The 71,558-nt window shown below is 34.5% G+C and overlaps 7 protein-coding genes and 1 long non-coding RNA gene across 22 annotated transcripts in view; 3 read left to right on the plus strand and 5 right to left on the minus strand.

Moving 5' to 3' along the window:
• LOC106119436 (protein fem-1 homolog CG6966) overlaps positions 1–13,287 on the minus strand; it is a 56,367-nt gene extending 43,080 nt beyond the window's left edge. Inside the window, exon 1 of the mRNA XM_013314411.1 lies at positions 13,020–13,287. Within this exon, the coding sequence (XP_013169865.1) occupies positions 13,020–13,079 (60 nt within the window). The 5' untranslated portion in view covers positions 13,080–13,287. The remainder of the gene's footprint in view (positions 1–13,019) is intronic.
• Positions 13,288–13,582: 295 nt separating this feature from the next.
• Positions 13,583–23,352, plus strand: LOC106119488 (protein groucho). Of its 9 annotated transcripts, none has more exons than XM_013314513.1 (18): positions 13,583–14,003; positions 14,147–14,244; positions 14,320–14,383; positions 14,463–14,507; positions 14,642–14,779; positions 15,335–15,367; positions 17,425–17,562; positions 17,827–17,958; positions 18,106–18,228; positions 18,866–18,919; positions 19,342–19,461; positions 19,723–19,865; positions 20,327–20,582; positions 20,834–21,013; positions 21,326–21,404; positions 21,540–21,704; positions 22,068–22,267; positions 22,661–23,352. In XM_013314513.1, the coding sequence occupies exons 1-18, from the start codon at positions 13,968–13,970 to the stop codon at positions 22,766–22,768; spliced, it is 2,112 nt and encodes a 703-aa protein (XP_013169967.1). In that variant the 5' UTR covers positions 13,583–13,967; the 3' UTR covers positions 22,769–23,352. The 9 variants fall into 9 exon arrangements, with proteins under 9 accessions (XP_013169967.1, XP_013169966.1, XP_013169968.1 ...); XM_013314512.1 differs by having other exon boundaries at positions 13,584–14,009; XM_013314514.1 differs by having other exon boundaries at positions 13,584–14,009; positions 18,106–18,213; positions 22,661–23,351.
• A 954-nt stretch (positions 23,353–24,306) lies between these two features.
• Positions 24,307–33,354, plus strand: Cog1 (conserved oligomeric Golgi complex subunit 1). Of its 2 annotated transcripts, XM_013314560.1 has the most exons (14): positions 24,307–24,540; positions 24,805–24,969; positions 25,418–25,566; positions 25,956–26,110; positions 26,404–26,632; positions 26,903–27,035; positions 27,793–27,965; positions 28,607–28,906; positions 29,477–29,711; positions 30,066–30,408; positions 30,769–31,209; positions 31,584–31,763; positions 32,551–32,578; positions 33,125–33,247. In XM_013314560.1, exons 1-14 carry the CDS (start codon positions 24,401–24,403, stop codon positions 33,157–33,159), a joined length of 2,706 nt encoding a protein of 901 aa, XP_013170014.1. In that variant the 5' UTR covers positions 24,307–24,400; the 3' UTR covers positions 33,160–33,247. The 2 variants fall into 2 exon arrangements, with proteins under 2 accessions (XP_013170014.1, XP_013170013.1); XM_013314559.1 differs by lacking the exon at positions 32,551–32,578 and having other exon boundaries at positions 33,125–33,354.
• Positions 33,355–33,909: 555 nt separating this feature from the next.
• On the minus strand, positions 33,910–37,002 carry LOC106119351 (pupal cuticle protein Edg-91). 6 transcript variants are annotated; one of them, XM_013314271.1, is made up of 4 exons: positions 36,916–37,002; positions 35,776–36,016; positions 34,988–35,086; positions 33,910–34,155 (listed from the first exon to the last, which is right to left on the minus strand). In XM_013314271.1, the coding sequence occupies exons 1-4, from the start codon at positions 36,925–36,927 to the stop codon at positions 33,941–33,943; spliced, it is 567 nt and encodes a 188-aa protein (XP_013169725.1). In that variant the 5' UTR covers positions 36,928–37,002; the 3' UTR covers positions 33,910–33,940. The 6 variants fall into 6 exon arrangements, with proteins under 6 accessions (XP_013169725.1, XP_013169727.1, XP_013169723.1 ...); XM_013314273.1 differs by having other exon boundaries at positions 33,911–34,155; positions 35,042–35,086; XM_013314269.1 differs by having other exon boundaries at positions 33,911–34,155; positions 35,764–36,016.
• Positions 37,003–40,870: 3,868 nt separating this feature from the next.
• Positions 40,871–43,417, plus strand: LOC106119379 (uncharacterized). Its single transcript, XR_001227961.1, has 3 exons — positions 40,871–41,026; positions 42,756–42,919; positions 43,375–43,417. It is a non-coding gene; the product is annotated as an uncharacterized LOC106119379 (long non-coding RNA).
• An 8,555-nt stretch (positions 43,418–51,972) lies between these two features.
• LOC106119483 (uncharacterized) lies at positions 51,973–53,732 on the minus strand. Its single transcript, XM_013314507.1, has 2 exons — positions 53,176–53,732; positions 51,973–52,692 (listed from the first exon to the last, which is right to left on the minus strand). The coding sequence occupies exons 1-2, from the start codon at positions 53,605–53,607 to the stop codon at positions 52,177–52,179; spliced, it is 948 nt and encodes a 315-aa protein (XP_013169961.1). The 5' UTR covers positions 53,608–53,732; the 3' UTR covers positions 51,973–52,176.
• Positions 53,733–54,330: 598 nt separating this feature from the next.
• LOC106119267 (uncharacterized) lies at positions 54,331–55,472 on the minus strand. Its single transcript, XM_013314183.1, has 2 exons — positions 55,087–55,472; positions 54,331–54,612 (listed from the first exon to the last, which is right to left on the minus strand). The coding sequence occupies exons 1-2, from the start codon at positions 55,369–55,371 to the stop codon at positions 54,331–54,333; spliced, it is 567 nt and encodes a 188-aa protein (XP_013169637.1). The 5' UTR covers positions 55,372–55,472.
• A 4,636-nt stretch (positions 55,473–60,108) lies between these two features.
• Positions 60,109–71,558, minus strand: part of LOC106119268 (uncharacterized threonine-rich GPI-anchored glycoprotein PJ4664.02) — an 11,967-nt gene continuing 517 nt past the window's right edge. The window contains exons 1-4 of the mRNA XM_013314184.1: positions 71,246–71,558; positions 66,096–67,841; positions 63,189–63,689; positions 60,109–62,938 (exon numbers count right to left, since the gene is read on the minus strand). The exon at positions 71,246–71,558 is cut by the window's right edge and continues 517 nt beyond it. Coding sequence (XP_013169638.1) covers positions 60,146–62,938; positions 63,189–63,689; positions 66,096–67,841; positions 71,246–71,558 — 5,353 coding nt within the window. The 3' untranslated portion in view covers positions 60,109–60,145. The remainder of the gene's footprint in view (positions 62,939–63,188; positions 63,690–66,095; positions 67,842–71,245) is intronic.

A 71,558-nucleotide genomic window follows, 5' to 3' on the forward strand; every position in this document is an offset into this window, starting at 1 on the left:
GAGGTGTAAACCGACGCCCATGGACATCAGCAATACCAGAGGAACCGCAGATGCGTTGCCGGCCTTTGAGATGGTGAATTAATATTATGACAACTACAAACACTGGCTCTTAGAAGATTTTGTAAAATATTTACGCATTAGATATCCAAACGTTCCTTTAATTTTGATCAAGGGCATAACAAATCAAAGTAAGAAAACGTCAGCTAAATCGCAATTTGAATATCTTATGCAATAGCACACCATCTAGAATATTCTTTAGTTTACATAGATAAAAATCCAATACATTTTTTATGTTTATAAAGAATGATCGTTTGTAAACAATCCTCGTCCCACATTTAGAGGATAACATTATGCGTTATTGAGGAAGACGGAATATCCGTCACTCGCCTGATATGAATTGGAAATATCGAATGACCTATTTTCTTATTCGAGACTATTCTACAGCTTTAGTTTTTTGTGCGTATAATCCCTTGTTTGTGTGGATATCGCTTTGGTACACCATTCCTAATGTCGCGGACTAGAACCAAGTATGACCTGGAAGCCTTCAGGAGTAGAATGAATAAGCATTTAAGCTACCGCGTACCATCTTTCGGCCACATCATTACCCAAGATCAGGTGGGATTGTGGTCAAGCGCTAGCTTAATAAATTAAAAAAAAACCTAAGCGAAACGTAATGCGAAATAGATGAAAACAATTGAACATAGATTTTGCTTCTGATTTGATATGGTTTATTATATGTTTGTGAATCTTATCTCGTAAATTCGGTGAAACAAAACGAACTGTGTCAGGTTCATAACTTGTCTTCCTTCCCCAGACAGATAACTATGCGTTAGGCATTTCTATACGATAAAAAAGATTCATATCAAAGTTAAATTCTCTTTTGTTTTCTACATGCCAGTTTGTTAGAGACATTAACACCATGTTGGGTCTTTAAAAAAATATATATTAATCCATCAATTACACTTCAAATGCCACAACTGACTTAATCTATGTATATATGCTAAATCATTGTTATATACACATAATAAAAGTGGAAAAATATATACTGTTACGTAATATTTCATACATAACATATTATTTACTTATAGCAGCTTATTATTTAAACGCAAAACATATGGATAATTCGACCTGATTTTTCAATAAAGTTGAGGATAAATTTAGATTTCACGTTTATACATTCAAAGTAAGCATGATAATATTTTTAATAAATTTCGTGCAAGTAGAAGACTCAATAAGAATATGCCAAGTCATATTAAAAATAAACACCACATCGTACATTTATAAGAGTTAAAAGTACATCTATAATGATAGTGATATTGTAAAGAATAACGAGTTTTTAAATAAACAACAGATAACATTTAAAACAAACATTACTGAAACAAAGATATTTCTTATTTTAATTGTCATTGCACTGTTATTATTATATTATTCCGTATTTAATTAAATCTCATTTGTTTAACCTTAAAATAGTTTAAAAAAAAATGAAAAAACAAATAAATAAAATGTTCATTCACTTCCGGTAATACAAAAAATGAAGCCTTGCATTTTGGAGCATTTATTAAGTTCCAATAAAAACGGACATTGCTTATTTAACGGACCTAATAAAACAATTAAAAGTTTAGTAGATATCACTACGATGGCCCAGTGGTTAGGGTACTCGTCTCGGTTTCAATTCCATAATATATTTTATACATAAAGGAAAATCAGATATGAAAAAAGTATAAACGTTTACTAAAGAGTATTCTAGTGTCTGTTTTAAAATTAAACATTGCCTGTTTTTTCCACTACCGAAATAGTCAACCAAAAATATGTCTCTCCTCTTTGAAATAACAAAATAACAATATGTTTTTTGCACACATGTTTCGTTTACACACAGTGGAAACACGCGACTAAATGAAGACGAGACTATTCCGAGCAGTGTACAGTTGCATGATATTTCAATAAGACAATTTGAAGCCGCTTGCCAATGAATTAATTATAGCTGGCCGTATCTCCCCCGCAGTTCCTTTGAAAGCGTTCTTCGCTTTCCTTCATATACATACTATCACTAAAGGTACGCGTCCATTAGCTCACGCCCACCGCACGCACAGCATGCAACGGATAGTTTGCTTTGTATGATTGTCCATAACGCTGCGTCCATTATCCGTGCGGCCCTCATCGCAAGACTAAATTTATCAACAAGCAATCCGATGCTTGGATGGATGGTTTGTTTGTAGGTATCTCGAAAATGGCTGCATGGATCTCGCTGAAATTTGGCATGTCAAACATAGTCTGGAAGAACATATTGGCTACTTATTAAGTTTTTTAGTTCCGCGCGGCCGGAGTCGCGGGCGACAACGAGTCGACAAGTATCGATAACAGAAACATATCACACGATGTCTTAGACATTAGTCTAAAAAAAGTCAGTGCGATACTAAAAAAATGTACACACGGATATGTTATTACTGTGTTAACGCAATATCATCGGAATCCGTTATAAGCGTTCCATTACGCGAATGATATGTTGAATGGCTCAACTAGCATTTAAAGGTTACATCGATTTAATATAACAATTATCCGTACATCGATCTTTGTTAATACTTGACAACAGATTTTTATATCATACTTTATCCTGTGTCAACAATCTAGCTGTAGCCCGCGACTTTGTCCGCGCAGAATTAGAAAAAAACCTTATTAGTAACATATGTGTTCTCCTATACTGTTCTACATTCGTATTTATAATATTAGTAAGAATCAAAAACTTTGTACATTATGAATTTGGGATTGTCGAAATATAATAGCGAATTTAAAGAAATAAATATCCAATGGAGCGAATTTTCCTTAATTTAGTTGGGACGGACCGCTAGTTATGTTTTTTTTTTTACTTAAATGAATAATTACTAATAGTTATAAGATATAGCTACTAACAAAATATTGGCGAATGCTAATGTTTATTTTTTTTTGATATAAAGAAATAATTTTTAAAAAAGGAAAAAACACCAGAAATTTCCATTTGAAGGCAAAAATAACGGTGAGTTACTTCTGTAGTTGTAAATTTCTACAAGAATTTCGACAATAAAGTCACGATTTGAGATAGAACGCAAGGAAACAGGCATACTTTACATAAACATAAAAAATATATCATTAAAAAGGCATTTAGTTATGAAATTTAATGTGAGAAAATACCAACACCGATTTATAAAAACAGTCTTGTTTCCAACAAAAGTAACATTGAAATTTATAACTTATATGTTGTTAATAGAGTTTATTTTACAATTGTAAATAAAATTTGTATTTACATCCTGAAGTATTCATCCAACATCGTAACCACGAACTGCGGTATTGTTTGTGAGAATTAAAAAAAAATGAATACCGCTTTTGAGATACGGAACTTCAAACTTATTCATTGTAATTTAAACTTTATTCCAACGCAATAGAGTTGAATTTACTAATCGTGTGTAAAACCTAACTGGATGGCCAGTAAAATACATGTTATATGTACCGTTCTTTGATTATACTTGTCTTTAATATACCGTTGATTCCAGAATCAAATATAAAAACGATACAAAATTGAAACAAAAAAAAGGATTTTGTAATAGTTTTTATACGATAAGATGTACGATATTCTGCTATTTCGTCACTGATATAAATGGACAGGCGATTGCTTGGAAATGACAGCTTTTGTTTTGTTCCGATTCAAACGCGCCTGTTAATGTAACGTGACGCTTAATCATATCTATAATTAGTTGGAATCCACACCGCATAGCCACTACCATCAGCGCCGAAATGGTAAACATCAAATAGGCACAAAATACTGCTCTTATAGCCAATCTTTTTATATGTATTTCACCTTCATCAATAAAATGATAAGTAGTGATATAAGAAATATGTTATTTCTGCAATATTATCTGCAAACGGTATTTACCAAATGATGCATTTGGTTTTCACAAAAGTAATTAATTTGATTGCACAATTTTGTACGAAATGTCAACAAAATAAACATAAATTCGCAGCAATTGATATGGGTACATCACCTACACTCGGCGCGACCTTTCCATTGATAACAGCTATCAGAGCCACTTGATAACTCATCGTATCAATGAAAAACAACGGTGTAATATGTATACACTAAATAATGCTGCATATTATTATTTGCTTTTTTAATTGTAACCATCGGATTCCACTTCGGTACAAACATAATGTTACCTCGCTAATTTTTTTCATAATTATGTTTTTTGACAGTTTATACAGTGGAAACCCTTCATAAATACGAACCTGGATAAGCTACAAACCTATTTAGAGAGTCTTTTTTTAGTCCCGAGGGACCAGCATTGTAAGCCAAAAACTCAACGGGGCTAGACAAAGTGCATTCGCTCCGAAGCGATTCCATAACGAACTTGAAAAATGTATAGAACTGACTATAAATTTCGATAAATCACGTGATAGTCGCGCGTCAGTTCTATAAATTTATGAAGTGGGTTTTGAAATAGCTTTAATGCGAATGCACATTGTCTAGCCTCTAATACACAATTAAAAGTAAATATGTTCGTATTTTAAACTTGTCACTATTTTAAAAGGTAATCAAAATCGTGGTCGGTAAACAGTAACAAGCACTTTTGTAGCGGTCAAAATTTTCCACAAACACCAGGAAATATTCTATCAATAAGCAAATAATATCTAAAATCATAATTACTATCAGATAAGCACTTATCAGTTTCAATTTATGCAAGTAAGAAGGTTTTAAGTCTTTATAAAACACAATTTTTTTGTTTTTCATACCAGATATAAAATCACAACACATTCAAGCTAAATTTATTATCAAAACGTTTATTTATTACACGTCGTATGCTTTTAAGATGTTTGCAATAATCACTGGCCACTACGCTGACATTTCGCCAGCACAAAAAAAAACTGTCTGCGAATTATTCCGCAGTAAGGCTGGCGAGGAATTGCGCACAGCAAGATTATTGCAAAGATTAGATAATGTACCTCATTATAGATCCTAAATAAACCAGGTCATCTCTACCTATTCGTAAATCTTTGAATCACTTTAAAATTTAATCTGTTAGTTTACATGTAGTATGAGCGACAGTGGCTCAACACTTGACTTGTAATCTGCAGCTCCTGGGTTCGAAACCCGCCATGTACCAATGTGTTTTGCGATTTCCGATTTACATATGTACATTTATCCGACGTTCTTACGGTGAAGGAAAACATCGTGATGCAACCTGCACATATCTGCGAAGAAATTCATAGATGTGTGAAGTCAACCAACCCGCTCTGGGCCAGCTTGGTTGACTATGGCCTAGTCACCCCCAAATTAGGGTAGGCTCCAAGCCCATCAGTGGGGACGTATAGTGAGCTGATGATTGATATACATTTAGTTATCAAAGATACATCACCGGCCTAAATGTCCTTCTATCCTTAAGGATGGAATCTAAACTAAAGGAAGTACATGGTTTATACTCAACAGCAAAGATTATATACCACAAAACCGGTTAATTATTCTAAATTCACAAAAGACTGAAGTACACTTAAATTCAAGCACTTCGAAGGTATTACATATTGAAAATAAAACATTGCGCGTTGACCGAGTTATGCCATGACTACGAGCTTAGGAAACACGTGGTGTAAGAGTTTGGCGAATGTTTCAGTATCTGGTCGATTGGTTAAGGTCCATTTCCATTAAGTGTGATACTGCAGACGGATAACCACTAACCTAGTGACAATGAGCACTAATTTCATTGCTTGAAGTCACTGATTTGTCTGCCATATTACCACGGTTCATAGTACAGTGTAGCATTACGCACCGTAGTCACCCGAAATCGGATTAGTGTCTAGATAAGATAAAAGCCCTTACATCTGTGGCCTAGAAAGGCAGAGGTTGCGGATTTCCGCTGTCAACGTATCTCTCATATTTCATTTACTTCTTCCACATTCATAACGTTAAATAGACATACTTTTTGGTCTTTAGGATATAAAGAATTAGATTCTTTACATACTTGCCATTAACTATCAACAAAGAACGTTAACAGTATAATAATTAGTATCAATGTAGTGACCGAACAAAAAAAGACTTATAAATGTTTTCAGACAGCTAAAATTGCGTTATTGTTTCAATCTTACTAATATTATAATTCGATATATAGATGGATGGATGTTTGTTTTAAGGTATCATCAGAACGGCTGAATGGATCTCGATGATTGGCATACATGTAGAACATATTCTGAAAGAACACATAGGCTACTAATTAACTTTTTTAATTTCGTACGCACGGAGTCGCGAGCGACAGCTAGTTTGTTATAAATTCATTAGTGATTTCTAGAATGTTTGAAGAGTTGTTATTATATTTTTCTAATCAGATCCGGTTCTGTCTATTTAGCATAGGTTAACCATTAACAAAATTTAGTGATGCGAATAAAAAAAAACTGTTATTTGTACTTATCAAATTTTTCTAGTTTTGAGTACAAAACCTGATCAGTCTGTTCTATTATCGTGTCATTTGTTTGTCAGATATTCGATAACGTTATTGTGACGTCAGAGCTCAAAAACAAAGACCAAAATCTATGATTCATTGAGATCTTTATACTGGAAGTAACACATCGTGTTGACTAAGTGAGCATTGGATAATAAGGGTGTCAAACTTATACGGACAAGTCAGACCCCTCTCTACCTCATCCTTCCAGCGACACATCGGCCGACCGGGTGACCATATAAAAATTAAAAAACATATCTTAATAATATTATAAATACGTATGTTTGAATGTATGCATGTTTGTTATAATTTATCTCCATGCTGCACAGATTTCGTTGAAATTTAGCAGAGACGTAGAACATAGCCTGAAAGAACACATAAGCTAATAATTAAGTTTTTTTTTTAATTTCGAACGGAGTTGCGTGCGACAGCTAGTAAATTTATATAAACAACGACACAGCAATTCTAAATTCAACCATTACAAACATGGTCCTCTATAAACGGACAGAAATGTTGACGTAAACGGCCAATTACATCGGGCGCATGTCCATTGCATTATTTCCGCCATGTAATGACACAAACAATTACGAACGAGTAGAAAATATTAAATAAATAAACTTTCACGTTTCTTACGCAAACTAAGTTTACAGCGACACTAACAACAACACACGTCATAAAATACCAGTGGATACTTAGCACTAGTACGTACACAAAACAAAGATATTTAAAAAAAATAAACAAAAGAATTAAATTCATCTTTAAAAATAACATTTATAACTAAAATACTTTAATGTCATTAATTTTAATATATTTAAAACTCATACATGTCTGTATTTACATCAAATTAACAGCTTCATCTTCAGAATCTTCTCGCTGTAAAAATACTTGGATACTTCTTTTCATACCAGCTTTGAACCACTTACTTATTTACTTTATCGTATTAAAAAGCAGAGTACGTCCTTTCTCAGGCTCTAGATCTAGACTATCCTAAGACCAAATTATATTTAATCATTTAAATCGGTTTAGTAGTTTTGGCTTGAAACAGAGACAGAGTTACTTTTGCATTTATATTATTAGTAAGGATAAGGATCATAGAGCGGACATTACGAGTAGGTATTTCCTTTAAATAAATTAATCTTACATGCACATAACCTTCATTACCGCACTGCCACAGGAACAAACTACACAATCGAAATTCTACCAGTAGTAGTTTTTGAGTTAGGTTCACAAAGTCCCGTCTATTGATATGTTATATGTCTTTGGTCACAAATTAATTTTGACCCCTGCGTTGGCGTGCGTGCGTTGCAAGCATGCTATTTAAATTCAGAACATGCTGCAACGTATTCAAAGCTTTTACATTTGTTAAAACTTAATAATGACTAACATTCCATCACGCTAAAAGAACTGTGCCCTTCACATGGTACAGTACGATTAGATTTGTCGCCCTTGCTTTTTTTGACACAAAGTTTAAAGGGCTTAATTGAAATCTTATTGTTGGTTTACACTGTCTAAAGACATGTATAAAATTATATTTCCATGCCTCTCTTTCTTTTTAAAATAAGAGGGAAAATACTGTGTAATAAAATAACCATCGCAGCACTGGAGTATTATAGAGACGTTTTTGTTCGTGCATTACACATTGAATTGTTATTGATCTACCCAATTGCAATGGTCACTTTGGCCATATATTTCCTATAAAAAATATTAAACATTATACGGTCGCCAGCCCTTTTACCCTCTTTGAAAACACAGAGACAACAAATTTTGAGTGTCGTCCAATTGTTCCTATTCACCAAAGTTAGAGAAAGATATGGTAACCCAACCATAATAATCAACCTTCTATAGAAATAAAAGAGACACTACGAAGATGGAGTACAGGTATGCTTCTATAGACCCGCGCCGGACGGACCACACGCAAGGATTAAACGGAATTGTTTAAAATTTTACAAAGCAAACTAGAATCCGTTGCAGGCTGCGTGCGATGCGATCGGCGCTGGCCAATGGACACGTACCTTTAATGTTTTGAATATGTAAATCTCTACTTTTCACACACTATAATTTAAATTGTAACTTTAATATCAATTGGGAACATTCAAAATAATCTTACTCCAAAACTAATTTTGTACTGATAACGTTACATGAATACTTATGATTGTTTACGCGACAGTTAAGGTCAGGCTAATGTTACGCTTAGGTAGTTAACTAGACCTTTAGATATGTTATTAAAACAAAATGTTTTTCAGTTTATGTCATGAGTAACGATACCCCAAGATTAGAGTGTGCAAATAATCTATTCTGAGTAGAAATAGAGAATAGGTAAGAAAATGGCGTGAATTTTTGGCTTGATGCCAATTCATAGGGCGTTTACCTTTAAACAAACGTTTAGTTAAATTAAACATATTATGTCACATATTTTTAAATTTACGATTGTAAAATTGTGAGTATAAAGCATTCCGCAAGGTATTCAGCAGTTGCAATCCACACCCATATTTTAGAGGAAATATCCATATGGATCATTGGTGTAGACATAGCTTTAGTAGGCAGGAAAGGTAGAGCATACTTTTAGAGTTTTGCATATCATATTGAGTAGCCGGAACTAATCATGACTCAAGTCGATTAAAATAAATCTCTTTTCTTTACTTTTTATTCACGATATCGGAAAACCGACCGTTATTTCGCAAGAAACGAAATATGACTAATACATATTTAAGATGAATTAAAAAGAGATCTGTGCTATCAATTTTACAACCTAAGCAAAAAACGCATAAAAACAGTGTTTTCCATTTTACAATTTTTTTTGTCACAATAGAATTTTTAATTCAAGATTTCTTTACGTTGTAAGTTTAACAAAATCTCATATAAATGGTAGCCTGTAAAATTTTTGTCGCGTAATTTCCTTTATCCCAGAATACAAACAAAAAACAGTCGATAAAGGAATCGAGCGCGATATTTGATCATAACAAAGATATTGTTGTTTGATATTGCCTTTTGTCCTGCTTTTGGCAACGTTTCAAGATGAAATAAAAACAGAATCAGGTCACAAAGACCTTAAGAGGAAACACATCGAGGCCTAAACAAAAACAATTCTTCCTTGTTCCATGTACTGGGGTTACCAAGCTATAGACGTTATTCGGACTGTAACATTCTTTTAATTTGAGATTTAATAAAATTATTATGTAACAAAAACTTTCTCTATGTACATCTACAGATATACTTTGTGACCAATCAATATATCCTTAATTATTATTTTTATTTTGTTCGAATCATTTTCCAAAGTCGTAGTTTATTAAGAAAAGTTTTAATGAAAATTGGGGTATTCAATATAGAATGTTATCTGATTAATTGTTTTAATATCAAAAAAAAATATTATTCGATTTACGAGCAATCATGGTTACCCTAGCTAATGCAGAAAAGCGTACTGACTCACATACGGACAAAGAGCCGCGCGACAAAACGAAATAGAGGAAAGGTAATGAGGCGCATGTTCTAAATACAACTTCCTTCGAAATGCATATGATTAACAAAGGTTCCTTCACAAACACTCGACATAAAAATTTGCAACAAATTACGACACATAAAACTCTGTTTTAAAAATAGTGAACGAAATTGTACATTATCTAATTTACACGAAAAAAAAAGTTATTTTATGACCTTCAAATACTTTAAATATACTTATGTAATACCAGTGGAATCCCACAATAATTTATTTCTGGTAAAACATGTCCATTCTGAAATTAATTGGTTGTGATCACCGTAATACTGAATATGATAACAAATTAACAAAATGATGAAACAAATGAAAGTTTCCATTGCAACAATTATAGCACTTATCGTAAGTGGTTAAATATAATGCACACATTTTTATACATAACTAAACAACATTACTGGAGGATGAAATCAATTGACTTCATATTAAAATCTTATAAAAATATTTTGTATATATAAAATATACTTAATTTGGAACCACCCATACACATTTTTTATGTATTAATACACACAAAGGCATATAAATATTATAACTTAGTCCTTTCGACATTGTCAAACCAAATTATAGCTTTAACATAATTTGAATCTGTTATTTTACAAGTTAGTATAGGAATCAACACTTGCACATCTGGAATGAGTAAGCCACTCCGCGGACTGTGTTACTAAATTTAAGCCATCTAAATGGGGCCACCAGATTCCCTGACCTGTCAGAGAAAGACCTGTAATTATGAAGCCAAAACAAACGAGGGAGATCAAATTAAACTGGTTTTGAAATCCGTTAACTTGTCTATGTTAGATGAGTTATTGATTATAATACAATATTACAATTTATATTTATAATCATAAATTAAAAATTTATCCAATTAATTGGCACTTAGTGTAAGCTATATTCAAAGCAAGATAATAGCTCAATTTATACTGGCTGGCAAACATAAGTAACGCATGTTTATAGAAGAAATCATCAAAGCAATTCATAAATCAATAGAACATGTTGTAATCAAGAGATCCTGTTTGGGATTGGTTTCACTCATGAGATGCCCACGCCCACGCGTGTACAGTCATCAGTAAACAACTGAATGGGGTCGATGCTCTTACCTACTTTCCCTGCAGAGTACAGTTGATTTATTGTGACTGTACATCTGATTAGAAGTAAATAACCGATAAACGACATTATACACGCAAACTTTAATAAGAGAAAATACGTGTAAAATTTGCAACACGCAAATCAATTCAATTTCTTAATTATGGGTGGACAGTGTAGATCAAATTAAACTAATCGGAAGAAATATAAACATTCGTTAAATTTGTAAAAATAAAACATATGAAAAATTTCATGAATACGGTAACATCTTAAAAATTATGCTATCACAATCAACCCAAACTTGGAAACCATAAGCAGGCCTTACCAAATTTTATTCCGCAATCTCTAGCTTCAGATTTGATTTGTCTGAGTAAACTATAATTTTAATGCAATAACTAGTATGTATTCCATTACCGATACTGAAATACTAATCCTACATTCCTTGTGCCAATTTTTATTAACATAAAGGAATAGGAAAACAAGGAGAACACCAAGTTGTTAAACAATACCTGCAATATGTATTTACATCTGCAATACTAAAGGAATGTTTGAGAAGGTGAATACATACTCTTTAAATTACACAAAATTTTTCTATGTGAAAAAAATAAAATATAATAAGTTTTTGTATGAATATTTGGCGATGGAATGGAAACCCAGGTTCTTGATAATAGTTGATTTACAATTAGAGAATAAAGATCCCAGAAATATCAATCCTTATTAAAAACAACAATATATTAAGCTAATATATAAAAAGAAACAAAACAGTTACATCATAGTCATGTAAATTCATATAAGTTCAGTTGACATAACTAAATACATAATTGAATAAATGGATTATGATGCTGGTAGAGAATTCCAATTTGAAACTATTTCATAGTAGCATCAATGTTTTCAATACAGTGTTTAAACTCTTTAAATCTACTATAAAATTTAAGCATACACAGATTATTATATCATACTTTTTGAATATTTCGACCGCAATAGTAACCAAATATAACTTTATATCTATTACTGATGTTTATAATTATATGAGAAAGTTAAGTAATGTAGAAAATTAAAGTATATTATCAATTGAGTAATTGTACAAGGCATATTAAAAATTGTCAATTGGTAAACGTAAGAAATACCTGTTTATTTAACCTATTGAATGTTATAAAGTCAATTTTATTACTGCATTTTATATGTGATTGGATGAACCCTATTTATGTTAGAATACAACATAACCATAAAAACATTAATATTCTAGTAGAAACACATCTTAGTTAAATTATTCAAAATAAGAAACTTCAGCGGAAATTAAATATTCTTGTAATAAATATATCCTATGTCAGCCGTGGATAGTGTAGTATCCCAAAAGTGAAAGAAATTTACAATTCAGTTCAGTAGTTTAGAGTGTATTCAATGCAAACAAGCAATCATCTTTTTTTTATAATATTAAGTAAAGAGTGAATGGGCACTTACTAAACAAATGCACAAATCTATACAAAAAAATATGTTTTTAGAAATACTCGATTTTACCTAAGAACATATCGATTTAGATAAAATCTCTCGATTTTTAAGTATTGTAATGATTATTGCAAAGGTTACTTCAGTATTATTTTTGATAACAAATTTTATTGAGGAAATTTAATGTATAGACTGATGAAATACTTGCCTGACATTTAAATAAAACGTTATAATAAAAATTCTTTCGTCGTTGCTAAATGATATCGTTGAAATGTTTGCGAATATCACCGCTTGATAATTACGACAAACGTGATTGTGAAAATCGCTTTGTGGTAAATTCAATATATAATAACAAACCTTTTGTAATTTTTTTGGATTATTTCTAGAACAAAATTGATTTAAGAGGTAGATTTATAATTAAATTTCATATTGATGACCAACGACTTTTCGTAAATTATTAGAAAAATTATTTAATCATCGTCGTAAGTATATACATTACAGAAATGAGCGTAAAATGAGAAAATAAACATACATTCCTAATTATTACTTACCCTCAATCGTGTTAAACTACCATCCCGTGCAGCGTTGAAAACGGCTGTTTTGAAATCCATAATGGGTCTCTTAGGAAAACAATAATCACAATTGTCGAAATAGCACTTTAACAACAGCACTTTCTTCTAAAAATAATCATTGAAAAAGCACTGTTTCACAATATGAATAACAAAGTAACCAACTATTTTATTTCAAAACACTCCGACACTGCACTTTTTTTACGGAACAGCTGCGCGTCAACGACAATCACAATCTGCCATCAAAATGTTGGAAGCCAACCAATCACAAAAATAACTGCTTAAAACACCAAAGAGTATGCATTCATAGACGTCAGACGTTTATACTTTTTGGTTGCCAAGGAGTAAATATAGGGTTTGTCAAAAACAATGTGCCAAAATTGCTATTTCAAATAAAAGGTAAACCAAGAAGAAATAAAAACATTTTTTGGGCTATAATTACAATTTTATTGTATATTTCAAAATTTTTACCACGATAAAAAATGTTACAAAAGTTTGGAGTATGTCTATGTGAGCCTTTTACTTTTTGATGAATGAGTGAAGTGAAGGAAGGCGAAGATGGATAGATGACATGACAGCCGAACAAAAATTGCGGCGTGGATTTATGGTTAAATTTGGCTAAACAGTAACTGTTACTCGGGAAAGTAGTATTAAGTATTTGTAACGTATTTCGTACGTTTAAAGCAGTTTTCATAAATATCATCAAAAAGTTATATATGTCAAAATAATGACTGATATTTCAAAAGTTTTGAAGCAAAGTTTGTGCATATCATTGTCCTTAGCGCCTAACAGTGGTTTCCTAGTACACAGTAGTTTATAGCAGTGGTTTATAAGTTGGAAATGGTGTTTGCAATACATAACCAACACAGATATATAAAGAACTTTATTTGATTCTTTAATTATTAAATATTTCGTAAGTTTAGTGTCAATATGTATCCGACGCCGACGCGGCATCCGTCTGCCGCGGTAAGGGTTTGTGTTATTTTTTATATTTCCCAAGCTTTTCTTGATGATTAATAATAAATCATTATTTATTATAAATCAAAATAGCTTTTTATTCTGTACTTTTATGAAGACAATTTTATTGTGTTGGTTTTTTTATTTACTAGGGGCCACAACCCGCGGCAGGACCTATAAAGTTTACTATTGCAGATACGTTAGAACGTATAAAAGAAGAATTTAACTTTTTACAAGCTCAATATCATTCGTGAGTAAAATTAACAGTTTTTTATTTATTATCATATCAACACAGTAACAAAACTAACTGTTTAATTCTTTCCAGCTTGAAATTAGAATGTGAGAAACTGGCCAACGAGAAAACGGAAATGCAAAGGCATTATGTTATGGTAGACTTTATTTCACCTCCACTTTACAAATACCATTTGAGTTGCAAAAAAAAATGATAACTTTCTTTCTTATTTTCAGTACTATGAAATGTCTTACGGACTGAATGTGGAAATGCATAAACAGGTAAAGTGAAAGAAAGATTACCTTCTACGTTGTCTTAAAAAAAAAAACTATGTTAAAGCAAGTGTCATAACAATTGAATTCTAAAGTTATAATATCAATTTAAAGAATAAATTCTAATGGATTGTAATTTTTAGACGGAGATAGCCAAAAGACTAAGCGCTATCATAGGACAAGTGCTGCCGTTCCTCGCGCAGGAGCACCAGCAGCAAGTAGCATCAGCGGTGGAGCGAGCTAAGCAGGTCACTATGTCTGAACTTAATGCTATTATCGGGGTAAGTTGATAAAGTAACGTTAACTGGGTTTAAAACTTCCATGGCCTTGGTTTTGTTATAAAAAAGTCATATTTACTCTACTTTTCAGTCAAATCTTTCTCGTAATACTCCAATTATTGGCATCTGGTGCATTAACTTTTTGTTTTTAATAATAATGTACAGGAAAAATATATGGCCATTCAAACTTAGATATAAATAAATAAGTAGAATTTATGTGTAATTAAATTATATAAATTTGATAAAATTTATCACTAATTAAAGGAAATACGATTCTAAGACAACAGCTATTTTATTTATTACATTATTTAAGTTTAAAAAGATTGTTAACCTTTTATTTAAATAAAATATTTAGTCTACATTTAAAAAAGCATAGTAGTTAACTAAATGCAAGGATTCACAGTAGTTTGGGATGTTATATACATGAATAATTTACTGCCATATGTATAAATATAAGATTTAATGCGCAGTAATTCAGTAAACAATATCCGTGCCAATAATTGGAGATAAAATGTATTACATATAATTTGGCGTTATCTTGTTCATTGTTGTTCACAGCAACAACAACAACAGGGCCTACAGCAACTTCTTGTAAGTTAAAATTAATAGAGCTTGTTGTTTTTAATTGTTGTGATTAACTTTTTTTTTTATTTTATTTATGTTAATTTTATGTTAGCTTAAGGTACTATGATTAGGGATCTCTAAATGTTAAATGACTTTGGAATGTGTCTATAAATGTTTAGAGATCTTGACGCCTGTGCATTTTTATAATAAGCGGTTACCAATGACTATGTTAGAGCTGAATAAAAAAAATACAGACGAATTGACAACCTCCTTCTTTTTGAAGTCGGCTAAAACAAGTAGCCTATAACATGTCCGAGCACATCAGCTACCTTCCCTTCAAAGTCCCGATAAAATCAGACTATTGGTTTGGGAGATTAGATGAAACAAACACGGGTTTTTAGATAGACAAACATTAAAAAAAACATGTTCGCTAATTGACATCCGAAACAGTAAAGGAACATGCCCATGCGTTGCCAGTTAACATATTTTTTTATAAAAGTTTTTTGGAAGTAGAGATCCACAGATGTTTTTTACTATAAGCCACCTGAATTCGCCGAAATAGCGAAGTTACCGCTACCTATAGACGCGTAATTGCAGACGCGTTACTTTTAATCGGTTTTTACAGCAAGCTGTGCAAATACCGTATCGTGTATTGTTGCTTTATTGTAATTTGACTACCATAATGAGCATTTCGTGATACACCTGACAGTTTTCACACAACAATCGATAGAATCGCCAGCTGAATTAATAATATCTACACCTTGTTTAAAAATTTCAAATGATTCAATTCGATGTTTACTTTATAATGTTACTAGGTGTCGCCCGCGACTCCGTCTGCGTGTAATTTAGAAAAAAAAACCCTATTAGTAGCCTTTTTGTTCTTCCATACTATGTTCTACATCTATGCCAAATTACCTTCATACATACCTTCAAACAAAAATCCATCCATCTAAACATTCGAATTTATAATATTAATAAGATTGTATGTTTGTTCGTAATACAAAACGGTATACGGATTAAAAACTGCTAATTATGTCAACACATTCAGCGCCAACTTGTTTGGTTAGTTCGCTGTAGTACGTGAAAATCGTAGTGGCATTGAAAGTGTTAAGTATTATCTTTATGGGATCCAATAGTAAATATGATTAAAGGTGTCTGTAATCGGATTGAAAACTGACGCTAGCAACACGTTGCAATAATGATACTAATATAATAAATGCGATTGTTTACATGGATGGATTTTTGTTTGAAAGTATCTCGAGAAAGGCTGTATGGATGTCGCTTAAATTTGGCATATAAGTAGAACATAGTCTAGAAGAACACGTAGACTATTTTGTTTTAATACCGCGCAGACGGGGTTGCGGTTGACAGCTAGTTTATTATAAGTATAAATTAACACGTCCCATGCAACTATAGTTTTGTGATACTACTAATTTACTAAAGTGAATTTGCCAGGAGAAATGATAGCATTGGATGTGTTAAACGTTTGATCCAATTGAATTATGTAAACTTGTTTTATGTTTAACATAACATATCGAAGCTATATACATATTACAAAAATGCACAGGCTATAAAAACATATTGAATTTATTAGATTACTTTAGCAGTAAAGTGTGACTAATTAATCAGTAATTAACTTCACATTTGTTTTATCACTGTTTGTTAACATCGCTCTAGCGCACTGCACAAGCATGCATTATTTGTTTTTTTTTTTTTTTTTAAATTAGGATTATTATTTAATAGTTTAATTATATATATACCAATTTTGTATACGTCTTACTAAAAAGAAACGAAATCTGCTAAGCGATAGATGATTTTGTCTCAGGCAGAACGTTATGTCACATGCAGAAAATCCACGCATATTTCCACTGTGTTTAAAAATTAAGACCTAAAACTTATAAGTGGGTCTTAAATAATTGTTATTTACAAAATATTTAACAAAGTTTTTAATGAAAATATAAAACAGTGTAATAACCATTTTCTGTAATAAATTTGGTTTGTTTATTAGATTTAATTAATCATAGTTTTCAGTCTGTTTGTATTTCATGAACTTTTTACTAATGTGAGGTTTCTTTTGTATGCAGCAACAGATTCACGCATCAGCCGGGTTGCCGCACGGCGTGGGGGGCGCGGGTGCGCTGCTGGGCGCCGGGGGGCTGCTGTTCGCGCCGGGGGCGGGGCCGCACCCCCCGCCGCCGCATCTCCCGCCCCCTGCACACAAAGTACGCATACTGACATCATTGTTATATTTTTTTTTATATTTTAACAGCTCGGAACATAATTTAAACACATGTAACGAGGCGAAAGAATGCGAGGAATGCTTCATAAAGGACCTTTTTGACAGTCTGTTTCCACATTTAATCGCAATCAACATGTTTTCGTATTAAACATTATATAAACTGTCTTCTTACTAAAAGCTGTGACGTCATTACAATCGAGTATTTTACACGATTAGTCATTAAACTTTACCTAAAATATGTTCCCAGGTGGAGCTCCCTCCCCCCGCAGACATAAAGCCGCCCCTCCATCCGGGGGGTCCTGCCCCGCCACCTCTATTGCCGGGTCAGCCTCCGCCCCGGGAAGACGACAGAATGGTCTCCTCTAGGGTAATGCAACAAGTAAGTAGCATTGGAAAAATGTTCAACAAATATGTTATGGTTTTAATTATGAAGTTCAATTTGATAAAACCGTAACAATTAACTAATTTTTTTTGTGAAAAAGTAAAATCAATTTGGAGATTCTTAAAATTATAACATTTGGTACAGCGTCGTTCAGTATCGCCAGTGGAACGTGAACAAAAGTATCGCGCGCGCTCCTCTGAGCCCGAACCTCTGGAGGCGAAGCGACGTAAAGACGAGAAGGTACTCGCCCATGTGAGTCTGTGCAGTGTATGTGTCGCTTACTGTACCCGCCACTCCACCGCCACTCCGCCGCCACGCATCCCGCTACTGTCTCGCCTACCTCGCATGTACTGTGTACACTCAGCTGCATAAATATGGAAACATTGAAAAAACTTCAGAAGCTTATATAAACCTTTACTTCCAAAAAAATATCTAAGCATGTTTTCATTGTTGGAAGCATAAGAACGGATATGTGAATACATATTTCTGAAACTTTTTAAATAAAAGCTTTGAAAATGTTTACATATTTGTGCAGCTGACTGTACTTTTACTTGTAGATTTCAAATAAGAATGTGAAATGAGCTTGACGTGTTGGCAGCAACAACATTATTTTACGAATGGGTCAGCGTGCTCGGTGCAATACCACGACCACACATAAGAGGCGTTATTCGGAAGCAAGTCCACGTTACATCTGATGAGTGTGTTGGAGGCTTCATTTTAATCCTCTTTCCTTTCACATAGCATTGATTTCTGTGCATTCTTATTTGAATCTTTGCAAATAAAACTTTTTGAATTCTTAAATATGTAAACGCTTATAAACGCTTCTTCACGAAAAAGCTTGTCAAAACACAATTGCCTAAACTTATATTTGAAATGTTAACTGACATATAAATTATACTTCTAGGACAGCGATGCTGAAAAGAGCGATCAAGATTTAGTTGTTGATGTTGCCAATGAGGTAAGAGAACTAATAACAAAACATAACAATTTACATTGAAATAGAGTGCAACAAGACCAGCTAAAGTTCATTGTGCTGACGGCCAACATCCATGGAGTGGCACCTTGAAATAGAGAGAGAGGGTACAGTAAAAACAGCAACAGGACATAGACATGTCTGCGAAATCGAACCAATACCGCTCGGCTCAAGACTGTTTTCATATGTTGATGGTCCCTACGTAGACTATCATAAGTCATAATTTTGCGGTTTCCACTTTGTTTTACGTTTTATCAAGTAAATTGATAAACATATATTAATTTCTATGTTAATTTGAATTTAACTTTAAAAAGAAGAAGGTAGAATTTGTTGAATAATATGTAGGTATCCTTTAACTCTGCAATAAGATTGTACATACTTTTGTATATAATGTTTAATAATTGCAGGAAGAGAGAGGGTCGCCCAGTGTACGTACAGAGGGCGGGGAGAGGACAGAGAATGGACCACGACCTCCGTCCAGATCGGGCTCCTCGTCCAGTCGGTCAACGCCTAAGAGTTCTAAAGACGTAAGTTTATATTTTATATTTTTTATCATATTTTTTTTTCATATCTAATTGACATGAGAACTTTATTGTTGTACGACAATAAGTGCTATTTCAACGACTTGAATTTAGTTTAAAATTAAATTTGATTTTTAAAATAATGCGTACACTCACAGAAATTACTGCAGAATTGCGTGATTCTTTAATTGTATTTAAGTAAATGAGAACAATATACTCTTACATGTATGTTTTGATGAGAAAATCCAGGGTAATACATTTGTACAGGAGAAGCCGGGTACTCCGGGCGCGAAGGGTCGTGCGCCCACACCCACAGGGCGGTACGCGTTCCCCGCGTACGCCGCCTACCGCGCCCCCCTGCCGTATGACGGCGCACACGCACGCACCAACGGCATGCCCCCAGCTAAACCGTTAGTTTACTGACTAATAATCATTTCATTTAACTGTAATAAATTAATTATATAAAAAATTATGTTTGAAGATATTCAAAGCATAATCTCAATTATTATAAGTTCTTATCCAATTGGCAAACAATACGTTGTAGCTGTACTTACTAATATTGTAAATTCGCATGTTTGAATGGATGGATAGATCTTTGTTTGAAGGTATATCCAGAACGGCTACATGCATCTCGCTGAAATTCGGCATTAATGTAGCCTGGAAGAACACAGACTAGTAATTACATTTTTTTTTCGCGCTTTGACTTACGGACGACAGCTTACATCATAAAGAATTTTGTACGAACTAATAAAGATTAAAAATAAAAAAAATTGTCTATAGTCTATATTATATTATGACATATCTTAAAAAAATACGTCAATTTATTTTATACAGTAGACCGTACAAATGATAATAATGTTTACATTTTCAGTGCATATTCGTACCACACATGCGGAGGTCCCCCACAGCCGGTGCCGTTCCCCGCAGACGCGCTCTCGTCCCCCGGCGTGCCGCGTGGAGCACGCGCCGCCGCCGCGTTGCCGCACGGTGAGGTGGTGTGCGCGGTGGCGTTGTCGCTCACCTCGGGCTCGCGACGTGCCTACACCGGCGGCAAGGGATGTGTCAAACTATGGGATATCACCGAACCTGGCGCTGTCGTCGAACCATTGGCACAGTTGGATTGTTTGGTAAGTATTTACATAATGTTGGCCGTAGATCAATTTTGGGACGATATTACTATTTCAATTTGTATATTATAATTATTGAAAAGATAAAAATATTTAACAGAAACCAGTTTTTTTATATCACCATATTTCGTAATATATATTTTTTTAATTGTATAATATTTTCAAAGCAAACGTGAATTTACTTATTACCATATTTTATAATTTGTTTCTAAAATATCTTTATTTAAAACTGTGTCAACTTACTGTTACAGCAACGCGACAACTACATCAGATCGGTAAAATTGCTGCCTGACGGTCGCACGCTGATCGTGGGCGGTGAGGCGTCCAATCTGTCCATATGGGACCTCGCCTCGCCCACACCCCGCATGCGCGCAGAGCTCACATCCTCCGCACCGGCATGCTATGCCCTCGCCATCAGTCCTGACTCCAAGGTAATCTCAACATCAACAACACAAATTTGACCAGTTGGAAACTACAGGCCGACAAACTAAATTATATCAGCTCACTAGCGCCCCCCAAGCTAATGTAAAAAATGTCACCCACTGGGTTAGATAATTTGGCAATCTATAAATTACAATGGCTCACTAGCAAGCCACAAGTTCCTTCTTGGACTTTAAAGTATTTTGATTTATTCGTCTTTTTATACGTGAGGTGCTCTACCATATATAATTTATCTACTCTTCTAACAGCATCTATTCTGAATTATTTGAAATCGGTGTATTTATTGTAATGTTATTTGGCAGGTGTGCTTTAGTTGCTGTTCAGATGGTCATATCGCTGTTTGGGATCTTCATAATCAAACATTAGTTAGACAATTTCAAGGTAAGTGACAAATTACATTATTATAAATGTCACTTTAATGATAAACCATCTCTTTGTTGATCACTAATAAATTTAACTTTTATTAAAATGTTAACATAATGAGTTAGAACAGTCTACATAGAAGAATGTGTGTAGGTCACACTGACGGCGCGTCCTGTATCGACATGAGTGCTGACGGGTCGCGGCTGTGGACTGGCGGGCTGGACAGCACGGTGCGCTCCTGGGATCTGCGCGAGGGCCGCCAGTTGCACCAGCACGACTTCAATAGCCAGATATTCTCCTTAGGATATTGCCCCACAGGTATCCTGACCTACGATCCTAATCATTAATCATAAACACATCACACCAAAACTTGTGAATTCCTAAATGTTTCTCATAAAAAGAAAATGTATAAAAGGGAAATTTCCTGTACGTATGTTCCCTTCCCGGTCGTCTAAAGGTATGCAACGCATCTGCAAATGCAAATGTCTAGAAGCAACGGTCACTTAATTATTTTAGTGTATTCAAGTAGCCGGGTACACCTTTGCCACCTTTTGTTAAAAAAACACATTTTTTCACATAACAATATTAGAGACCCTTCATTTTTAATATACAGAATTTTTTCTTTTTCTTCCTACCTAATTAAAGTTTATAAATAATTGGTGCAATTTAATTTATTCCCAGGTTCATGGTTAGCAGTAGGTATGGAGAACTCTCAAGTGGAAGTGTTACACTGCGGTAAACCAGACCGCTATCAGCTGTTGTTGCACGAGAGCTGTGTGCTAGCGCTCAAGTTCGCAGCAGCTGGTAGCTGGTTCGTCTCTACTGGTAAAGACAACTTGCTAAACGCGTGGCGGACGCCATACGGAGCTAGTATATTCCAGGTACGTTGTACATTTACACTTTGATGTACCTTGTTTTAGAAAATGTTTGCCTTTCTTTAGATTATATCAAAGCAGGAAAAAAATAGATTTTTACATTGTTGTAGTTCACAAGGTAAACTTTAAGATAATTTAACTAAAAGGTTTACTTTTGTGATATGAACAAGTTAAACAATTAATACTAATAAATGTGAATGTTTGAATGGATGGATGTTTGTTTGAAGGTATTTCCAGAACGGCTGCATGGATCTTGCTGAAATTTGTCATAAATGTAGAACACAGTCTGGAAGAACACAGATGCTACAAATTAAGATGGAATCAGAATTAAAAATATAAAGTTATGTGTATCAACCAGTCTTAATTTTATATGAAAATACTTTTTTTCTTGTTTTCCAGTCGAAAGAGTCATCATCGGTGCTCAGTTGTGATATATCATCGGACGATAAGTTCATAGTGACAGGTTCTGGTGACAAGAAGGCGACAGTGTACGAAGTGATGTACTAAGGCATAGTGTTAGTGTTGATATCGCGGTCCAGTGCAGTGTGATGTAAGGTGTGGCAGATTAAACTGTTGTATATTATATATTCCATTTTAGCGTGAGATTTTATTTAATTGAATAATATAAGATTTTTGTAGGGTTATTTCTGTTGAGGTTGCCCACCAATTGATCGGGTCAATGGGATTTTTTTCCTATCAGGCCCAGCGGGAAACACCCATTTTTATATCATATGTGACTTAACTACTCTAAATACAGATATTTTTAAACTGATATATAAACACAGCTAAACACTCACGTATATACGTCCGGTGGTGCCACCCACACCCACGTATCTACGGTCACGTATATACGTGAGTGTTTAGCCGTGTTTATATATCAGTTTAGTACAATGTCTCACGAAAGTTTGAATAATTTAACAGATATTTTTATTTAGTTTTGAAATTTTGTTTATTTCAGTCCTATATTAAACATCACAACTATAAAAGATTTTATCAACTTTGTCTTTATTTAGATCATTTGAGCATTTTTTATCAAAAGTATTCAACAATTTTGGTTTAAAATTTTTATTGATGTTGGTATAAAATCTCATGCTAAAAAGAATTAATAAGATAAATGTAGCTTTTTTATTGTAAATATATGTAATAATGAAATAATTAAAGTTAAATGAGCATAAAAGTTTTATATGAAAATATTTTGTAATTGAAGAAAACATATCAATTTGTCGAACTTATTGATTTTTTTTATGTCAAATTGAGTAGATAATAATTTATTATCTGTTTAGTTTTTTTTATTTGTATAGTTGTTATTTACAACGAAATTGTTTTTGTCTCGTTTTATTAATTTGATAAACATTTAATCTGTCATACCATAAATATATCCGATGCAAAGTTGACCGTTAAACTTTATTTTATTAAAGTTGAATTCACTAGTTTTTCTTTTTTTATAATGCAACAAAAATCAAATCCAGGCTCAATTTTTTTGCAAACAAAAATAGCGTTAAACTAAATATGTTACATGCGAAAACAAGTTTTTATTACATTCTCTCTTTGCTATATTCTTCAGTAAAAAATAAAAAAAGAGCTTGAGTTTGTAAGTTGGTGCCTGTTTCTGATCCTAAGTTTTATAGTCAACTTTGTAGTCGAATGGTCTATATAAAGTTTATTGTAACAAGAAGATCAATGTTGCAATGTTAAACATGGATAATTTTAGTGTTATTGTATATTTTTTATATGAATAATAAGAAAATGAAAACAATTTTATTTACTAACTTGAATTTGGTTATTTCATGCTCCCTTTCTTAAAATCCCTTCCTTTAAATGTGTAAAAAATGGCCTTAATCGGCGCTGGTCGTTCATAAAAATGGAAGAGTAATGAAGCACAGTTTGCGTTAAATATGAAATTGGAAAAAGCTTTCACTTTTCATTTTTTCCCGTATGGCAATTTTGGCAAGGAGAATTTTCATTCGCATAATAATTAATTTTCTTTCACTATTTCTAAACTGTAACGCCAAATGTCAATTTGATTAAGACGCTTACTTTGACGTAAAGTTTGTTGACGTCTTTAATTCTTGTAGACTTTGTTTTTGAATCTTAATTTTTATTCTAACAAAGTTGAATTAAATGCCTTAAAAGGTTTCTATGATGTCTCAACCAAATTTGCTAGATATTGTGCCGGAAGAGTTATTCCAAACACATTCTATTACGGAAATAGACCATGTACAGAAGAAGTTGCAATATGAAATCGAGCGAAAAAGAGAAGAATTAAGGGCGATGGTAGGGTAAGTTATTAAGATATTTAATTTACTCCATAGTTTTCTTCATATAAATTAAAATGTTACTAAGACAACCGATTTATTATTGTTTTAATAATTTCACGATTGCACCAAGAATAAGACTTCCCAATAGACACAATTTCTTTCATTTAATTTCTACCGTAAAAAGTACAAAGTCGTCTCAAAAAAATATACTTAGTATAATATGTCCACTGATTGTTCATTATATGTCATCACATATACATAAACATTCCTCTTTTCGTTTTCCAGAGAAAGATATCGAGATTTAATACAAGCTGCGGACATAATAGAAGAAATGAAGTTGACAACAAGTAGCACTTTAGATCATATAAATCAGATGATGGTAGCATGCAAAAATCTGCATGATACACATTTAGTTGGCTTCAAAGTACAAGAACAACCTCAAAAACCAAGGTACAGCTAACATCTTTCTTTACACCCCCTTTTGTCAGGTTATGTTTAGTGATTGTTCAGATCTCCTCAGATCTGAAAAAGAACTTCTCAGATCCTAATATTTCTTGTAACTATTCTGATTAAGTCAGGGCAATAATTGATTGGCCGCGGATGAGAGTGAAAGCATGCTTGTGGTCCCGTCCTGATGCATTGGAGGAACAGAGAGGTTTAGTGGGTATGCCTCCGCTATAGAGGAGAATCCCACATAACTATTGCGTCCTCCCCGGGGCGCAGAGTATGCATAAAGCATTCCTCTCTGGAAAAAAAGGGCAATAATTGATTGGTGGATTTCAAACCCAAAATTTGATAATTGTATTCTAAATCATATGGCTGTTAATTCTTCAGAGGTATTTTATCTTTTAAATTAGGAATGTGAACATCAAGATAATCTATTCCACTTTTATTCTAGTTTTCAATTAAATTCAAACCCCGCACAAGTTATAGCCATTCAAGTGAAATTGTTAATGGAAATACCTGAAAAGATATGGAAGTGTATAGAGAAAGATGATTTTGTAAAGGCTTCACAATTATTTATTTTGGCGCGACATATCAACACGGGTAATATTCTCCATATTTTCATTCTAAAAAGTTCAATATTTAAATGATAGCCTTAACAAGAGTATCGGTAGCTTAGGAGTTAAGCACTTGTAATCTGCACGACCTGGGTTCATATCCCGCTATTTAGTAATGTGTTTTTTGATTTACATATGTACATTCAATATTCTTACTTACACATATCTGACAAGAAATTCAATGATGTGAAGTCAACCCGCACTGGACCAGCATGGTTAACTATGGCCCAGTCAACCCTAACTTAAAGAAGGCTCCGAGTTCCTCAGTGAGGATATAATTAATCCACTACAGAACAAATAAGCATTGTTAAAATTGTTTATAACAAGAATAAGGATTGAAATAAATTATTTTATTTAAGTTTTTTGAATTCACAGGGTTGCAGCTTCAAATTGGAGGTAGAAACGCCAAGCCCGGAATGCAATCGTTGCAGAGAATTGTGCAGCAACAATGGATATCAATCTCTAACTTCAGTCAAACAATTATCAATGAGTGCAGGAAGAAATTGCAGGATGTTGAGATTACTGTTTCGGTAAATATACATAGGTTATTTCTAAAACAGCTATTGTATAGCTCTTTTCAAATATCTTGACTGCTCAAGTTCATCTATGCGCTATGCAGTGCCTTCCCCCTGTATCTCTTTACACTTAAAATTGTTTTCTGCACAGCAACTTGTGCAATATTCCGAGCTGACAAGATGTTTGTGAACAAGTTTTTAGAAAGTTGAAACCCTTATTCTAACAAATAACCCATACAATGCCGCTACTTTTTTTGCATAAGTGATCTTGCCATGTATAGCGTTGAATGTGTTAATTCCTCTTACAGGTGGCCAGTTCTTGTCTAGTAAGTCTTTACCTCCTGGACTCTCAGACTATGGTGGAACTTCTGAATACACTTATTGGCTTACATAGTGATAGCAGTTTGCGGTCTACCCTACAGTTTGATCTGACTCATATTTTAGAAGGAGATGTCAAGGCACAGATAAAAAAGAAAATTGTAAACGGAGTGAAAATTGTGTTGAAAACTGTTGTTTTAGTGTATGCTTGTTTTGTAGGTTAGTATTTTAAGTTAAAATATTATGTATTAAGTGACATTTCTTTGAAATTATTATACATATTAAATGAGAAATGCATAAACAAGGAACTTCTATAAACGAGAGTCATTGTCCGGTCCCCACGGATGACCTTCATAAGCGAGAAACTCTGGTTAGAAACCTCTATAAGCGAGAAATATATCGCCGTCCCTTGGACTCTCGCATATCTAGTTTTTTCTGTATATTTTGAGAAGAATGCCTAATAAATATATAATACTTATTTTATTTTAGATAATGATGGTGGAGCAGTATTGGATATGTTAAAGGATTTATATAAAAGAGATTCTAAACCTCTACTAGATTTGATAGAATTCAGTGACACAGCATCATTGAACTTATTGCCTTCCGTTATATCAAATTACAAGTAAGAAATATCATTTAATATTCTCTTTTCTTATTTACTACATACAATTTATATATAATAAGTTGTTTTTAACAGTGGTAGAGCCCGCTTTAACATCTTCGCACGAGCTGGCCCGGTGAAATACCACAACCACACAGAAGACAGGCGTCAATTCCGCGTACAGTCTGATGAGTGTGCGTCTCTTTCCCTTCACATCCTTTTTCTTATAAGGAAAGGATGGGAAGTGGAAGTGGACTTTCCGGATGAGAGGATGCATGGGAAGGGAATATATATTATTTCTGTACATCCTCTCCTCCGTCTATTAAAGGTGGGCAACGCATATGCAATTGCGTAAGTCTATGGGCAACGGTCACTTTGCTATTTCAGCAATTTTACGTGGCCGCTCGCTCGTTTGCCACCTTATGATATAAAAAAAAACATATCTATAATAATGTAGACTATAATTACTTTACAAAAAATATATATTTTTAGTAAAAAAAAAATAGTTTGAAGTAAATAATGCAAAATATAATTTATTATATATCAATAAGATTCAAATTCAATTGTAAATAAAATATCAAAAAAGTTAATCGACATCACAGGGGACCGAAGAGCTGGCAGCTACCTCGGACAAAGAATTAGTATAGCTATTCAAAGGGGCAACGCTGCCAGTATCTTCGGAACTTTGCCTAAAGAGACTCCTTTTAATAATATATTTTAGTTCATTATTCATTTTTAATATTTTATTTAATATCATAGAATTAATTACTAATTGCAGGTTATCAACCCAGAAAGAAGTGAGAGCCGTTGATAAAGTCGATATATCAAAATCAGTGCAAAAATGGAGTGTTTGGGTGAAGACTTATATAGAAAGTAATGTGCAGGCTTTACTGCAGAATGTTACAAGGGTAAAAGTCTTACATGAGATACGGGAAGAGGCATTTAAAATAGGTAATTTTTGTAATCATAAACTAGCTTTTGCCTGCGACTCCGTTTGCACAGAATAAAAAATAATAAGTAGCTGTGGGAGGTCTTCACTGCTGTCGATAGTTGCGGGAAGAATAACACTCGGAGTCCAGATTTGTAATGATTTATTTTCTAATTTCTTAACTATTTATACAAATTATGTGCTACGTGCTTACTGGCTAAAATATGTACACCAATTAAAAATTAAGTTTTTCGACCAATCCGGAAGAGACACTAATTAATAGCTAATTACAATGAGAGTGAGTGAGAGGTGATTTTCTCTGTCACACATTCTTGCGCGTTCCGCAGAGATGGCGATATGCTGCTTATGACCTCCAATATAGCCTATGTGTTCTTAAAGACTATGTTCTTTATCTATGTCATAGTTTCGCTGTTAGGAAAATACCTTATAGCATCAATCCATCCATACATTTAAACATGATTTTTGACAAGAAAATCTCTGTATAAAATATATCGTCAACCTTGTCGCTTATCTTTGATAAAACAGAGATAACCATATATTTTAAACGGGGATTTTGGTGTCAGAAACCCACGTTAAGACATCTATCCACAAATCTAAACATTCTCATTTAAAATAGTTTATGCAAATAATATTCTGTCCACAGAAACACCATCAAACTGGAGCGCAGTTTGTACAGCTCTAGATATACCGGAAGTCCATGTTTGGTGTCATTACTTCCAGCCATTGTTGACCTCTCGTGTCAAAATTATCATAGACAACAGATGGATCAAAGTATACGATGGTTTTAAAACTCAGATGTTAGTTGATTTAACTAAAGTCAGTTCGGACAGTGAATTGGAAAAGGAATCTGATATAAATTGGTTTGTATGGAAGGATCTTATCGGTGAAACTGTTATTGAATCAAGGAATGACGTCATTACAGTTATGAATTCACTTATGAAAGGTAAGTTTCTAAGACAATTCTTTATAAATGGATAGGTTATGGAACGAGGTATTTTGTGCCTATTTGATTTTCATCACCTTACCGTTAACGGTTGTTAGTGATGAGGATTCTAATATATAATAGAGATAGAATTAACTGTCAACATTAGACGCGTTTAAATCAGAATGACGCAAAAGCTGTTTTCAAGGATTTACCTATCCAGTGACTAACTGTTACATTTAGTAAGGATGTCTTTTAGTTCAGATTTAGTCTAAAAATCAAACAACTAGACGGATAAATTAACTACAATCCAACTTGCCTCTCCTCTCTATAAGCTAAAGTCATTGTCCGGTCTTGACGGACGACCTCCATAAGCGAGAAACTCGGGTTAGTAAAACCTCTATAAGCGAGAAAAATTGCGGTACCTTAAACTCTCGCTTGTGCAGGGTCGTCTGTAATTTAATCTGACTTATTAACATATTAGTCTATTGATATGCTTAAGTTTTTAAAAATTTGGAAAACTGTATAAAAGCCGTGTTTAAAATGTTTTTAATGCAAAGTTGTCTATTTTCCTTTACTATTCTCATATAGGTATGTCAAGACAAGATCGTGGTTTCACTCCAAACATAGAGAAACTCTGTCAAGGTTTAGATGAAGAACTACAGAAGCTTCTAGAAGATTTAAAAGTGTATTTGTACCCGGAGAAGAGAAGTAGAAGTAACAAGCTATTGTTTTATGAAGAAGAAGATGATAAACAACAGATATACAGTGATAGAGAGGATATTCAAAATTATTTGAGAAATGTCTCCGATAGTAATATACAAAGGTAAAGTTTTCAACATTATTTTATGTTTTATTAAAATAAAATTGTCATAATTTAAAGATTTTAGTACGTTAACTAGAACAGTAAAATAATTTTTACCCAAAATTATGCCAAATTTTTTAGATGTATTTTTTTCAATAAAAAATGTGGACGATAGATTTGGGATTCGATAAATTACGCGATGGCTTACGGCTTTATATCGAACCCATGAGACCGCGATATTTTTCTCCCTTTTAAAGTTTTCTCGCTTATAGAGGTCGTCCGTCGGACGATGGCTCTCGCTTATTCAGTTCTCGCTTATCTAAGTGCAATGTTACAGCATGTAGCATGTTACACTATATTACTTTACATTTTTAGTATGTTACAATACATAAAGGCGTGCTTCGAAGAGCCGACTTTACAATCAACAGAACTACAGCGTAAGACCACTGCGGTTTACACGGCTCGATTCATACAAGCGATAGTGTACCTTATGCCTAATCTACGTAAGTGCTATATTCCCGAAGACCAGCTTACTGACGATATGACTATCGAAGAAAACGCAATAAAGAGTTGGAACGATATTTGTGGCGTATTAAAGGAGAATTGCCAATATTGTTGGGGCAAATGGTTGGACATTGTTATGGAGAAGGCGACAGATTTGATCAAATGTTTGCCACAAGAGTTCACTTTGGAGGCAAATGTTGATTACTTGATGATGGTAAGAAAAAAAAATTAAAGCTAAAACTAATTTTTTTATTCTTTTACTAGCTGTCGCCCGCGTCTCCGTTCGCGTGGAATTAAAAAAAACATAACTAATAGTCTATGCTTCCAGGTTATATGTATGCCAAATTTCATCAAGATCCGTTCAGCCGTTCTGTAGATACCTTCCGACAATCATCCATCCATCAATCTAAACATTCGAATTTATAATATTAGTAAGATTGTTATGTTTTGCATATTAATATTTCTTTTGGAGAGATCTGAAGCGAGAAACCTCTATAAGCGAGAAAAATATCTCTTAGACTCTCGCTTATCCAGTTTCGACTGTATTATGATTTTCCACGTATTTTTTTTTTAGCAATGGGACGTAATACAGATACAAGAAAAGGACGACGAAGGGAATTCAATAGAGTCGATTATAAAAGTCCCCGCGGGACCTTCTCTTAAATTACAAGAGTTTTTGTACTCTATTAGTCGTATATTAGACGAAGTTGTCCCACATACGTTACCTCACGAAGTTCACACAGCATTCGTTGAGAAAGTTACATCTATCCTTCTCGCACATTACAATACAGTCATAAGAGAGAAAGAGAGCGATATAAATCAACGATGCGCGCTTCAATTGTTGATGGATGTGAGACATTTGACGCTGCTTATGGTTCCAAGAGAGAACAAGAAATGTATGGAGTTTTCGCAGGATATTTGCGAATTTTTAAGGCAGAAGATTGATCCGTTTGACTATGACGTGTTTTATCCATACATTCAGACTAACTTGAAGCGATCGGTGCAAAGAGTACAGGTAAACATAAGTGAATAACTAACTGACATAAAAAAATCTAATTTTCATTTTTTACTAGTTGTAAAGAGATTCCATCCACGCGGAATTAAAAAAAAAAACTTAAAAAGCCTATGTGTTCTTCCAGACTATGTTGTAAATCTATACCAAATTTCTGGAGATATCTTCTTACAAACGTCCATCCATACATCCAAACATTCGCATTTATAATATTAGTAAGATAACTTCCCTTTAAGTTGTCCACGGAAGAAACGTTGATGAGAAATAAAGTTTATTTTTGTCAAAATCATGGTTTATTTGCGCGATTCGGTCGGAGGAGGCCAAAGTTCGCATATTTCAAGTAACAAGGGTTAATTGTATGAAATGTGCACCTGCAGACATTGCTGGGCAGCGTAGTGCTGCACCACGGTCAGCTGAGCGGCATCCTGGGCAGCCGGGCCCTCGTGTCTGGGGGCTCGGGGGACAAGGCCGCGCATCTGCTGGCTGCAGCAGACGCGCACTGGTTCACACTGCTACCAGTGGCTACACCCACACCGCACAAGAAACAAGATAAAGTGGTAAGTGATACGCTGTTAGTGGAAATCTACTTATTTTGAAGAAAAAAAAACTTTTTAACCTACAGGCATCTGTACATAATAATAAAATTGGAGTATCTGTAAGTTATGTCGTAAAAAATATGTTTCGTGAACACATTATGTACCGAAAAATCAATATTTAAAATTTTTGTCCGTCTGTATGACTCGCAAGGCCATGTTTGTGCCGGCTAATCTCCGGAACGACTGGACCGATTTTGATGAGACTTTGACTGGAAAGTACCTGATTCACGCGGGAATGTTATAGGCTTCTTTTTTAATTCTACTTGCTAGAGTTTTATTTAAAACAAAAAAATCCTCTGTCATCGTTAGTATTTACCAATTATCATCAAAATTAGTCCAGGACTGTAAATAAACAACAAACAATAAGATACAAAACAAGGCTTTTCATATAGACTCGCGAATTACTTATGTTACTTTATAATGAACGAGCGTCGGTAGCTCAGGGGTCAAGCACTTGACTTGCAATCTGCAGGTCCTGGGTTCGAATACCGCCATGTACCAATTTTCGATTTTTGATTTACATATGTACATTTATCCTATGTTCTTACGATGAAAGAAAATATCGTGATGTTGCACATATCTGAGAAGAAATTCAAAGATATGTGTGACGTCAACCCGCATTTGGCCAGCGTGGTTGACTATGGCTTAATCACCCCTAACTTAGGGTAGGCTCCGAGCCCCTCGGTGGGGACGTATAGTGAGCTGATAATGACTTTATAATAAAAGTATTTAATGTACATTTTAACAGAGTCGATATATCTCCATCTCAACAATTGGTATGGAATATTTATATATTTTTATAATCTTAGTTTATTAACCAACCGTGTTCGCTCGTCCTTATAAAATCTATTTTACATTTTGTTTCCTAATGAATAATGTTTTTTTTAATTTGTGACACCATAATATTGTGTCGCGTGCCATTGGTTTGCATCCTCTGTTCTAACATTTTAATAAAATAATAATAGTGTGATTTAACTGTGATTATAAATCTTAATAATATTATAAATGCAAATGTTTGGATGGATGGATGTTTGTTAGAAGATATCTCCAGAAAGACTGCATGGATTCCGCTGAAATTTATCATAGATGTAGTACATAACCTGGAAGAACACATAGGCTACTAATAAAGTTTTTTTTAGTCGTGCGGGCGAAACCGCATGCGACTACTAGTTTTACATAAATATTTTTAACGCTTATGTATTAATAAATTTATCTATTACAACATTATAAAGATTAATTTATTTATCTATTTCCATATCCGTTTATAATTTCACTATCTTTCTTATCTTTTTAATGTATCTTTGGATTTATCTTTTCATCAGGTAAAAAAGAAAGCAGTGGCTGCAGCAAGTCCTAACAAGAATAAAGCAGATATATCCGACCTGATGACCAGTTCTCTGCCAATCAACTTTGCGAACGCCAGATCTGGTGCAGCATCATTCTTTACATCAATGACTTCTGATTGGTTCAGTGGTTCTTAACTTTATTATTGTATGTTTAAATTATTTTATTAATTCTATTATAATTGTTAAATAATAAAATTATATCTTAATTATGTTGTATTCCATTTTTACATACAGTACAGTCAGCTGCATTAATATGTATACAGTTATATAGATTCACATACTTGTACACGCTTTTAGTTTTTAAAAATATTTATGCATGTATCTGTCATTATGCTTTCTTCTATATATATCTGCTATTGGCGAAAAAGTGCTTATGCATTTTCGAAACTGAAGGCGTATACACTCTTCTGATGTTTTGTAAATCTTACTAATATTATAAATGCGAATGTTTAGATGAATGGATGTTTGTTTGAAGGTATCTTCAGAGCGGGTGAAATTTGGCATAGACGTAGAACATAGTCAGGAAGAACACGTAGGATACTAATTAATTTTATTTCAATTCCGCGCGGACGGAGACGCAATCAACTGCTAGTGTTCACATTTTCACAGCTGACTGTACAAAAAAAATTCCTCTTCCACATTCTATTCTCATCCTTTGTATACATACAACATATTTATAAGTTTTATTAAGGTAAGTTGTATTAAGCAGTCACATTGAATTAAAAATCTATATTAATAAAAATCTTATAAAGTAGAAATAATACAAATTAAATTAAACTTAATTATTTGAAATCAAGCGTCATCTTTCTTAATTTCTGACACTTTTCTTCCTAACAGTCCAAAGTTGTCATATCCATCACGAACTCCGTCAAAATATCCATTGGTCTGGTAGGGACGGTCGAAACCGGGTCTGTACTGGTTGTAACCGGGTCTGTAACCCTGGTAACCGGACTGATAATTGTAACCGGGTCTTCCGTCGTAACCTGGTCTGTTGTAAGGACGATTACCTAAAATAGTAAAATAATCTTACTAATATTTTAAATGCTAAAGTTTTGATGGATAGATTGTGACGATGGACCTCTAGAACGGCCCGACGGATCTTTTTGAAATTTGGCATAAATGTAGAACATAGTCTGGAAGATAATAGTAAAAGACACAGTTAAAGTTAAGAAGAGAAGGGCATAAAGTTATATTTTTGTATAAAATCTTTACTTATAATGATTAGGCATTTGACAAAGCCCTAGTAAAATACAAACTTAAAAGAACTATGGACGAATTGCCAACAATACGTAACCACTAGATATAAATAAATGATACCTAATCTAATTTCTATCGACTTCATAACAACTTGTTATAAATTAAGTAAGTTAGTTAACTAAACGTGTTACGTTCACATAGCTTGTCAAAAATATATAGCACGAAACCATTTTCTTGAAAAACAACCAAACTCCTTTTACTACAGGGTGATGTAAAAAAGAAGGCGATTGAAGCGCCCTCTTGATAAGGTTTAAATCAGTTCCCAAACTTATTTAGTCTACTGCCCACTTTGAAAATAAATATTTTTTTAGCGCCCCCATATTTTCACATATTTAAAACCGCTATAACTTCAAATTAAATCAATCAACTATTGTGACCTATATATGTATATTAACGGAAAATTCTAAACGAAACTTTTACTATAACCCGCAACTTGAGACCTGCAGCGCCCACAAGGGGGCGTTAACGCCCACTTTGGGAAAGACTGGTTTAAATCCTAGTTAAGCTATACATGTATTTTAATGATTAATAGCATGTTACAGTGCAATAAGCTGAGAATGGTAATGTACTTTGTGAACTTACTATTACTAGTGTCACTGAATAGGCTTTTGAGAAGGAGAAGAAATAAGTACACACCTCCGTAAGGTCCGCCGGAATAGCCTGGGTATCCGCCGTAACCGCCTAATAATAATTAACCCATATAAATATTAATAATCGCAGTTTAAAAATAAGGCAGTCTTTAACCGTGGGTTTCTGATATCAAAATCTCTGTATAAAACATTTCGTCATAACTCTTTGACATCACAGAGATAACAATATGTTTTAAACGGGTATTTTGGATTTAAAAACCCACTGTAAATGAAATATAGACATTTTGAACTACATGACATTTTACTACGTAATTTCTCATGCTTTACTGTATCTAGTTTCTAATCAATAATTCAAAGAATAATAACATATTATGTCGCTTAAATAAAAATGATTGAATAAGAATGTCTCGAACGCGTTATTCATATTTTTTGGCGTATGAAGTACTCGTTTTTATAATTATAAAATTAAAACCGGTTGCAAACATTAATCTAAATTAGATAATGATCAAAGTTTAAGTAGTCTAATCTGACAATTAAAAATGAGTTTTTTTTTAGGTGAACACTTCACGTGCAGGATGTAGTAATATAAAACCTGATACTTCCATAATATTGAAAAAATATTACAAAGTTTTTAACTAACTTAAATAGATTTCGATAGAGTTACGTTCACTTTGTTTAACGAAATATTTTATTGCTATTTTGTACCAAAAGTGTATATTTGTGAATACTTAATATAACAACCAATAAATAAATATTATTATAAATTACCAGGATAGCTACCGGGATATCCTTGTCCAGGGTATCCTATCCCGGAGCCGCCGAACCCTGAGTTGTATCCATCATATCCACCGCCATACCCTCCGTACCCACTGTTGTATCCATTGTAGCCTCCGTTATAACCTGAGTAATTTGGGTATGGTCTTAGTAGACCGTATCCTCCACCGCTTCGTCCTTGACTGCTATAATCATTCGTTGAGCCTGTAATACTTACGGCTAGTACGCATGGTAATAGAAGTAAATGCTGAAAACAAATTACACATGTCAAGGCCGCTATAGACGTTCAGTTTTAACTGAACAGTCCGACTGAACATCTGTGTTACCGTACTCTTACTGTACAGTTAAATGACAGTTGAAATAATGCCTACACTCGCACATTTTTATCTGTACATTTCGTTTGTTCAGTGAACACTGAACGTGGGTAGCGGGCTTTAAAGTGTTATATAAAATATAAATTAATTTACAACCGAACCAAAACCAATTTTATTTTATATTTTTATTTGTGTCGTTTATTTTCTATTTAAATTAATTTCAAATTAAAACGATTTTTAATATAAAGGAAGTTCTCTCTGTTAACGCGTATTAGGTATTTTTTATCCGACTTAATTTATGAACATCCTCAGTATGGATATGATATAAAAATAAGAACAACAGGCAAATTTAATAGAGGTCGGCATCAACAAAGATAAAATCGAAACCCAAAAGCAGGGATTATTACGTAAACATATGTTGGGGGAAGTGGGTCATGGTAAGGCAGAGCTGGCATGACGTCATATAGTACCTTTTTTAATAATTTATTAGCGAATATTTAAGGTTATGAGTGTCATCATCTACAGATAATCGAAATGTCTTAGCTTTCCCATAAATAAAAAAAAAATGATACATAAAAAAAACACGATGATTGTTCTAAAATGTGTGGGTCTAAATGCTCAAGCCTCGAGTCTTAGGTTTGAAACCGTAATTTTAGTTTAGTTAATTCTATTCCATTGCTATAAAGCGTTAATTATGAATATTTATTTTATATAAATTATGCAAATTATATAAATTAATAAACACTTTCGCAACAAAAATAAACAAAATTTTCAATAAATTTTTAACACAAATTATTTATTAACGTCAATTTAAAATCTTAAAATAACTCACCAAAGGATTCATTATTATAAATTACGAATATAATTATGAAATAATAATAAAATTATTAAATCTTTATTTCACTTGTATCACTATAGGGTCACGCAAATGAATGGGTCAGCCGAAGCAAGTCATGTTGCCTTTATACATAGTTTGACGGACGGGCATTACGCGAACGCTCTCTGACGCATAATTACACTCTCAACGTAATTTTATTTTTTTTTCTATATGTTTATAAAAACCAGGATTTGGGAAATTGTAAAAGGACAACAACAATTTCATGTGTCTTTTTAGTTTAATGTTTTTGCGAAAGCCAAGGGAGTGAAGTTTGTATATACATATATACATTTATTTATTTAACAACTTTATGCAACTTTAAGAAGTCGCCCGCGAGTTATTAGCAGACTAAGTTTTCTTCCAGACTTTATTTCACATTTATGGCAATTTCAGCGAGATCCATGCAGCCGTTCTGGAGATACCTTCAAACAAAAATGCATCTTTTACTTTTAAAAAGAAAATTGTCCGTGAAATTGTGTTGTTTTAGTGAACTTAGAAAAAATAGTACTTCTTTGGGTGCATAAACATAATTAACTTTCCCTTGAATTGTAAACAACGCTAGAAAACAACATCATGTGATTATCCGATAAAATAAGGGTTAAGAAGACCCTGACTGTAGATTATTTTAATTATTAATTTATGTGTTTTGTTGGATTTTATGGCATAAATCCTTGTAGGCTTCATTTACGTCAAATGTTAGTAAAACAGAAACATTTGAAATGGATACGCATTGCAAGAAAACCTTGAGTCGATATGTTTTTGGGATTTCCCATCTTTACACCATTAAGGCATTTGTAAAAGGCCGTTCAGTTACAAATGTTGAAACTAAGGACAACTCTGCGTCATAGACAGATAAAACTAATTATTTATGTATTTAAACATTACAGTATCTTAACTTTTTGCTTAACTTTGATCTAGCACCCTGATCGAAAAGACTAGTCAGAATTATGTTTAACTACTAGATGTTGCACGCGACTTCGTCGTCACCGAATTAAAACAAAAAAACTTTATCAGTTGCCTATGTGTTCTTCCAGACTTTGTTCTACATCTATGTCAAATTTAATTGAGATCCGTTGTTCCGTTCTGTATATATCTGCCAACATCCATTCACCCAAACATTCGTATTTACAATATACATGTCCTACTCCTACTATATTCTCTCACTTGTAGAGGTTTCTCGCCTATCCAGGTTCGACTGTATTTAATCAGAAGAGTCGTACTGCAGAGTTCGACTGTAATACATATTGTCGTCTCTTTCCTTCTCTTCGACAAAACAAAGAAAAACAAAAACTATACGTGTCACTGCAGTTCAGTTCGCGGTAAGGTCAGCATTGTTAGAAATAGACAGAATAACATATTCAATTAGACGGGCCACATATAACAATAACTATAACAGTTATATAAAGTACATCATATTATATGATAAGTATCTCATAATGCAATACATAAATATATCTTTACGGAAGGGAACAATAACAGTGGGGATGACAATAAAATTTTGTGCCCCAATATGGGTCGACGCCGCGCCGTATATGTGGACACAAGGATTGAATAAATAACTGTTTATTAACTATTGTTTATTTATAATATGACTATTGGTAATATATTTAATATTTACATTTAATCTCCTAACTTAAAAAGATTTTTTTTATATTACAAGGTGCCATACAAGCGAGAGGCTACCTGAAATCGCTGAAATAACGAAGTGACCGTTGCCCATAGACATACTTTTTTTATCGACGAAGAGAGGATGCACGGAAAGAAAATATTTTCCCTTCCCATGCATCCTCTCATCCGGAAAGTCTACTTCTACTTCCTATTCTTTCCTGATAAGAAAAAGGGTGGGAAGGGAAAGAGGACTACATTAGGCCTCCGGGACGCACACTCATCAGACGAAACGCGGAATTGCTTCCACTTGACGCCTGTCTTCTGTGTGGTCGTGGTATTTCACCGGGCGAGCGGGGCCAATTCTTGCGAAGATGTTAAAGCGGGCTCTACCACTGTAATTTTTTTCCAGCTTTTGACTATTTTTAATACTAAGTATTGTCCGTGCGGTAACAGTTTTAGCTCTACTGGCGCCCTTGCAGAGATTTTGCATCTTTCTTTTTTATCATGACCCTTTATTGACTACAAGATCTCACAGGGATTGACATTTGCGGACTTGTGGTGCCCCTTTCAGCCCAGCGCCAAGTGGTCGCCTCACTTTCCACGGCCTTGACGTCGGCCCTGCTGCCGCGACTTCATACTATTAGTAACAACTAAGGTCTTTATTAAGGATTGAATACAATTTTTGATTCTGCTTACCCGTTTATCTATAAATAGATTGAAGAATAACCTTCCGTGTTTCCACGTAATGGGTACGTGATTTTATTAAATATCTAATAAATTGGTCTGCTATATTGGAATACTCCAAGGAGTCTACTCATGCGACCGACCCCGAACACCCACATTAGGCCTAAATAAAACGTTGAAAGGACGCTATTAAAATGGAAACTACTTGATTTCTGTGTATTAAAACATATACGTACTCTTTTATTATCTAAGTGACCTGGATAGAGCACGTTTGTATGTATGAATAGTAGTCGAAGCTTGAGTTGGCACGTATGATTCAAGAGTACTCTTGTTACCGATGTGCCAAAATAAATGCCAGGTACTGGCATGTACGTTATATTAACTTGCTGAAGTCAAAACAACTAAACAATAAATTATGAGATTTTATTAGATTAGTATTGTACAATTTCTTATGATCTTTCGTTTGTTAATTAGCAATTTCTTGTCATTCATTGTACTTGTTTTTTACTATCGATTGCACTGGACATAAATACGTCATGTTTGCCTAATATTTTTTTCAACATTACAAATAGACAGTGCAATTTTATTTATTTTGTTTTAATATGTATCCATATATGAAAAAAGCATACAGGCAATATGTTAATTGTTTCCCGTATTAGAATATATGATTCAATTAATTAATTTGGCTCCTTATGAGTAATACGTTGTTAACTGATGTCAGAAGGTCGGTGTGGCCATAAAACTGCTCAACGAGCTGTGTGACGTACTGGCAACACAATGGAACACAGATTTTTTGAACTTCCTGTATATGTAGCAAATTGATCAAAACAAAAGGTGTTTTGAAATTCCAAGGTTGTTGGTTATTACGATTATTACGATATCTTTAAAAACTGTATCGACTGAATTGAAGTTGGCGAATATTAGTATTAGATATACAGTCAAGGACGTATATATCCTACCCATTTGCACAGATATAGTTTGCAGGTAATTATACAAATAATAAAATACCTGCTAAATTATAGCTGTTATGATGACAGTTTGTTGTACGATATTCGATCCTAAGTGGGTAGGGAATTTAATTCTCTGACTGCGATGTGTCATACAGATATGTCATTGTTAGTCAGACCTCCTGTAGCTTCTGATTGAACAATGAGGTGTCATTTACTTATCCCATGTCAAAGGTAAGGTTACGATTTCAATTACGAAAACAATATTGTTAATTTAAACCTTACTAATAAATTATAAAATTGCAAATGTTTCGATGCGAAAGTTTTCATGGATGGATTTTCTTTGGAAGGTTTCGCCAGAACGGCTGCATAGGTCTCGCTGAAATTTGGCATAGATGTAGAACATAGCCTGGTTGAACATAAAGGCTACGTCGAGTGGAGGGCGACAGCTAATTTTCGTGGTAGTTTTTGAACACAATTTAATAAACAAATATTAAACTTCTTCCGATCAAAAGAAGAAGAATAATTTTTTAACTTATTAATATGAGACTTTTCTGTAAATATTTTCTTTTTCTTACATGTGAGTTAAATAAAAAGTGTGGTTCGAATCATAAAAAAGTTTACGATTGTTTTCCATCGATATTTATGACCTTTTAACTTTCACCAGGTTACCTTCGTGCCGTAAATAAACAATTCCCTGGAGCGCACTGACTTCTTCGTAGGTAGATATACGAGGGGTCTAACAACATGGGGTTTGGAATTGACCTTGAGTTAACTTGAACTAATAAGTCCGAGATTACAAAACTCTATCACCAATAAACCTGTAGGTAATTTTACTTCTTATCTTAGTAATATTATAATATAAATGCGAATGTTTTGATGTATGGATGGATTGATGTTTGTTAGAAGGTATCTCCAGAATCGCTTAACGGATATTGGTGAAATTTGCTATAGATGTAGAGCATCTGGAAGAGCACATAGGTTACTAATTTTTTGCTTAATTCCCCGCGGACGGAGTCGACTGTTCTAAAAACTGAAATTAGAAAGTTCAGATAGACAGATGTTTATTATTAGTTAAAAAAACAATAATAGGGAATAGGGGATGAAAGTTAGTGTGGTATGTATATGAAAGTTTTAGGTGAATGTTTTGTAAAATAGCCTAAATAATTAAATATGCAGACGACAGTTTTTTACGTGAACAAAGTCGCGGGCATAGCTAGTTCTTTACCCATAGTCCCTTTTACGTTACGATTGTCCCTTATTCCCTATTGCCAGGATGATTGTTGAACTAAAATTATTTATACTATCACACGACTCAGATTTTACCCTTCCTTATCTTAATTGTAGGCCGTGAGGTTTTAATATAGAATAATGTGCCATTTGCGACGTAACTACATTTTAGTATTACGTTAGTTGTTTTAGGAACACTTAAGAAAGTCGATCAGAATATAATTATCGTTAAATTCAAAAATTATTGTTGACGAACATAAATTGATTAGAAATAAAACGAATATAAAAGCTACTTTTTCATAATACTCTTCTATAACCACGCAACTGTACAATTATTTTCCGACCCCCTAGTGATTCACGATCAGTGGGGGTTTCGATCTAGGGGTTAAAAATACTATGATATATCCTAGAGTGGATGTAGAGTTTAATTATTACTTAATATCTGTCGCCCAACTCCTAGTGTGGAATTAAAAGAAAAATACATAGCCTATGTGTTCTTCCAGGCTATGTTCTACATCTGGACTAAATTTCATCAACATCCGTTGAGCCATTCCGGAGATACACACATAAACTTCCGCATATATAATACTAAGTTAGATTTTAGTATTCGCGTTATTTTTATCAGGCAATATTAAGGAACGCTTAACGAATAGAACGTTATTTTTGAATACATTAATTGTCCGGATGAAATAGCTAATGATGCTTTTTTTTTAATATCACAAGGTGGCAAACGAGCGAACGGCCACCTGAAATCGCTAGAATAGCGAAGTGACCGTTGCCCATAGACATACGCAATTGCATATGCGTTGCCTACCTTTAATCGACGGAGGAGAGGATGCACAGAAAGAAAATATTTTCCCTTTCCATGCATCCTCTCATCCGGAAAGTCCGCTTTCACTTCCCATCCTTTCCTTATAAGAAATATGACAGGAAGGGAAAGAGGACTAATTTTGGCCTCCGGGACGCACACTCATTAGACGAAACGCGGAATTGCTTCCACTTGACGCCTGTCTTCTGTGTGGTCGTGGTATTTCACCGGGCGAGCCGGGCCGATTCGTGCTTAGATGTTAAAGCGGGCTCTACCACTGTGAAAACTTTGAGACTTCATTTGCAGACGTAAAATTCGAACTGAGCTACAATCGTTTTATTTTATTACTTTTTAAAAGACTTCAACTTTTATTACTGTGGCTTTGTAGATTTAGAACTTTAAGCACAAAAATAGACTATTGTTTATCTTTCAAAACTTTTAAAAATAAATGTGATTTAATCGACGAAGGATGCGTCTTCTCTTCTGTCAAATTAACCTTTTCTCACTCTTTTCCATAGCGGATCGGAAGGGAAAGGAGACTAAAATTAGGTCTCCGACACGCTTACTCAGACTAAACGCAGAATTGCTACCACTTCACCGTTATTTTCTGTGTGATCGTGGTATTTGACTTGGAGCCGGCCAATTCGTGCGTCAGATGTTGCTGCCGTCTACCACTGTTAAGGTAATAAGAAAATATTGTAGGGAAATTAAATATTTAAATTAGTCTAATTAACAATTAAGCTCCATAGTAATACGATTTAAAATCCATAATTAATTTATTCAATGATATTTTTAAAGCACTTGAAAAAACATCGAAGTCAAAGACATAACTAAATAATTAAAAAGTTAGGGAAGTTTAACTCTAAAGAAAAATTTTAATGTTGTGATTTCTTTACTTCGTAAGTGTTCTTTAAGAATTGCTAATGATCTTTCAAACTTTGAAGTCTATTAAAATATTACAGGAACGTTGTCTTATTTACTACCCGCCAGATTGAAGAGGAGAATAGTGTTTAGAGCCTGACTGACAGGAGAATATTTTTACGAGCATATGGGTTGGCATGTTTGTAACATTCCATTGTGGCTGTAGGACTGAATCATAACAGTGGTAGACGCCAGTAAAAACAATGTCTGTTGCAGGAATGGGCCGGTTAAACCATGAATGGCCACATAGAAGACAAGTTTCAAGTGGAAGCAATATCGCGTTGCGTCTTGCACTCTCTCTTCGTTACGGAGGCCTAATTTTATCTATCTTCTTCTTATAGATATTAATAAACTAGATTGTGTATTTTAGTTTAATTGTCACCTCTTATATGTAGGTCACCGGTGTAGCTATGACCTTGAAAAACTTTTATAATATGGTACACGACACATTTATATTTTGAAAGCGCAAACAATGCTCGTTCCTGCTTATAGCTAACAAAGCGCTTTAAGTGGTCGCGGTAAGGACCGTTGAAGTGTTTTAATGGTGAGACATTAATTATTTTTTTTTCTTTGCCTTCAAGACCAATTATCCTGCAGAATACTTCCTTTGAACATTTTTAATTTGTCTGTAATAATAAAAATTCGCTTTGTGACCACATAAGTACTTTTAAAATACGTTATTATAAAGGATGGCGGCGATGCAGCAAAATGAAACACAGTATTTTCAATATGGGTGCGCACTGTACGTTCGACGGACGACATTCGACTGCCCAGAGCCGACCACCCTCCAAATTCACTTTATTTTTAATATTCAAAAACTACCAACTATATTTACATCTACCTTGGTATAAGTTAGTAGTTTACAGATAACAAATAGTAGTTATTGAAATGATGTAGAATATAACATAATAAACATTAATACAAAGAAAATAAACAAAATACAGTGCTACAATTTAGTTCAGTTAAATTACAAAATATTTTGAGAAGGCTTTTAAATTCTATCGTCAACACCGCCCCCTAGTGCTGACTCCTCAGCACTCCATACCTATACATCAAGCAATGCTACTCTAGTAACTGGACGCTTTAACACGCCCGTGCGCGTTCGCACATCAACGCAACGCACTCTGCCGTCCTCGCCGGCATGGGCCGCACTCACTACGCCATGCCTCCACGACCCGCGTTCTAATTGAGGATCGACTATCAATACATAATCACCTACTGATAATGCTTTTGCCTCGCTATTCCATTTTTGCCTAGGTAATAATGTTGGGAGATATTCTTTTAACCAACGACTCCAAAACATATCTGTAAGTCTCTGTGCTACTCGCCAACGCTTGCCTAAATTACAAAGGTCACCGTTATCGTACTTACCGTAAGGAGTTCCACTCGACGATGTACCTATTAGAAAATGGTTAGGAGTTAAAGCTTCTGGGTAATTAGGATCTGTGGAAACATGAGTTATGGGTCGGCTATTGATTAAAGCTTCCACTTCGCACATCAGAGTAGGCAAAGTGTCGAAATGGGGTGCTCGTTCCTTAAGTACAACCTTCAATGCCGTTTTGACAGAGCGAACCAATCGCTCCCACGCGCCACCCATTTCCGGAGCACCTGGAGGAATAAAACGCCATTCTATACCTCTTACCAAACCGTCGTCCTGAAGACGATCAAAATTCAGCTCCTGGAGACTGCGCTTAAGCTCGGCATCTGCACCTCTAAAGTTCGTTCCATTATCAGAGTACAAGATCTCAGGGGTACCTCTACGTGCAATCATCCGCCGTAGGGCCATTATGGTCGCATCGGTTGACAAGCTATCGGATAATTCTATGTGCACGGCTCTGATAGTTAGACAAGTAAATAAGACACCATACTGTTTAACTCGTTTTCTACCTGAGGTGATCTCCATCGGTCCGAAAAAGCCAACGCCCGCTGAGGAAAATGGACGCCTGTGGTGCTGGAGACGTACCTGTGGTAGGTCTGCCATGCGCTGCGCATGTGGCGCTGCTCGTCTGTGCCGGCAGAACAGACAACGTGCCGCGACTCCGCGGACTGTGGGGCGTAGCCTTATTACCCAATACTTCTGGCGGATTTCGTTAACCACCATCTCGTTCGCCCCATGCAGGGCTCGTCGATGATAATCCTCGACGATCAGTTGGGTAATCTTGTGACGACCATCAACTATGACTGGTCTACATGCGTTGTAACTTACCCCGTCTGCCTTGTCAACTCGACCTCCTACACGTAAAATGTGCCGTTCATCCAAATACGGAGTTAATTTAAGTAAGCGACTATTCTTAGATACACTTTTCTTTTGCTTGAAAGAATCAATTTCCAAAGAAAAGCTATCTGACTGGATTTTTTTTAATAATAGTTCTTCTGCCCTTGACATAAGATCTACATTAAAAGTTACCTTTCTTCTGCGGCATCTATCTACAAACATAAGTACTCGGGCTGTCGAGCGGAGCAATCGTTTCCAGGATGAGAACCTTTCTTCATCTGGTAAACACGAAGCGAGGTTAGTTGGAGCGCTAGCACTGATAGTGTTAACACTACGTTGCTCGCAAGCTACCTCGTCGGATATTTCTTCTGAGCTGCATAGGTCTGCGGGCCAACTCACCTCGGGAAGTCGGAGGTATGCTGGTCCCTGGAACCACTGGTTGTCAATAGTGAGCGGTGGCGCGTCCTCACGCGTGGCAACGTCTGCTACGTTCAAACCTGTTGGTACGTACCTCCACTCAATGACTCGTGTCAGCTCGTCTATCTCGCCCAACCTGTGGGCAACGTACGGTTTGAACGTACGTGGATCGCTTCTGATCCATTGCAGGACAGTTTTAGAATCTGTCCAAAAATACCGTCTAGTCGGTGTGATTTCGGTGTGCTCCGTCCGGACCGTGCTCGCCAAACGTGCAGCTAGCAGTGCTGCTTGGAGTTCCAACCGGGGTACGGACACCGGTCGTAACGGGCTCACTCGACTTTTGCTAGTAACAAAACAAACAGACACCTTACCATCCGTGCGAATAAATCGCCAATAAACAACAGCTGCATATGCCTTCAATGAGGCATCGCAAAATATATGCATCTCGGTGTTGATTATTCGATCAGGATCACCTGATTCTGTTTGGGGATAACAATCAGACCACGTACCTGTGTTGTTGTACCAACGCGGGATACGAAGTTGTGCTAATAATTTTAAATCGTTAAGCCATTTTAAAAAACATTCATAATCTTTTATGTGGATAGGGCAATTCCAGCCTACTCCACTCCTATGTACATTTTGTAAAATTATTTTACCCTTTATTGTTATAGGCGTTATAAATCCTTGCATGTCATATACAGACATAATTAAACTTAACATCTTAGCTTTAGTTGGTGGTTCACTACCATTAAGTACATTATCCGATAAGCGGTTAAATGAAATATTAAATAAAAATGTGTCATCTGAGGGATGCCACATCAATCCTAATGTGCGCTCGACTACATCTGTGGCGCCGTCTTTAAGTTGAATCGCACTGTTAGCTAATGCCTCATTGGGTAAACAATCTATTACCTGTTTACTGTTGCTCGTCCAACTGCGAATGTTGAAGCCGGCGTGTCCGTGAATTTCAGTAATATCTTTTATTAATTCAATTGCCTCACCTATAGAAGTCGTTGAATGTAAACAATGAAAGACATGTTGATTATCAGGACTAATCTTTATCCGTAAAAACATATCCTTTATGTCGCCGATGATAACCACTGGATGTGTGCGGAACCGCAACATTATTCCAAACAAAGAATTATATAAGTCGGGACCTGTTAACAAAAAATCATTAAGACATAAACCACTGACCTTAGCTGCTGCGTCGAACACTAATCGCAACTTCCCAGGCTTATTAGGATTCTGTACACCAAAGTGTGGTAAATACCAGACATTACCAGATGACTGCTCGCTGCCTTTAATTTCCCTCGCATAACCTTCGTCGAACAATTTTTTAATCTCTCTGCTGTACCTGTTAGCATAATCCCTATTGTTGTTAAACTTTTTGTTTAATAAAATCATTCGAGACAAAGCATTATCGTAGGAATCAGGCAAAATAAATTCGTCACTCTTAAATGGTAAACAAACTTCGTATTGTTCATTTACTTTACGAAAAGATTTATCTAAAATATCAACCGCACGAATGTGATCTTTATTCTCACGGCGTAACGGCGATATTCCAATCGAATCTATAGCGAAAGATTTTGTTATTAAATCGTTAAGCACCTCGCCGTCGGAGTGAGCGAGATAGAAGATACTACGAGAGGCGGGAGTGTGAGTGCGACCGCTGTAGCCGTGAATAGACCAACCTAACTTGCATCGAGTTGCATAAGGTTCATTTTTGCTGCCACATATTATTTGTAATGGTGCAATAACATGATAATTATCTTCGCCTATTAACAATTTCGGAATTACATTTTCTTTACAGACATAGTCCTTTATACTTGTTAAATGTTTACAATTAATGTTATTTATAACAGACAAATTTTGCATAGGTAAATTAAGCTTTGAAACTTTACGAAATTGAATTTTACAATTATAAAAATGATTACTATCTGTACTGCTAATGTCTACCGTAACCTTAGGCGTGTCCGCTTGATACACTTCTATACCGAATGCGTCGACGAATCTTACCGCACTAGATTCGCTAGCCACTAGGCCTAACTGGTCGGCTAGGTTCGCGTCTATCACTGACACCGAGGCGCCATCGTCCAGTAAGGCATGCGTTATAAGTTCGACACCGGACGGACCGCGTAATTTTACTCTCACCACTTTTAACAACACTTCGTCGCGCGCTGCTCTGGATCCCGCAGCTAGGTGGGCCACCGTGTCCACCGCGGCGGACGACGGCGACTGCGCCGGCGGGAACTCCGGCGGAGCGGGCGGTGCGCGCTGACTAGGCGGCGCGGGCGAAGGCGGGCGAGCGGCGGCTCGCGCGTCGGCCGGCGCGTGCACAGCTGGTTTATTAAAATGTAATAAGCGATGGTGTGGAAGTCCGCAGTTATCGACGTCGCATGGCGGTGCATTGCATTGCAAGGCGGCGCTGTGCCGTCGTTGTAAACAAACGAAGCAAAGTCTTTGCGATTTTATAAAGTTCCATCTGTCTCGCCGTAATGCACGCCGAAATATTCGACAATCCGTTAATTTATGTACGGATTTATTACAAAATTTGCATATCTCATTAGCGTTATAGTCTGTAGTACTCAAGTTAAATACATTGTGTCTTTTTCGTGTCTTGGTATCTATCTGTTGACTGTTATAATTATCTAATGGAATAGTTCCAACGCTTAGTAATATCTGCGATTCTTGTTTTAGAAATTCAGCTAATAAAGTAAGCTTAGGTAAATTATCTAAGCGTTTGCTGTAAGCGTAGTCTGTCCATTTACTAAGCAAAGTGCTGGGCAATTTTAATATAACTGCATTTATTAATTCTGGACTTCTTAAATATTCTTCTTTATTCAATGCATTTAATGTAGCAACAGAATTAATTATTTTAGTTGAAAATTCTATTAAGTTGCTTTGATAAAATAAGGGTAATGGTGGTAGCTTCTTTAGCCGTGTTGTGATTGTGTGTACAATAAAATCAGAGCGTCCAAACCTCAGTTCCAGCGTGTCCATCACCTGCGAGGGCACCGTGTTGCCGATGAGCAGGTCTGCTACCGCCTCCCTGGCTGCGCCGCGAAGCGATCTTCTCAGCCGCCACAGGTTTTCACTGTTACTGAACTTACATATTTTTGTGGACTCCTCGTAAGCGTTTTTGAAGTGAAGCCACTCAATATAGTCACCGTGGAATTCGGGAAGATCTCGTGGTGTGGCGAGGCGACTCAGGAGCCTGTCCTCTCGCTGTGAACTGCTTTGGGTCATCATCTCCTTCAGTACATGTGCCAGTTGTTGGACGTCAGATGTAGCCTCCTGTGGAAGCTGCTCGGTGGTCAGGAACGTCGGATGGTTCCGAGCCCGTGGCTCGAAGGCTGCACAAGGTTCACCTTGGCTATGGTCCAACCATTCCCTTACACTTTCTCTCGTACGCTCGTCTGCAACAAACCGACTTTCGGTGACGTCATCGGCCACCTCCTCCTCTTCCAATTGTGCTAGATCTGCCTCCAGCTGCTTGTTTATAAGCTGCATACGTATCTCGGCCTTCGCCTGTTCAGCTTTCAGCTCCAATTGCTTCCGTCTAGCGATAGACGAAGACGCACACGATCTCTTCGCCGTTGCCGATGTGAACGTGTTTGCGCTGGGTGGTCCCTTCGGTGTCTCCTCCTTGGCAGCCTGGGTTCCTCGCGAAATAATATCATCGGCTCCACGAGGTGGCTGATGTGCTGCTTCCGGGGCAGGGTCCGAAGCAGACGCCTGCTGCTGTCGCCGTGTCGTTGGCATCGTTTACCGTTTAATCCACGCGAAATTAATAAACAATAAGCTCCACGGGATGCAACCAGTTCAAGATGCGGCTCGAAGTGACCAAAATTATAAAGGATGGCGGCGATGCAGCAAAATGAAACACAGTATTTTCAATATGGGTGCGCACTGTACGTTCGACGGACGACATTCGACTGCCCAGAGCCGACCACCCTCCAAATTCACTTTATTTTTAATATTCAAAAACTACCAACTATATTTACATCTACCTTGGTATAAGTTAGTAGTTTACAGATAACAAATAGTAGTTATTGAAATGATGTAGAATATAACATAATAAACATTAATACAAAGAAAATAAACAAAATACAGTGCTACAATTTAGTTCAGTTAAATTACAAAATATTTTGAGAAGGCTTTTAAATTCTATCGTCAACAGTTATACTGATTATCTTATCGTTAACAAAGGAAGTGATTATTCTAGAACAATATGGAGGTTAATGAGCTGGTATATTTGACCTATTGACTGACTCCCGTAGTCCTAACACGGTGACTTTGATTATGAAAAGTTGTCTACATTTATACCTTATCATAGTGTGATGGAGTCAATCTACCTTATTGGTAGAGCCCGCTTTAACATCTTGGCACGAATTGGCCCGGCTGGCCCGGTGTAATACCACAAAGAAGACAGGCGTTAAGTGGAAACAATTCCGCGTTTCGTCTGATGAGTGTGCGAAGTTTTTTTTGTACTCCTCTATAATTCTAATCCTTAAGATGAGCATAGACTGGAGTATTTACTTGTGACAGAACAACGAGCCTCTTTATGATATGTTCTAGGGTACCGAACTAGACGTGCTTTGGAAACTATGCTTCTACTATTCTCTATTCGCAAGAAGGATATATAGTGTATATTCACCTTTATAGAAGCTATTGCTGTTGTTTTAAATTTATTTTTTCGATTTTACCTTTGTTCTTTGTATCGACGATAAAATAAGTAATTGACTTAAACGGTCACGTCCAGTATCGTCTTATCAATCGATAAATACTAATCCTTTATAATCCATCGATTTACTTTGGCTTTGTTCAAATTTATCTAAATTAATAATAAAATTGGGGTGTCTGTATGTAATACAAAAAATCATACTTCATACACTTTGTATTTGATAACGAAAAATCAATGTATAATTGTTTTTGAGTGTCTTTCTGTCTGTCCGAAAAGCCGCGTTTGTTCTAGGTTATATCAGAAAAAGGAGGGCCGATTGTGAAGGAGAGGTAGCCCTTATTTATGGACATTATAGGCATTTTTTATAATTCTGCGCTGACAAGTCGCAGGCGACCGCTAGTATACCGTATCATCAAAGAGATATCAAGTGTCGTGTTAAACCAGAGTCGTAAATTGACTACTGTGCAATAAATATTTATGATTAAAATAGCTTTTTCCTCTATTCCGTCCGCGCGGAATTAAAAAAAAATTAAATCGTAGCCTATGTGTAATTCCAGACTATGCTTTACATCTATGCCAAATTAAGCGACACTCGATGAGCCGTTCTGTAGATACCTAGGTAAAAAATGCGCCTAAACATTCACATTTACAATATAAGTAAGAAATAAGAAAAACAAAGAACATATAAAAAATGATATATTTCCAAACAATTGCCGCACGACGTATTCGTAGAAATTGAGTAGTTACAGAATGTTTAATAGAAGAATCGAGAGACGTCCAACCCGGTCCCTAAAGGCCGTGGATAAACTAACGTAGATGCCACGGTCCGGTTGGGCGTAGGAGAACACCGCGGGGTTTAGTGGGTAGGCCGGTCTTGTTCCTAGGCCGGGAGTCCCACACGAAACCGTCCCTGCTGCCCCCGCAGCACGGACGGCGAAGTGCATAAACGCATTCCCCGCGTTAACAAAAAAAAAACCCGGTCCCTAAACCTACAACGATATCCGTAATCTCCGCCTATCGTTTTGAATTATGTACATCCATTGAGTATTAAGTAATATTTGCATTCATTGTTATTTTTCAAATATAAAAATAAAAAATCACTGATTTCGATAAAAAATAATAATTTCTACTTTAAAATTGAACACAGCATAAGTATTGTAATTGATAATGATAACAATAATGAAAAGGAAAAATTGTTAAAATACCTAGATTTAGCTCACGAGGTTACCGCCATGTGGCGTATGAAATCGACTACCATTATACCGATAATCGTATCGGTGAATGGACTGATAGCGAAGAGTTTCGACCAACATCTCAAGAAGCTCTCGCTAAACAGTTGGATTAAGGGCCCGATACAAAAGGCAGTTATTCTAGAAACCGCACGCATCGTGAGAAGTTTCCTATCTCTGCAGCCCTGACCACTGGTTGTTTGAGTCATGGGATTCCGCAGCCGGTGGTGTTCTATTTTTAATATAATATGTTTTGTATTTTTTTTTGGATATAAAATGTTCTTTATTAAAAATATGATAAATAAATGTATAAGACTCTAAAATTAGGTTAATATAGTTAATAATTATCAAGAGGGACGTTTCCTTGTCGTTTGCCACCATGTGAGTGTCATGGATAACTGCATACTCTTCTTTACAGACCCATATTCAATCATAATAAACAAAAAAAATATGCAGTTGCTATCGATCGTCATTTATCTAAACCTATTCAGCCGAAAACCCGGATAAATGCTATTAATACGAGGTATTCTTAACCTACTTTGTGGTTCCAAGCTTTCTATCATAGCAGTATTATCATCTTCACCTCGCCTTTTACCAATAAAATAAGCAATTACGATCAAAATTGTAACTAAGATTAATGAACCCACAGCAACTAATATAATCGTCCAAAGATTCCAGAATTGAAAAGCTGGTGTATCTGGGACATCGGTGATATCGGAAGGTGTTGTAGAATTTACATCGTCAATATTATCTCCTGATCCCTCATTGTCTCCAGATCCATTTTCATTATTTATATCGTCATTTGATCCATCTATCCAATAATCATCTATAATATCTCTTGGTAATTGTAAATTTTCTAAAAGTAGAGATTCAGATTTGTCAATTGTACTCTTCCATTGAACTTCTTCATGATGTTCAGTTTTAACAACATGGTTGAATGAATCAATTATAATAATTTCATTGTCTGTAATACGTCCTTGAAGATTTATCTGAAAGAATTAAAAATTTTTGGTTACACAGAGCTAAAATTTTTTCTTAAAAAATGGGAATTACCACAGTTCCATTTCTTTTCAGTAATGTTCAAGGTTAAACTAATTTTAATTGAACATACATATACATGTGGCGATGAGCGTCGGTGGCTCAGTGGTCAAGCACTTGACTTGCAATCTGCAGGTCCTGGGTTCGAATCCCGCCATGTACCAATGTGTTTTTCGATTTCCGATATACATATGTATATTTATCCGACGTTCTTACGGTGAAGGAAAACATCGTGATGCAACCTGTACATATCTGAGAAGAAATTCAAAGATATGTGTGAAGTCAACCAACCCGCACTTGGCCAGCGTGGTTGACTATGGCCTAATCACCCTTAACTTAGGGTACGCTCCGAGCCCCTCGATGGGGACGTATAGTGAGCTGATGATGATGATAATCTGTGGATTACAAAATAGCAATAAGCAATTCAATCTTACATATCCATTGATGTTTCTGTTGATTGCAATATACATCGTGTTCCATCCTGGAGTGTAGTTTTCACTGGATTTATTATATCCATGGATAACGACAGGAGTATCCAATTCATCATAAACTATCACACTTAAGCCACTCATTAATAGACTTAATCGAACATAAACATTTACTTCTACAACACTATTTAAAAAGAAAACAATTGGAAAAGATGACACACAGCTATTATTCTTCGCGATAATTCCATTGTTACTTTGTATGTTTCCAGTGAATATATTTAATGTTTGATATTCTATCAAATGCCATTTTCTATCACCGTGACATGATTTATTATCGAAATAATAATTAAAATCATCGTCAAAGGTATAATTGACACCTAAAATTTCTTGTGATACCACTGATGAGATTATTGTCGTCAACGCAAATAAATGTAACATTTCCTCATGTTCTCAAATGTAACTAAGACGTGGTACAAATGACAATCCTTTGCAACACAAAATATATTACTGCAAGATTAGAAATATGTGTAATGCATATTTATGACTATAATAAAATTGTATCTAGACTTTGTGGGTCTTTGTTTAATTATAATGCAAGTTTAAATCTAATCAGTAAATGTAACAAGATCTGAGATATCAATATCAGTGTGACAACCACAATTGATGCATTTTTTGTGTAATATTTGAATCGATATGAATGATGAATGTCAAAGATATAGCTTGTGCACACGGTTACACAAAGACGATAAACTTATATTCAACTAGCTGTCGCACGCGACTCCGTCCGTGCGGTATCAAAAACAAACTTAATAAGTAACCTATGTGTTCTTCCAGACCATGTTCTAGATCTATGGCAAATGTCATCGAGATCCGTACAACCCTTTTAGAGATACCTTCAAACAAACACTCATCCGCCTAAGCATTTGCATTTAAATATAGGTAAGATTATAATTAGCAACCATTTAAATATAAAATTCAAAATCAAATCTAAAAACTTCTAATTTACAATTGTTAACACTGGCCACGAAAATAACGATAAAAAATACTGCAACTTTTTAAGGCATTTATTGTTCAAAAATTTACTTCGTTATTGTATCTTTCAAAAAGTCTTTTCTCAGTTCAGTCATTTTAAAAATAAATCCTTTCATTGGATAGTTTACGTCATTCTTCTATTTTAGTTACGCCCTTTTCATCAAGATCATCATCTTCAAATTCTCCTAGATGTAAATCGTATTCTTCACCAGAACCTTCATCACCACTGCCTTCATGATCAAATAACAAATCTATTTCTTCATGGATATTTTCCAGTAAACCATCTGTTTCATAAATCTTATCACTTAAAATATCGTCTTTTATTCGGCTATTTACATTAGGCTTTGTAATGTATTGGAAAGAATCCACAATCACAATTTCATGGTCCTGGCTGTAGCCAATAAGATTAATCTGTAATACAAAAGAAAAGAAAGAAAATTAGATAATACAAAAGAAAGAAAGTTTTTTTTTTATATCATAATGTGGCAAATAAGGGGGCGGCCACCTGAAATCGCTGAAATAGCGAAGCGACCATTGCCCATATACATACGCATTTGCATATGCTTTGCCTACCTTTAATCAATGAAGAAAGGGATGCAAAGAAAGAGTACATTTTGCCCTTGTATGCATCCTGTCATCCAGAAAATCCACTTCCACTTCTCATCTTTTCCTTATAAGAAAAAGGTTGGGAAGGGAATAAGGACTAAAATTAGGCTTCTGGGACTTCTCTTTAGACAAGACGCGGATTTGCTTCCACTTCACGCCTGTCTTCTTTGTGGTCATGGTATTTCACCGGACGAATCGTCCAATTCGTGAGATGTTAAAATGGGCTCTACCACTGTTATATTTTCTAGTACAAATAATTAATATATTTGCTATACTTACATATCCTGTTAAATTTGTATTTATGGCAATAGAAATTGTACTCCATCCACGTTTGTAATTGTTATTGCTTTTATTATACCAATAAGATACTTCTGATTTACCATTATCATCAAAAACATTAATTTTTAATCCACTTTCTTCAGCAACATCAAGATATACGTTAAATTCCAATACGCTACTATCGAATAACACAATAGGAAAAGATGTGGTACAACTTTCTTTCCTCGATCTAATACCTTTCTGATAATTATCTGGTGAAGAGATACTCAAATCAGCGTATTCCATTAGATTCCAATTATCATGTATATTACAGAATTTCTTATTAAAGATCCTTTCGAAGTCAACGTCAAAGGAATAGTTCACACCGATCAAATCCTGAGAGTAAACAACGGAGAAGATGACTCCGATAAACGTAAGCCCCAACATGACATTATTTTCTAGTATCGTCAATGAAGTCACGATAAATACTAAGTCAATCAAAAGGTATCACAAGTATAACACATTTAATATATATCCGTTGATGTTCAATGGAAAAAAAATCGTAGTAATTACAGGACATGTTAATACATAATTGAAATCTTATCTGAAGAATTGTAACAATTAATTTTTATTAATTTGTTATACATTAATGAACTCGTATTCTAGTCTATTTTTGTTACTTTGAATATAATTTTATTCAAAAATAGAATACATCTATCTATCTATAGATGTAGATTACATCTATAGATATAGATTACATCTATAGATAGATAGAAATAGCTAAATAGTTACAAGTTAGGTAATTGATATCTTATTCTTACTAATATTATAAATGCGAATGTTCGGATGGATGTTTGTTAGAAGGTATCTCCTGATTGGCTGTATGGATCTAGCTGAAATTCGGCATAGTTGTAGAACATAGAAAAGAAGAACACGTTGACACATATATTTTATAAGTTAGTAATACAAGTTTTTTTAATTCCTCACGGCCAGTGCCGCCGGCGACAACTAGTCTTAAAATTAGTCTTTGATGACAGATCAGGATGCCATAGTTTAATTGATTTTGTTCAAGTTGTTAAATTGAAATCCTGTTGCATAATGTTGTGCATTACTCTTAACTTCTTTTTCTCTCCATATTTTACTAAAGAACGGCATAATATTGAATAATTATATGTAATAATACTTATCAATTAAATTTACATAATTTGGATATTGTAAAAGTTTTCCTTGTATCATTTGGAAGACTGAAACTTGATGCATTTGATATGCACTGACATGAAATAGTTCTTAAAAATGATAACATATCAAACAGTACTACTGTTAATATGGTATTTAAAAATATGATATAAAGGATGTCCTAAATTGAACAAGGATATTGATAACAGACTTCATGTTAGTTAAATAGCATATGAGTGGCCCAAGTGTCTTGAATTCGACTCCTGATACATTTGAATAGCAAATATAAAACTAAACATATTCTCAATTTGTTATAGTTCCACAAGGATCTTATAGCAAGGTTTTTGACATTGGCAGGGGGCGCTTAAAAGTTTTAAGAGTTACCAGTAAGCAAAATTTTCTTGGCTTCTTCTAAAAGTCTTCCATATTTCAACTCTACGCAAATAGTGACCTTCGTTCTCGTAGTAATTCCTTACATTTTAAATACAGTCAAAAATATTAGCAATTATCAAAGATTCATACGCGATATTCACGTAATTTCGAAATTATGAAACGGTGAAATGGTGTAATTGCACCCACCGCTCCCGCATTGTTCAAAGTAGGACGCTGTCAAGATGAAATTGTAGGATCATATATTTTCCGACTACCACTAAATCCTTTTGGAACTATACTTATAAAATCGTTAACGCAATATTTCATATGAAAGAATTGCATTACTTGCTCTTTGTTTCTTGTTTTTATTAATGTCATTCAATATTAAATAGCATTTATAATCATGTGAATAATTGCTATTTTTTTTGTCGCAGATTTGTATTCACTGTGATGGGGGTTATTACTGGGTTTAATTTTATTCAATGCGACTCTTAAAAAAATAGGGAATTTGGATGAAAACGCAAATTATGTTTAGTTAAACTTTTATTAACAATAACCATACATTTTAAGTTAAAATACAAATCTTAACTGAATAACACATAATTGTTTTCTTTGTAGATATAAAAAAAAGAGTTTTAAATCACTTTTAACTAACGCTTTTCTATATAATATAATATCTAGTTACATTAGTTTTGTAGCTCCTATTTGTATACTGGTAAGAAATTGTTAAAACAAATATCCAAATATTATTACGAAAACTTTGTACCCATTTTAAATCTGTTTAAAAAAAATGCTTAAACTAGTTAAAGTGAAAGACACATTTAAAGTTAATGTGGGAAAGAAGTGCTTATAGCATTTTTTTTTAAATAATAAAAGTATATTTGATTAAGAAATATGACCTTCCAAATGACTACTAGTTCTTAATAGCCTAAACGTAACACTAGTGTTTCGACACCAATAAATTGGTGTTACAATTCGATATATTTAAAAATTTGGCCCCTTTTTTGGCCCCTTTTATCAATTGATTATAATCAGGATATAAAGATTACGATCATTCGATTAAATGATAATTTTTTGATTATCAAATTATGTTTATCAAATAATTCTTTGTTGCAGTTATGACACTTTGTTTGTTAGTACGCATAGTAACAAAAGGAAACAATCAACATCATGAGCTCACTATACGTCCCCACCGAGGGGCTTGGAGCCTACCCTAAGTTAGGGGTGATTAGGTCATAGTCAACTTTAATGGATAAAAATCATCCAAAGTTTCTACAAAACCAAAACAGTAGGATCAACAAGGTTTTCTTCTTAAGGTTACAAAAAACATAACATTAACTTTTTAAAATTTTGACTTAATTTAGTTTTCAAGTCTAATCAAACGGCTTTTTAAACTTCAATATTGGTTACAATATTACTCCGCTCCCACTGTTTCTGTCCGCGTCGCTGCCCCACTCATTCCAAATCCTGTGCCGCGGCCTAATCCTGAATATTAAGTTTATATAATAATTATTTTTTCTACGCTAAGTATGGGTTATATTATAATAAAAATTTCTACGAATTGTATCATAGTTCGACCATATCAGTCACTTTCTAATCTGAATACTAAACTCCTACCGATACCGAGCAATAAAAAAGTAAGTACATCATTTTTAGGCGCTAATTTAAGAATGATAAGCGAGCGATAATATTGCACAAGTTGTACTAGAAATAGAATTATAATAAAAATTACATGTTTTCAACAATTTAGAATATATTTAAGACCAATTATTTTACAAATATATCCACAATAATGTAATTAACTTGATTAACATCTTAATAAACTTGTTTAAAAACGGCTAAACACTCACGTATATTCGTCGGGTAACGGCACCGACTAGTGTCGAGCCCATCGGGACCCTTGATCAGGGTGAGTGGGACTGGTATTATTGTGCGGACGCGGCCCGTCGCTCACACGATGAAGGGCCCCGGATGGGCTCGAAATTAGTCGGTGCCGCCACCGGACGAATATACGTGAGTGTTTAGCTGTTTTAATATAAGTTTATTATAATGTCTCAAGAAAGTTTGAATGATTAACACCTTATTAAAAAGTAAATAGAAAACAACCTCTAGATGTTCGCGATGCCTTTGTAGGACATGCTCCTTTAGTGGTCAGTAAACTATTTTACATTTTCAGGGAATCGAGAAGTTTAAATATTAAAAAGAAATCTGTGAAAGATTGTATTAAGTCTACCTATTTATTAATTACCTGAAATACGTAAAATCCTACGTGTGATACATTTACTATGATAAACTATCAATGCTTAGAAAAACAATTAGAAAAAAAATGTTATTCATTAATATCTCATATAACATGTTATTTGAAATTATACCCAATTCTGAGTTACATTGGGTTCAATATGCTTCAATAGATAGACATTTAAAACTATTTTAGATATAGTGATAAGAGTAGTATATAACTAAGATAAACAAATTGACTATTTAAATGAAGTAAACTAGACGTAGGAATGTCGGCTATTTGTAGTTAAATATTCATTTTATATTGTTAGATTTGATTTGTTTTGATTATTAAAAACAAACATACATTATGTAAGGTTTATTATAGCATATTTGTGATATTATATTACAATAGTGATGAGTAATAAATTAATTTCGAATTCGTAATAGGCGGAGTTTGGGAGGAACTTTGACACGGTAAAATTAGATTTTAGTTATATGACACGATACGGTTTGGGTCTTAGCACAAATTATTTTTAAATAAAACTTATAAAAATTGTCCATCAATTTTACAATATAAATAAGTTTTTTATTAATTAAGATGACAAAAACATATCGTCATAGTTTCATTCATTTTCTGAAATCATCATCATCATCATCAGCTCACTACACGTCCCTACCGAGAAGCTCGGAGACTACTCGAAGTTAAGGGTGATTAGGCCCTAGTCAACCATGCTGGCCAAATTTTCTAAAATAACGACATGTAATTATATATGCTACGTCAATGGAAACCTACGTCTAGTATTAACATCTGTACATTACAAATATAGCTATTACATACAACAAATAAACATTATCAAATTCAACTAAATAATAAAAGAACAAATTAAATAAATTATTAATATCACTACCAGACTTCACAAAAAACTATAAAGACCTAAACTAAAATAAAAAACAAAACTTAGAAAGTGTTTCAAAATTACATAACATGTCAATCCTTTTCTCAATTGTAAAAAAATAGACGTTACCAGAAATCTTAGAGGAATCATGATTATATTTCTGAAATGCGATCTTGTCAAATAAATAACAAAATACTTGTACCAAAAGCAGTTGTCGTATCAAATAAATAAGACTAAAAATACTCTTTGATAACCACGTTGACTTCCATATCAATTACCGGCGGTCAAAGGGTTAAAACGCGTATTTAACTATAACTGTATTTTTTGGAGTAATACATTAAGTTTTTTTTTATAATCTAATTTGAACATTTAATTCAAAAAAATCGAGAAAAATAAATAAATTAGTATTAAAAATCCTATGGCGTGCTCCTAGTACTGTAATCACCATGTGGGCTTCTCGCCCGAGGCAAAACAATAGGACGTGGTAAATCCTCATAGTCAGTAAAAGATTCAAAGTCTGTCGAGAACTTTCTTCTCTGTCTTCTCAAGCCGATAATGTAAAAGCAAGCGGAGAACAAAACCAGTAACAAGATTATGAGAAGTGTTAATAAAACTATTGTTAGAGGAGTCCAGAAGCTTTTAGAATTATCAATGTTTTCTGTATCTCTTTCAGTTGTGGTATCATGTTGATTCGTACTTTCAGATACTGTAATTGTACTCTTGTCGTATTCATTTGTCGTTAAATCGAATGAAGATGTAGTACTTTCCGATACGGTAACCTCTACAGTAGTCGCCGATGGTTCTGTTTGTGTTTGGGATGTATTTTCGAATACGGTAGGAGTGTTTGTTAAATCTTGAGGTGTCATCGTCATTTCATTTGTATTTCCTAAAGTAGTAGAAACACTATTATTTTCTGATTCAGTATTTGTAACTGTTTGCGTAATAGTTGTTTCGGATTCTGTAAATATTGTACTTGAGTTGTCGGTATATTCAGTTGTAGAAGCTGTATTTTTATTATCATCAGTTGTCCCAGTATTAGATATGTCTAAAGTTGTTGGTACTTCACTTGTGCTCCAAAATTCTGATGAATTTTCCTCAGTTTGTGTTGACGAAGCATCTGTAGAAAAAGTACCAGATGCGTCATTATTAGTTGTACTGTCTGTATCTGATATGCTCTGCGTTGTAGTCACTATGTCAGTTGTGCTGTCAGAATAAATCGAACTTGCAGTTGTTGAGTCGGTATCATTTGTTATTTGCGATGTTGTTAGCTCAGACTGTATTGTACTCTGTATTGTAGATACGTCTGGTGTTGTATTTTCTACATCGATTACCGTATCACTCGTTGTGCTGTCTGAGAAAATTGAAGTTGCAGTTGTTGAGTCAGTATCTAAAACAGATTGCGATGTTGTTTGTTCAGTTGGTATCGAGCTTTCTGTTGTAGATAACTCGGGTGTTGTACTTTCTACATCGGTTACCGTATCACTCGTTGTGCTGTCTGAGAAAATTGAGGTTACAGTTGTTGTGTCGGTATCTGACACCGATTGCGACGTTGGTAGCTCGGACTGTATTGTGCTTTCTGTTGTTGATACATCTGGTGTTGTACTTTCTACATCAGTTATCATATCGCCCGTCGTACTGTCAGTGAGAACTGAAGTTGTAGTTGTTGAGTCGGTATCTATAATTGATTGAGAAGTTGTTTGTTCAGACTGTATTGTGCTTTCTGTTGTTGATACGTCTGGCATCGTACTTTCCACGTCTGTTACTATACTGGGAGTCGTACTATCGGAAAATATTGAAGTTTCAGTTGTTGAGTCGGTATCTATAACAAATTGCGATGTTGTTAGCTCTGTCGGTATTGTACTTTCTGTTGTAGGCAACTCGGGTGTTGTACTTTCAACGTCAGTTGGCATATTATTCGTCGTACTGTCGGAGTAAATTGAAGTTTCAGTTGTTGAGTCGGTGTCTAAAACAGATTGCGATGTTGTTAGCTCAGACGTGATTGTGCTTTCTGTCGTTGATACATCTGGTATTGTTGTACTTTCCGCGTCTGTTACGATACCGGGAGTCGTACTGTCGGAGAAAATTGAAGTTTCACTTGTTGAGTCGGTGTCTAAAACCGACTGTGATGTTGTTAGCTCGGTCGGTATTGTTCTTCCTGTTGTAGACAACTCGGTTGTACTTTCTACATCAGTTATGTCAGTAGCAGTACTGTCAGAGAAAATTGAAGTTTCAGTTGTTGAGTCGGAGTCTAAAACAGATTGCGATGTTGTTAGCTCAGACGTGATTGTGCTTTCTGTTGTTGATACATCTGGTATTGTTGTACTTTCCATGTCTGTTACTATACCGGGAGTCGTACTGTCGGAAAATATTGAAGTTTCAGTTGTTGAATCGGTAGCTAAAACAGATTGCGATGTTGTTTGTTCAGTCTGTATTATACTTTCTGTTGTATACAACTCGGGTGTTGTACTCTCTACATCAGTTACCGTATAACTCGTTGTGCTGTCTGAGAATATCGAACTTGCAGTTGTTGAGTCGGTATCTAACACCGATTGCGACGTTGTTAGCTCAGACTGTATTGTGCTTTCTGTTGTTAATACATCTGGTGTTGTACTTTCTACATCAGTGAACATATCACTCGTACTGTCAGAGAAAATTGAGGTTTCAGTTGTTGAGTCAGTATCTAAAACAGATTGCGATGTTGTTAGCTCAGTCGGTATCGTGCTTTCTGTTGTAGACAAATCGGTTGTTGTACTTTCTACGTCTGTAACAATTTCAGTAGTTGTACTATCAGGAAATGTCCAAGTAAGGGTTGTGGATTCCGTATCAAATATCGATTGTGATACAGTTATGTCTGTTGGATCAAAGGTACTTTCTTCAGTTGATTCTTCTGTTATAAAGGTAGTTGTACCATCAGTTTCCACTATTGGAGTTGAACTTGTCATATCGAAATTAGTTTCCATTGTTGATTCCGTATCCAATACTGACGTTGTACTTTGGTCCGTATTCGTGACTTCTGTCAACGTTGTGCTTGTGATTTCTTCTGTAGTCGATTCGGTATTTTCCAACGTTATTGTAGTTTCAGTTCCTTGCGTGGTTGTTGTAACATTTTCGTATATGGTACATTCTTCTGGGTCTACTAGTGGTGGTATGTACCGAAACGAATCAATAAGAACTGTAGAAAAAGGTCCCGATAATCCTAAAAATGTTATCTGCAACAATAAATATTGAATCGTTTTATTTGTGTTTATTAATTAATAGGACAAACATACAAATTAAACAGTATTTGGAACATTATCATCATACTATTCTATTCTCTACAAATGGTAGTATGTACTAACACATCTATAATAGGGTAATTAACAAACTTTATCGGCTTAGGTTTTTTCTAATTAAGATTGATGTTTTCAATAAATTATTTAGAATATCAAAAACTAATATCGATATTTAACATTTACTTACAAAAGCGTTGTATGTTCCTCGTCCAGTTAATGTGACTCGTAAGACGTGCCATCCGTTTACAAAATTAGGATCCATTGAGGATAGCACTATAGTGCCAACAGCAGCATCGTTTCCACCCGGCACTATTTCATTGACGACAAAAGATACCTGATCCACTGGTGAAAATGACACCATGTAGACATTTGCTTCTACTCTTCCTCCAGATGTCATAGTAAATCTAAACGATGAGACACAACTTAGTTGATCAGATGGAAGTATACATTGGCTACTACTTGGATGTGGACTATCTATTGCTAGAGATCTGTAGTCACCAATATTCCATGTCCTCATATCTGTACACACACCTTCATTACTGGTGAAAAGATCTTCGAAATCTTCTTCAAAATTATATGATACGCATTCGTCACAAAACACAACCGAACTGTACACCAAAATCAAAACCACGCACTTCAAACTTATCATTTCGATATTTAAAACAGTATCAACAGCACTGATTGTTGTGATTTATACTAAATCTACTATTAAAGCTTAACGACAATCAATGTATTTGTTCATAGCATTATCATTAGTTTGATAATTTTCTAATTCAAAATAATTCACATTGTCGCGCTTGTAATCTGTATTGTTTAAAATACTATCCACAATATATAATTCACTATTTATGTTAAATAATTCATAATTGTTTAAATGTTTTAAATATTTCTAAATGTACTTTACATATGTATTGACATGTCCACTTATGTATTGTAAATTAGTTAGTAACATTTAAAAGACGGTCAAGCGTAAAGGGAATAGTTTTAGATTTGATAAAATTATCAGCGATTCATAATGATGTTGATAACATTATCGGTGTGAGAATTTGATCGATCATCAATTATCTCGTATTGCGGCGGCATTTTGGCGGTTTATTACAAAGGATTGATTTAATCATGATTAGAATCATGATGTTTATATTTGATTTTTCTAATGCTTCCTTCCACGCGTTAAATAAAGACACATATTAATTAATTGGATAAGTTACCGTGGGTTTCTTAGACCTAAAACATGGTTTAAATTTATTGATAAATCTATTATTACTAGATTATCCAAATTAACCATAAATGGTAACTTAAGTCTAATTTAACTTCTTAGTTATGTGCAAATTTTATTATGTTAGTTATTGTTTCTTGGTTTAATCTGTATTACCTATAATAAAAACTTTTCTTTCTTTCTTATTTGACAAAGATAATGACAGAGATGACGATATGTTTCATACAGAGATTTTGGTCTGAGAAAGCAACAGTTAGATTGGGAAAATACCTATTAAATGTAATACTTAAAGGTTTATCCACAGTTCTAAACCAAACTTATTTACAGATTCATTAAGTATTTACCAATTAATTAGTATTGTTATTAAAAATTGGCTTAAAACTTTGCATGTTGATTATGAGAAGTACATTATAAATGTTTTTTTTTTATATTATAAGGAAACGAGCAAGCGGCTACCTGACTACGCCGAAATGAAAATGTCAAACCTGCCTACATACATTCACAATTGCAGATGCGTTGCCTACCTTTAATGGAAAAAGAAAGAGAGCGTCTACCACTGTTAAATAATAAATAATTACAGGAAAGACCTTTTACAAGAGGTCCTCTGCTGACATATTCATCCTAATATACAATACTGACAATTTTTAATACAGATATTGTGAAATTACTTATTATAATTTACTCGACTTATCTTACTGACAACTTAACAAATTGCCTTCTAAATTTTATATAGCACATGCTGGCATGTATTAATTTTACGCTTGATATTTGTTCGTTGCTATTATTATTTCATAGGCGTTGACATTAAAAATAGTCGTAGCGCCTACGAATAAATAATAATAATAAATTTCTGTGTTCGAGCACTTTTATACTTTTTTTTATAACAGAAGGGGCAAACGGGCAGCGTGACCACCGAGGTGTTCAACGACGCCCATGGACATCAGCAATACCAGATGAACCGCAGATGCGTTGCCGGCCTTTGAGATGCTGGTACGCTCGCTTCTTGAAGGACCCCAAGTCGTAGCGGTTTGGAAATACCGCCGAGGACAGACCATTCCACAACGCTGCTGCACGAGGCAGGAAGTTACGCGCAAACCGCACGGTTGTAGATTGCCAGCCATCGAGTTGGTGTGGACGCAACTCGGCTGCAGGAATCGTTCCAAGCAATTCTTCAGAGCATTTTATTTTGTTATTCTTTATTTCTGTATGTCGGTACAAATTTCTTACTTAATTGCCTTTCCTAGTAGTTGTTAATGTAGTAAATATAATAGCGTTGTATTAATATATGTTTAGCACTAAATTCATAACTTTATTTACATGATAATTCAAGTAAAGATAGTTTTTAGTTATTACTAATATACAATACTTTTTGGTAAAATGAAACTTAGTGTCAGTATTAAAATGTTTATTGCTACTTATGAAATACAAAAAAACATTAAATATAAATATTCGAGCTTATATTAAAATTTAAACACTTTATATTGAAAACATAACTAAATACGAAAGAAAACAGGTTTAATCAGATGTTATTTTTTAAAATGCAGTAACATCAAAGTACTAATTAAAAATTGTCTGAGAAAAACATTAGTGATATTAATTATGAAACAATTTTTTTTAATTATATTTCATTATTTTTATAAAAGTAAAAATCTTTAATGGTTTTAATGAAACTTCTTGCGTGCACAAAATGACAGTATTTTGAATATATTTACAATTTTAATACTAACATTTAAATTACTGTTATAGACTGATAAAGTTATCTGACCCGGTGTAAGTAAATTAAATTATGTCACACTTTATGCCTTGTCTTACATATATAGCTGTGCCTGTCCTCAGACCAGATACGTTATTTGCACTATATATAACATTAAATTATACTAGAATAGTTTTCTTAAAGTTATTAGGTTCTACAAGAATTTTCGTCACACGAGGAACTGTAATTGTCTTCGGAAGGTCTTCGTAATCAGCAAAAACAAATTGTGGTGTTGCCTGATTCGCTTTTCTCTTTCCTAATATGTAGAAGAATGCTGCTGTTACAATTAATAAAATAATTATTAATAATACTAACATTGATATAGTTAACGCAGTCCAAAAGCTGGAGTTGGAATTATCGTTGTCAGGAATTACAGTAGGGGTCACAATTGTAGTGGTTCCTTGATCTGAATCTGTTTGGGAACTTGTTTCTTGAGATTCAGGTGTGGTTATTCCATCTTCAGTTGCTTCTAACTCTGGTGATAACGTAGTTGTGTCAATTTCATCAGGAGTTTGGGTAAAAGTTACATGATCTATTTCAGTCTGTTCTGTATACGAGTCGGTGTTTGTAACTGTTTGTGTAGTTGACTCGTTATCCATCGAAGTTGTTGTTCCTGAACTTTCATCTTCCTGAGTTGTTATCAGTGTGGTATCCGTAGTTTCATATGAAGTTGAATCAGTCTGTGTATAATCAGTATTGTTCGATGTGACTAAAGTTGATTCTTCGTGATCTGTTGTGTAAGATGTTATGTCAGTTGTGGTATCGGTGTCTGTGTACTGTGAATCCGTTGTACTGATTAAAGATTCCTCAGTTCCTGTATAGAGATCAGATTGTGTGGTAATTTCTGTTGTAGTATCATCAACTGTTGTAATTTCGGGAATTGTAGTATTATATATTTCAGTAATATAAGTTGTATTGTTTTCTTCTTCTTGAGTTGTAAATTCTGTAGGATCTGTGGTATAAAATGTTACGTCTGTTTCAATATTATCTGTGTACGAAGTTGATGATTCTGTTGTGGTGTCAGTATAAGTAATTTCCGTTGCTTCCGTTGTAATAATTGTTGAATATTCAGTGTTAGTTGTAAGATCCCATTGTGGCGTTGATTCAGTAATAAATATTGGTGTAGTAGTATCATCGAATTCTGTTGTTGAAACCGATTCAGTGACAAATTCTGTAGTTTCAGTATCTACTGTAGTAGTTTCAGTAATTAAGATTTCATTGGTCGTGTCAGGTGTAGAGATTTCAGTATGAGTTGTTTCAAATTCCGTTGTCATATCTGTAGTGGTTGATCCAGTGAAGTAATCTTCAGGAGTTTCGGTCGTAGAAGTATCTGCTTCACTGGAAGAATCTAATGTAGTATCTGAGTCTGTAGTTACTGACCATGGTGTTGTTACATCGGTTTCTTGCTCTGTGTTTGTTGGCTCATAGGTCGTCGATACCATTGTTGTACTCTCCAGTACTGGCGTTGTACTATCCCAATCTGTATCACTTTGCTGTGTAGAAATTTCTGTACTTATTTCTGGTTGTAATGTTGACGATGGAAATTCCGTTTCTTCAGTCTGTATAGAACTAGAAGATGGAAAATCTGTTGGATACGTATCTTCTGTTGTTGAAATAGTATCAAATGGTTCTTCAGTTGTTGTCTGATATTCCGTTGATTGTTCTAATGTAGTGGAATCATAAAACTCTGTCGTTGTATCATAAATGGTTGTATAAATTGTTGTCGTAGGAATATCGGTTTCAGTAAACGATGTGGTATCATTAGATTCTGTGTATAATACACATAGTTCTTCATCGTATGATGGTGGAATATAGCGGAATGAATCAATGAGAACAACAGATCCGCTCGCTGCCATACCCATAAGAGACACCTGGAATTGAAAAAATACATCGTTAATTGCTTTTTACTGATTAAATTTTTCTGAACTATTATTGTTTTGTAGAAGTTCCTCAACTTAGTAGATAGACTATAAGTGTTGTTCAAATCGTATCTATGTTTTTTCGCTCTACTTTATATAAGTGTCTATTAGATAATCCCCACTTTTTCAAACTCTTCAATGAAAATGTTAATAATGTCAATAACAACCTAATTAATAGTCAAAATAATATTTTTTTTATTTTAAATATTATTACTACTTAATACAATTATTATCTTCTATTATCTAAATCTATGTGTCTATATGTAATAGCGAACAAAAAGTAATTCGTATACAGGATGTATTTGCATTACTCATAACGAAAAACCATTTTTTCATTTTTTCTGTCTGACTAGTATGTCCAAAAAGTAGCATTTGTTCCATAAATCTCCAAAAGGACCGAACCGATTTTAATGTGAATTTAACGGGATAATAGCTAATACAAACGTGACTTTTATCGATTACTTTTTTAATTACGCGCTGACGATTGTACGTCATGTGATAGTTCTTATATTTTTAACCGGATGCATAGTTTGTTTTGCTGTCATAAACATGTCATATTGGAATTCAATAAATAGCTTTCTGGCGTTAAAAGGCTTAAGGGATTTGAAATTATCAATTTCGATATTTGCTTCCGAGTATTGGAGGCATATCTAATTAATGACTAATTTATCAAGAATTCTTGTTTGCAACGTCACTATTGTGTGACAAAATATGGTGACCAAACAGTTTACTTTTTTCGGAATTTATTATTTTTTATCGCATTATTATATTTGTTTTTTTTTATACAATGATCTACTAAAAAAAACAGGAATACTCTCTCATGAACGATGCCAATTTATTTTTATACAAATGTGTTGGTAGCGGAAAACTTCTGTTATTCCCAGTTTTTGAAATTTAATAGATGATTATAGTTCAAAGCAAAATGAAGTTTGCGTTGAAGTAATAATTTTCCTACAATGATAGTTGCCTTCCTATGACATCAGACTTCCTATCACGAACACTTGTGTGAACGTTTTCGTAATATCATCGACAAAATTTATTTTAAAATTATGTGCACTGTATTCCTCTGTATAACAGAATTGCATTGACGTTTTATTCCCGCTAAAATCCGTATTATAATAATTGCAATTATGAAAGGTATAAAATAAAGGGAACAAACAGGCAAAATAAATTATCATTATATCATATACTATGCTGTCGCCCGCGACTCCGTCCGCGCGGGATTTAAAATAGATGTTGGCCGATTGTCAGACCTACTCAATATGCTCACAAAATTTCATGAGAATCGGTCAAGCCGTTTCGGAGGAGTATGAGTACGAAAATTGTGACACGAGAATTTTATATATAAGATTAACGAAAGAATAAATAAAATATAACAAATTTTGGGATTTACCGTTTTTGTTGTAAATTCCATCATTTCGGGAATTTATGGTTATTAGGAAAATACCGTTTTATTATTTTTACTGTTATCTATTTCCTGATGCATTAAGTATTATGATTACAATGCATGCTTGTTTTTGGTTTTAAATAATCAACTCAAATAAGATACTTGTACTATTCAGCCTTCTTTATTTGAACTAAAATATGTTTAACTTAAGTCAAAAGTCCTTGGATGGATCGAGAATTCGTGCTTTATCAAAAGTACTACTACTGTGAGTATTTAAAACAAACTTAATTAGTAGCTTATGTGTTCTTCCAAACTTTGTTCTACATATATCAAAGTTCAGCGAGATAAATGCAGCGGTTCAGGTTATACCTTCTAACAAACATCCATCTCATCATCATCAGCTCACTATACGTCCCCACAAAGGGGCTCGGAGCCTACACTAATTTAAGGGTGATTAGGCCATAGTCAACGCTGGCCAAATGCGGGTTGGTTGACTTCACACATATATTTGAATTTCTCAGATATGTGCAGGTTGCACCACGATGTTTTCCTTCAACGTAAGAACGTCGGATAAATGTACATATGTTAATCGGAAATCGAAAAACACATTGGTACATGGCTGGATTCGAACCTAGGATCTGCAGATTGCAAGTCAAGTGCTTGACCCCTGAGCCACTGAACATCCGCATTCGCATTTATAATATTAGTAAGATTAATAGGATAGTAGCAGATAGATACATTCTACGTGTATCAGTACGACATTGCTTGTCTATCTAATATATTTTCCTTATAAAACCTCTAATTCTATTTGTCCAAATGATAAGATATGATTAGTCTATTTTTTCCTACTCAAAAATTAATACTTATCCTTTCATTTACTAGGTATACAGTATGTTCTTTTTAATGCGCAGTGGCTGTACCAAAAAGTTTCGTTTGAAACCAAATAATATTATGAAATAAATAAGTATTATTTTTCATATAAATATAGAAAAACAGCTGCATGTATTAAATTATTCAAACTTTCGTGAGACATTATACTAAACTGACATATAAACACGGCTAAACACTCACGTATATTCGTCCGGTGGCGGCACCGACGTGAGAGTGAGCGACGGACCGCGTCCGCGAAATAATACCAGTAGCACTCATCCTGATGAAGGGCCCCCGATGGGCTCGAAACTAGTCGGTGCCGCCACCGGACGAATATACGTGAGTGTTTAGCCGTGTTTATATATCAGCTGCATAAATGATTTTTTATCTTTATAGAGGTTACAATTTAGATAAATTTAATAGAACGTATCTATGATTATATTAATTTTATGACAAAATTGGATAATTATGCTACGGAATTTTCCAGATATCGGTTACTTCAAAGAAAAGGACAAAAACAATGTAATTTTTTTTTTGTTTTAAAAGTGTTCACTTAATCCATTTTAAGCCATTGATTATAAGTGGTTAGGTAACTTGGAACTAACAGCTTTTATTTCTTTCTGACTTAAACGTATCTGTTGTTGTTACTGGCAGTTAATTTATTATTAGTTCGAATTCTCACCACCGCTATAAACCGCTACCGTCAGCGCCAAAATGGCGGTAATCAAATAGGCACAATAAACTATATCTTATAGCCTGTAATTTAAAGATCATTCATTTTAAGCACATGTATATGTAAGTTTAACTGAGATATTTTTCTGCGCAACATTCAAACTTTTTTTTTTAATTTTTCGATTCATTGTTAAATATATAATGAGTCGATTTTAAGACTATTACTTCGATATAAAATTAAAATACTAAAGCATTGTGAACGTGACGACAATCAGAAGCCCTGAGACCAAGCGCAGAGCCCAGAATAGAACAAAATGGCGAAGCACTTTAGACACCGTCTGTCCCACTACGGGAATAAAGGAAGAAATGTATGTATGTACTAAAGCGTTATGATTTATTAGGATTACAGAAATCAAAAAATACTTACATAACCTTCGAATGTTCCAGAACCGATGAGAGGAATTCTTATAGAATGCCATCCTATTTCAAAATCTGGCGCCATTGCCGATATTCCTCTATTACCAACAACAGTTGCAGTAGATCCTGGGACTACTTCATGAACAACTATAGATATTTGATCGCTGTTCGAAGCAGGATCCATATACAGATTAACTTCAACAGTTCCTAAACCCGACATTGTGAATGTAAACGATGATACACAACTCAATAAATATTCCGGTGATATAAACGTACTGCTCAAAGGATGTGGACTTTCCAAAGATATTGAGGAGTAGTAACCT

The sequence above is a fragment of the Papilio xuthus genome, unplaced genomic scaffold (assembly GCF_000836235.2).
Source record: "Papilio xuthus unplaced genomic scaffold, Pxut_1.1 DF827461.1, whole genome shotgun sequence".
Classification (NCBI taxonomy): Eukaryota; Metazoa; Arthropoda; class Insecta; order Lepidoptera; family Papilionidae; genus Papilio; species Papilio xuthus.

Bases quoted from the DNA above. Each gene is read 5' to 3' on its own strand.
- LOC106119267 (XM_013314183.1), bottom strand. From the start codon at position 55,371: ATGGAATACGCTGATTTGAGTATCTCTTCACCAGATAATTATCAGAAA. The intron at 54,613-55,086 runs GTAAGTATAGCA...TTTGTATTACAG, and splicing joins ATACAAATTTAACAGGATAT to ATTAATCTTATTGGCTACAG.
- LOC106119483 (XM_013314507.1), bottom strand. From the start codon at position 53,607: ATGTTACATTTATTTGCGTTGACGACAATAATCTCATCAGTGGTATCA. The intron at 52,693-53,175 runs GTAAGATTGAAT...TAATTCTTTCAG, and splicing joins ACAGAAACATCAATGGATAT to ATAAATCTTCAAGGACGTAT.
- LOC106119488 (XM_013314512.1), top strand. From the start codon at position 13,968: ATGTATCCGACGCCGACGCGGCATCCGTCTGCCGCGGTAAGG. The intron at 21,405-21,539 runs GTAAGTGACAAA...GAATGTGTGTAG, and splicing joins ATTAGTTAGACAATTTCAAG to GTCACACTGACGGCGCGTCC. The intron at 22,268-22,660 runs GTACGTTGTACA...CTTGTTTTCCAG, and splicing joins ACGGAGCTAGTATATTCCAG to TCGAAAGAGTCATCATCGGT.
- Cog1 (XM_013314559.1), top strand. From the start codon at position 24,401: ATGATGTCTCAACCAAATTTGCTAGATATTGTGCCGGAAGAGTTATTC. The intron at 27,036-27,792 runs GTAAGAAATATC...TACTAATTGCAG, and splicing joins TCCGTTATATCAAATTACAA to GTTATCAACCCAGAAAGAAG. The intron at 31,210-31,583 runs GTAAACATAAGT...GTGCACCTGCAG, and splicing joins GATCGGTGCAAAGAGTACAG to ACATTGCTGGGCAGCGTAGT.
- LOC106119351 (XM_013314269.1), bottom strand. The intron at 35,087-35,763 runs GTAATTTATAAT...AATTATTATTAG, and splicing joins ATATCCCGGTAGCTATCCTG to GCGGTTACGGCGGATACCCA. The intron at 34,156-34,987 runs GTAAGTTCACAA...TTACTATTTTAG, and splicing joins ATTCAGTGACACTAGTAATA to GTAATCGTCCTTACAACAGA.